We start from the raw sequence: 72,089 nt of genomic DNA, 5'->3' as shown, positions 1-72,089 counted from the left end.
ATTTCACCTTTTTTTTCACGTTAATCGTCATTAAAATCAGTGCTACTGAAAAAACTGCAATTTTTCAAAACATTTTAGGCATTGACCCATGTCCCCTGGGGCAGGAGCCGGGTCCCCAAACCCTTTTTAGGACAACATCTTGCATATTAGCCGTTAAAATTAGCACTTTTTATTTTGAATGTTTGAGTCCCATAGACTTCAATGGGGTTCTAAAGTTCGCACGAATTTTCGGTCCGATCAAAAGTTCTGGTGCGAACCGAACTGGGGGGGAGGTGTTCGGCTCATCCCTAGTCATTAGCATTAAGAAAAAAAAATGCGTGGGGGTCCCCAAAATTCAATTACCAGGCCCTTCAGGTCTGGTATGGATATTAAGGGGAACCTCGCACCAAAAAAAAAAAAAAAAAATAGCGTGGGGGTCCCCTCTCAAAATCCATACCAGACCCTTATCCGAGCATGTGTCCTGGCAGGCCGCAGGAAAAGAGGGGGGGCGAGAGAGCGCCCCCCTCCTGAACCATACAAGGCCACATGCCCTCAACATTGGGAGGGTGCTTTGAGGTAGCCCCTCAAAGCACCTTGTCCCCATGTTGATGAGGACAAGGGCCTCATCCCAATAACACTGGCCGGTGGTTGTGGGGGTCTGCGGGCAGGGGGGCTTATCGGAATCTGGAAGCCCCCTTTAACAAGGGGACCCCCACATCCCGGCCTCCCCCCTGTGTGAAATGGTAAGAGGGTACAAAAGTACAAGGTGCTTTTTTTGAAAGAATTTTTTTTAAAATACAAAAATCCATTATCATATTACTAAGTCTCTATGATTCTCTATGTAATACAGGCAGATCCTGGCTGGTAAGAGATATAAAAAATACCTTGATGGGGGGATGAAAATCTAAGGAAGTAGACATTTCCTAGGCAGACTTGGCAACTCCCACATGTGAAAAAATTATTATTATTTTTTTTTTTTTAAAGAATTTTTTCTTTAAATACAAAAATCCATTATCATTTGGAACTCCTGATGCTGAACTCCCATTTTTGGGGTCCCTAGGGAACCAGACCGAGAAGGTTATTGGAGAAAAACAAATCATGAAATCATTGGCATGCGCATTCCTTCGAGAAGTATTTAACCACTTCAATACCGGGGGGCACTTAAACACCTTCCTGCCCAGACCAATTTTGAGCTTTCAGCGCTGTCGCACTTTGAATGGCAATTACGCGGTCGTGCTACACTGTACCCAAATTAAATTTTTATCATTTTTTTCCCACAAATAGAGCTTTCTTTTGGTGGTATTTGATCACCTCTACGGTTTTTATTTTTTGCGCTACAAATAAAAAAATACCGAAAATTTTGAAAAAAAAATGTTGTTTTTTTTTTGTTTCAGTTTCAAAACTTTGTAAATAAGTACGTTTTCTCCTTCACTGATGGGCACTGATAAGGCGGTACTGATGGGCACCAATGATGTGGCACCAATGAAGTGGCACTTATGAGGTGGCATTGATGGACACTGATATGTGGCACTGATAGGCGGCACTGATAGGCGGCACTGATGAGCGACATGGATGGACACTGATAGGTGGCACAAATTGGCACTGATAGCTGGCACGGATTGGCATGGATGGGCGGCACAGATGGGCATGGATAGACGGCACAGATGGGCATGGGTGGGCATTGATAGGCGGCAAAGGTGGGCATTGATAGGCGGCACAGGTGGGTACTCATAGGCGGCACAGGTGGGCACTCATAGGCGGCATTGGTGTTATACTATACTAATGGATGCCAATCAGTGCCAAACAATAATGCATGCCAATCAGTGATGCCCATTGTGGGCACTGATTGGCATCCATTGTGCTGACTGGCATCCCTGGTGGTCTATGGAGGATTACCTTTTGCTGGGCATCCCTGGTGGTCTGGTGGTGTCCCTGGTGGTCCAGTGTGGGCATCCTCGGGGGGGCTGTGCTGATAATCGATCAGCACAGACCCCCCCTGTCAGAGGAGCAGCCGATCGTCTCTCCTCTACTCGCGTCTGACAGACACGAGTGTGGAAAAGCCGATCACCCGCTCTTTCTATTTACACTGTGATCAGCTGTGATTGGACACGGCTGATCACGTAGTAAAGAGTCTCCGTCGGAGACTCTTTACCGAGATCGTAGTTGCCGGGTGTCAGACTGACAGCCCGCAACAACGATCGCCGCGATGCTCGCCCCCGGGGGCGCGCAGCGGCTCATAATCCTGATCATGTCATATGACGTCCGGTCAGGATTATGCAACCACTTTGCCACCGTCAATTGCCTATAGGGCGGGCGGCAAGTGGTTAACAAGCAATATTAATCCGTTTGGTTTACGAATTCAAATCTTTCCTACCATGGAACACCTAGAACCATCTTTTAAGGAAGCGCGGGAAAAGAAGTTATCGGCCTGCTCTGCGGACATGATGTCCTTGTTGATACAGGAGTACAAAAGGTTGATAGAACAAATTGATAGGGAACTTGAAACTCTCTATGTACGATTCATTCCCTGTAAAACACATGCTTCCTATGCACAGATGGAGAACGATCGGAATGTCCATCTAGAGCAGTTCAGTACAGGCATCTTGGTGAAAAAAGAGAAAAAAAAATATTGAGGGATCAGGCCGCTTTTGTGGAAAATAAAAGGCATACAACTGGAAAAACATTCAAATAAAACCCAAATGAAAGTTTATGGCAAAGATCTTCCAACAATGACCCAGAATTATCAGAGGCATCATCACGCTCCTCGTTTTCCTCTAGAGGACAATCTGCAACAAACAGCTTCAGAAAGTCCAAGAGAAAACCCAACAATAGTGATGTGAGTGACAAATCACAAAACAAACGAGTTACTGAAATGCTGAATGTGGGGGTGAACCCGGGTACCCCCCCAATGATACAGGGGAATACCCCAATGACGAGAAATACAGGGCCAATGAGACCCCAATCAGATACAAACTTACTCTTTCCCGGAATGTCTGTTATAGGTAACAAAGCACCACCTTACGTTACACGGGATGATCACTCTGTGATGGGAGCTACCAGCATGGAGTCGCAATGAAATACAGACGAGGTAAGCAAACCTCAACCTTCTAATACTCATTCTAATTTGGATTGAAATGTGGTCAATTTATCTACTTATGTGTTGTCAGATATTGAAGTAAAAGTTCTCTCTCTCGGGGCTTGAGCTTTTGCCCCAAACCAGGACTTGAATAAATTCGAGGCAATTCGAGGATTTGCAGTTATTCGCTCGCAAACTGATCCTCAAACAATTCTATTCCAGGGAAATACCCGCTGAGCCCGAATTTCCACTCTGACGAGCTCAAAGCTCTTGATGCGCTTGTCAGTTTGTTGGAGGAAAACGAGGCTCCGGATTTGATTGATCAGATCGACTAGACATGTGCAAAAGGAAAAAAAAAATTTTCATTTGGTTTTAATTCGTTAATTAATTTCGTTCAGTTATATTCGTTTTCGGATTTCGTTTCGTTTTCTACCGAATTCAAAAAAATCTGTCGCATTCGAAAATATTTCAACCAAATTCGAAAATATTTCTACCGGATTCGAAACTATTTTGCAACCCGAATAGGGCCATGTATCTCGTGGTCACTTTGTGGTAGAAACCCCAAATTTGGAGATTTTGTAGTGCTAGTTCTATTGCGTTTGCATACCAAATTTGGTGTTTCTAGCTATAAGTGACCCCGAGATACGGGGCCCCAAAGTTGGGTCGCAAAATGTCATTCTCTGCTGCAGAAAAGTGCTTGACATTTTGCGACCCGAATTTGGGGTGCCGTAACTCGGGGTTTCTTGGAGCGAGAAACCCCAAATTTGGAGATATGGTAGTGCTAGTTCTACTCCATTGGCATACCAAATTTGGGGTTTATAAATACAAGTGGCCCCGAGTTACGGGGCCCCAAAAGTCGGGGCGCAAAATGTCAAGCACTTTTCTGCAGCAGAGCAAATTCGAAAAATGTCATTTTGCGACCCGAATTTGGGGCCACGTATCTCGGGGTCACTTATATCTAGAAACACCGAATTTGGAGATGTTGTAGTGCTAGTTCTACTGTGTTTGCATACCAAATTTGGGGTTTCTAGATACAAGTGGCCCTGAGATACATGGCCCCAAATTCGGGTTGCAAAATGTCATTTTTCTAATTTGATTCGAATTTAGTCCGAATTCTGTTGAATTCGTTAGCATTGTAATTCGGTAATTCAGATGCATCCGAATGTCCGAATAATGAAAATTCGTCTGAATTTTGATCCGGAACGAAACAAAATGCACATGTCTAAGATCGACCTGGAGCATTTGCTGGGTCGCTTTGATCAGTCGGAGCCTCCTCCCATGCCTGCATTTAAAAAGAAATCAGACAAGTTTCCTTCTTTAAGTTCCAATTCAAACGTATTGGCATCCGTAAAAACTAGTAGGCACTGAGATATGTAAAATGAAGACCACCAACATGGGTGCGGATAATCATTTTTCAGCAGAGGAAAAAAAGTTTGCTCTGAAAACACTGAAGGATCGTACAGACATAACGATAAAGCCCTCTGACAAGGGGGGCCACATCGTTATCATGGATAATACGGGATATGTCGAGATGAAAATACTGGACAACAAACAATGGTATCGCAAAATCAGTGCGAATAAAAAATCGTGAGATTCAACCGGGAATTTTGTTCCTTGGTGGATCGGGGCCTTTAATCAGCACATTATCACTAAGTCCAAATGGGAGTTTATTAGAATTGAACAACCTAAAATTCCCACGTTTTATTCGTTACCTAAGCTGCACAAGAGTATCCAGTGCCCTACAGGTAGACCCATTGTACCGGGCAATGGGTCACTATCTGAAAATCTCAGTGTCTTTGTGGATAGATATTTACGTCCTCTTGTAATCAATATTCCAAGCTATTTACGTGATACTCTTCACTTGTTGCAGGTATTGGATGGTCTGTGGATTCCCTCCACGTCGATATTGGTATCAATCGATGTGGAGGCACTATACAGCTCCATACCACATGACACTGGCTTAGCAAACATCAAGCGTGCCATCCTTCGGGATGGCAGGTATGATGGAAAAATGGTTGAATTTTTGTTGGGCTCCCTGGAATATATCTTACAACGCAGCCACTTTACCTTTGACAGCTCCCACTTCCTCCAGGTGCAGGGGGTCACGATGGGGACTTCGTGTGCCCCCCTCGTGCGCTAACCTGTACCTGGGGGAGTGGGAGCGGTCAATAGGGCAGTCAGAGGATCTTGCCCCTTTTATGGGCAGGGTCAGTCTCTAGCTTAGGTTCATTGATGACGTCTTTCTCATATGGGATGGTCCTGCTGAACAATTGGCGCCATTAATTAGTCATTTAAATACAAACGACTTCAACCCGACATTCACAATGTCATGGAATGAATCTTCTGTAACCTTTTTGGATGTAAACGCCAACAGGGACACCATGGGTCTCATAAGCAGTAGCTTCTTTAGGAGACCTACAAGTGGGAATACTATCTTGCACGCGAATAGTTCCCACCCCAAAGCATTGGTGACCTCCATCCCCTTTAGCCAATATCTGGGAGTAGCAGAATCTGTACGGATGATTTATTATTTAGAAAGGAGGCCAATGCTTTGGAGGGACAGATTACTTGTACGAGGATACTCGAAAACTTGCCTTAAAAGGCATATAACAGGGCCATACAGAGACCTAGGAAAGATCCGTTACAAAACCCCTCATCAAAAAAACAAAAGAACAAAGCCGATTTCTATTATCACAACATTTTCCAACCAACAGGACAAACTTAACCACTTCCCGCCACACGGCCGTCATATGACGTCCTGGACTTTCAAAATTCTTGGCCAGATGGCAAGGCCCTTTCGAGGTTGTAGAAAAAGTGGGAGAGGTAAATTATAGAGTCCACCAGCCAGGCAACAGGAAACCCTTCCAGATATATCATGTAAACTTGTTAAAGCCCTGGACAGACAGGGAACCAGTGACCTCCCTGGCTAGTACAAAACTTGAGCCTCAGGTTGGGGTGGAGAGTGTCCAAGTAGCAAATACCCTGTCTAAAACCCAAAGTCAGCAGGCAAAGGAGTTCTTGCAAAGAAATAAAGAAAAATTTTCAGACTTGCCAGGGCTCACTAGTGTCATAGGGCATGATATTATCACAGAACCAGGAGTCAAAGTTTTTGTCCGGCCCTACCGCATCCCAGAGGCTCAAAGGAGGGCCGTCTCAGAGGAAGTAAAAAAGATGTTAGACCTGGGGATTATTGAGGAATCGCAGAGTGAGTGGTCGAGCCCGATTGTGTTGGTAACGAAGCCCAACGGGACTCTGCGATTCTGCAATGATTTCCAGAAACTTAATGAAGTTTCCCGGTTTGATGCCTACCCCATGCCCCAGGTAGATGAGCTTATCGAGAGACTAGGTCCAGCCAGGTATATCACTATGTTAGACCTTACCAAGGGGTATTGGCAAATACCATTGACTAAGGCTGCTAGTGAGAAAACTGCTTTTTCTACCCCAGAGGGGAGTTTTCAGTACAAAAGGATGCCTTTTGGATTGCAAACTGCTCCAGCCACGTTCCAGAGAGCAATGGATAGGATTTTACGACCTCACCGGAAGTATGCCTCAGTATACTTGGACGATATAGTCATTTTTAGCAAAGACTAGGAATCACATTTGCCCAAAGTTCAGGCAGTGCTGGACTCTCTTTGGAAGGAGGGGTTTACAATAAACCCTGAAAAATGTGCTTTGGGAATGGAGGAGGTGAAATACCTGGGTTATATCGTGGGTAGAGGGGTAGTGAAACCTCAGGTCAACAAGATAGAGGCTATACAGAATTGGCCCCGCCCCCTCACAAAAAAGCAGGTACGTGCATTCCTGGGCATGGTGGGATACTACAGGAGGTTTGTACCCAACTTTGCCACGTTGGCGGCTCCGTTGACCGATCTGACTAAGGCCGCGTACACACGGGCGGATTGTCCGGCCAACTTAGTCCGCTGAAACCAAGTTCAGCGGACAGTCCGCTCGTGTGTGGGCTTCAGCGGACTGTTTCAGCGGACAGTCTGCTGAACCAAGTCTTTCGGAAATTTCCGTAAGACGGTCCGTCGAAACTTGGTTTCAGCGGACAGTCCGCTCGTGAGTAGGCTTGTTCGACGTACTAAGTATGGCGCATGCTCAGAAAGGATTTACACGGCCGAAGGTTGCATTGCAGTGCATTGGACGTCAAATTTCTAGTCCCGTCGTACGTGCTGTACACATCATCGCGCAAGTTTTCAGCGGACTGTTCGTTCATCGTGTGTGGTCAAGTCCGTTCATTTAAAAATTGGACAGACTGTCTGTCAGACTGTCTGACGAACTTAGTTGGGCGGACAATCCGCCCGTGTGTACGCGGCCTAAGGGTCGGAAATCGGTCATGGTGGAGTGGAATGCAGACGCTGAGAAGGCTTTTATGGAGCTCAAGTCGGCGCTGTGCCAACACCCTGTCCTGGTAGCACCTAATTTTTCAAAAGAGTTTGTTGTCCAGACTGACGCTTCCGATGTAGGATTGGGAGCGGTGTTGTCACAGGTTATTCATGGCGAGGAACACCCGATAGTCTTCCTCAGCAGGAAGTTAACACCAGCGGAGAAAAACTACGCCATAATTGAACGAGAGTGTCTGGCCATTAAGTGGGCTCTGGAATCCCTCAGATATTACCTTTTGGGGAGGAAGTTTAGGTTGATTTCTGATCATGCCCCTTTAACATGGCTGAGACAAGGAAAAGGGACTCATGCCAGGGTTACCCGGTGGTTCCTGGCACTCCAGGAATTTAAGTTTGTAGTGGAGCATAGGCCCGGGAGACTGCATCAAAATGCAGATGCCCTCTCCCGAGTCCATTGTTTGAGCTCCACTGTTGCCTCCACCTCCTTGGCGTTGGGGCACAGGGGGGATATGTACAGGACGCCGTGGCTGGGTCCTGGAAGGACGCTATGTCTCCCCTCTATTTGGTTTGTGGTCTCTTTAAGGGAATAAAATTGATGAACCCTCCTGTTAGAGGAAGTGTGTTTTAAAAACAAGACAGGAAGTGGTAGATGGGTGTGGAGGAGGGGAGTAGTGATGGGAAGTCCGGATCTTTTAACTGAATCGGTTCATTTCGAACTACTCAGTGAAATGAATGGATTCTTCGGATCTTCGGGTCACTCGCTGAGTCTCCTGACAAGCAGAGAACTGAAGCTCTGATTCAACCTTCTTCAATGATTAGAATGAAAAGAATGATTCTTCTCAGAAGGTTGGCAGCTCCTGGGGGGTTTACTTGCATTTAGTTCCTTGCTACAATCACAATCCTATTATTCTGTCAGATCAGCCGCGTCATCAATTTTGGTGACACATAAAGCTGTGTAAATGAAAAGCGGATTTTTGTGCATGTGACGGGCCGACTACACAGTTACCATTGCTAGACATCAGATTTTTCCGTTCTCTTTACAGCGCATGCACAGGAAAAATGATTGGATTTCACTTCCGTGTGCGGGCGAAGCATCCTCGGTAGTAAAATCCAATCGTTGGGCTCCTTTCACACTTGTGCCACTTGAAAGTCATGCAATTTTTGCCACGATTTTTACCGTGACTTTGATGCGATTTTGATGTGACTTGAAGGAATATTTATGTAATCTGGAGGTCTCTGCCTCAAGTCGCATCAAAATCGCACCAAAGTAGTGCAGTAACTACTTTGAAGTGGCTGTGACTGGAAGACCCGCAGATATGAATAGTACTCTTGGGGTACGACTTGTCATGCGACTTTGTAGTCCCAAGTTGCATGATAAGTCACACAAGTGTAAAAGGAGCCTCATTATGCACTGTAAAGACTACGGACAAATCTGATGGCAGCAATCTTACCTGTGAAGTTGGCCCATCAGAATGCAGAAAATACACACAAAAACACGCTTTTTCTTTACACAACTGTTTGTGCATCACCGAAAGTCGCAATATTGGCTGCTCCTATAGATTGCTTGATCTGACAGAACACCTGCTACCCAGGTTACTGAGCACAATCCTATACTCCTATAATCATATACCAGACCCCATATGCAATAAAGAGAACCTGTCACTTCAACAAACTATCACATAGGGGCTTGTTAAGTGAAAAAATGTATAAAATAAAAACTAAAACCATCCCCACCAACCCCGATATCTGCATGTGAATAAATGTGTGTAGGGCATGTGCGTGTACATAAACCATGATTGCGTCACACGTGAGGTGTCACCACAAACGCTACAGTGACTGCAATCATTCTAGAAATATCATTCATGGTTAATGAATGTACTGTACAGGCTTTTACATTGTCACCCATTGAGAATTTAACACTTTCCTTCCTTTTTGATCAGTATGATCAGAGTTATAATCAATTGGATCATAGGAAATGTGTTATAACTACTGGTGGGACTCGCGGTTCTTTCAGTGTACTGTGTTCTAAAAACGGATATGATTCTTTAGCTCGGTAACTTGTGTGATTCTATATCTCGGTAACTTGTACGATTCTTTATCTCGGTAACTTGTATGATTCTTTATCTCGGTAACTTGTATGATTCTTTATCTCGGTAACTTGTATGATTCTTTATCTCGGTAACTTGTATGATTCTTTATCTCGGTAACTTGTATGATTCTTTATCTCGGTAACTTGTATGATTCTTTATCTCGGTAACTTGTACGATTCTTTATCTCGGTAACTTGTACGATTCTATATCTCGGTAACTTGTACGATTCTTTATCTCGGTAACTTGTACGATTCTTTATCTCGGTAACTTGTACGATTCTTTATCTCGGTAACTTGTACGATTCTTTATCTCGGTAACTTGTACGATTCTTTATCTCGGTAACTTGTACGATTCTTTATCTCGATAACTTGTACGATTCTTTATCTCGGTAACTTGTATGATTCTTTATCTCGGTAACTTGTACGATTCTTTATCTCGGTAACTTGTATGATTCTTTATCTCGGTAACTTGTACGATTCTTTATCTCGATAACTTGTACGATTCTTTATCTCGGTAACTTGTATGATTCTTTATCTCGGTAACTTGTACGATTCTTTATCTCGGTAACTTGTACGATTCTTTATCTCGGTAACTTGTACGATTCTATATCTCGGTAACTTGTACGATTCTTTATCTCGGTAACTTGTACGATTCTTTATCTCGGTAACTTGTACGATTCTTTATCTCGGTAACTTGTACGATTCTTTATCTCGGTAACTTGTACGATTCTTTATCTCGGTAACTTGTACGATTCTTTATCTCGATAACTTGTACGATTCTTTATCTCGGTAACTTGTATGATTCTTTATCTCGGTAACTTGTACGATTCTTTATCTCGGTAACTTGTATGATTCTTTATCTCGGTAACTTGTACGATTCTTTATCTCGGTAACTTGTATGATTCTATATCTCGGTAACTTGTACGATTCTTTATCTCGGTAACTTGTATGATTCTTTATCTCGGTAACTTGTATGATTCTTTATCTCGGTAACTTGTACGATTCTTTATCTCGGTAACTTGTACGATTCTATATCTCGGTAACTTGTACGATTCTTTATCTCGGTAACTTGTATGATTCTTTATCTCGGTAACTTGTACGATTCTTTATCTCGGTAACTTGTACGATTCTTTATCTCTGTAACTTGTACGATTCTTTATCTTGGTAACTTGTATGATTCTTTATCTCGGTAACTTGTACGATTCTTTATCTCTGTAACTTGTGTGATTCTTTATCTCGGTAACTTGTATGATTCTTTATCTCTGTAACTTGTGTGATTCTTTATCTCGGTAACTTGTACGATTCTTTATCTCGGTAACTTGTATGATTCTTTATCTCGGTAACTTGTATAATTCTTTATCTCGGTAACTTGTACGATTCTTTATCTCGGTAACTTGTATGATTCTTTATCTCGGTAACTTGTACGATTCTTTATCTCGGTAACTTGTGTGATTCTTTATCTCGGTAACTTGTATGATTCTTTATCTCGGTAACTTGTGTGATTCTTTATCTCGGTAACTTGTACGATTCTTTATCTCGGTAACTTGTACGATTCTTTATCTCGGTAACTTGTATGATTCTTTATCTCGGTAACTTGTATGATTCTATATCTCGGTAACTTGTACGATTCTTTATCTCGGTAACTTGTATGATTCTTTATCTCGGTAACTTGTATGATTCTTTATCTCGGTAACTTGTACGATTCTTTATCTCGGTAACTTGTACGATTCTATATCTCGGTAACTTGTACGATTCTTTATCTCGGTAACTTGTATGATTCTTTATCTCGGTAACTTGTACGATTCTTTATCTCGGTAACTTGTACGATTCTTTATCTCTGTAACTTGTACGATTCTTTATCTTGGTAACTTGTATGATTCTTTATCTCGGTAACTTGTACGATTCTTTATCTCTGTAACTTGTGTGATTCTTTATCTCGGTAACTTGTATGATTCTTTATCTCTGTAACTTGTGTGATTCTTTATCTCGGTAACTTGTATGATTCTTTATCCCGGTAACTTGTACGATTCTTTATCTCGGTAACTTGTATGATTCTTTATCTCGGTAACTTGTATAATTCTTTATCTCGGTAACTTGTACGATTCTTTATCTCGGTAACTTGTATGATTCTTTATCTCGGTAACTTGTACGATTCTTTATCTCGGTAACTTGTGTGATTCTTTATCTCGGTAACTTGTATGATTCTTTATCTCGGTAACTTGTGTGATTCTTTATCTCGGTAACTTGTACGATTCTTTATCTCGGTAACTTGTGTGATTCTTTATCTCGGTAACTTGTACGATTCTTTATCTCGGTAACTTGTATGATTCTTTATCTCGGTAACTTGTATGATTCTATAACTCGGTAACTTGTATGATTCTTTATCTCGGTAACTTGTATGATTCTTTATCTCGGTAACTTGTACGATTCTTTATCTCGGTAACTTGTACGATTCTTTATCTCGGTAACTTGTATGATTCTTTATCTCGGTAACTTGTATGATTCTATAACTCGGTAACTTGTATGATTCTTTATCTCGGTAACTTGTACGATTCTTTATCTCGGTAACTTGTATGATTCTTTATCTCGGTAACTTGTACGATTCTTTATCTCGGTAACTTGTATGATTCTTTATCTCGGTAACTTGTATGATTCTTTATCTCGGTAACTTGTACGATTCTTTATCTCGGTAACTTGTATGATTCTTTATCTCGGTAACTTGTATGATTCTTTATCTCGGTAACTTGTACGATTCTTTATCTCGGTAACTTGTGTGATTCTTTATCTCGGTAACTTGTATGATTCTTTATCTCGGTAACTTGTGTGATTCTTTATCTCGGTAACTTGTACGATTCTTTATCTCGGTAACTTGTGTGATTCTTTATCTCGGTAACTTGTACGATTCTTTATCTCGGTAACTTGTATGATTCTTTATCTCGGTAACTTGTATGATTCTATAACTCGGTAACTTGTATGATTCTTTATCTCGGTAACTTGTATGATTCTTTATCTCGGTAACTTGTACGATTCTTTATCTCGGTAACTTGTACGATTCTATATCTCGGTAACTTGTACGATTCTTTATCTCGGTAACTTGTGTGATTCTTTATCTCGGTAACTTGTACGATTCTTTATCTCGGTAACTTGTATGATTCTTTATCTCGGTAACTTGTATGATTCTATAACTCGGTAACTTGTATGATTCTTTATCTCGGTAACTTGTATGATTCTTTATCTCGGTAACTTGTACGATTCTTTATCTCGGTAACTTGTATGATTCTTTATCTCGGTAACTTGTATGATTCTATAACTCGGTAACTTGTATGATTCTTTATCTCGGTAACTTGTACGATTCTTTATCTCGGTAACTTGTATGATTCTTTATCTCGGTAACTTGTACGATTCTTTATCTCGGTAACTTGTATGATTCTTTATCTCGGTAACTTGTATGATTCTTTATCTCGGTAACTTGTACGATTCTTTATCTCGGTAACTTGTATGATTCTTTATCTCGGTAACTTGTATGATTCTTTATCTCGGTAACTTGTACGATTCTTTATCTCGGTAACTTGTACGATTCTTTATCTCGGTAACTTGTACGATTCTATATCTCGGTAACTTGTACGATTCTTTATCTCGGTAACTTGTATGATTCTTTATCTCGGTAACTTGTACGATTCTTTATCTCGGTAACTTGTATGATTCTTTATCTCGGTAACTTTACGATTCTTAAACGGCCCCCCACTTTAAGTTTAATAAACCCCTTGTTGTGTGAAAAGCCTGTGTCCTGCGATCTACCTGGTCCCCCGAACATTACTAATATATATATATATATATTACACACACACACACACACACGTGTGGGGGGCTTCATATATCCAGGTGTGTGTGGGGGGCTGACATATATACAGGTGTGGGGGGGGGCTGAGTGTGTAAAGGTGAGGTGGTCGGTGTTTGGATTCGGTGGGGTGGCCCGTGGACAAGCCCTGGGGAATGTTGGTGGCCAAGCTCGGGGGAGGGGCCCCAGACATTTCTGATGGCTGCCCTGTCCACATGCGGGCACTACAGGCGTCAGCGGCAGTCTGTACAGCAATCACTTGTCAATATGGCAGTCACTACTTGTACAGGCAGATGTCTTCTCACCCCCTCGGGGTCTCTGCTTTCTGTGTAGGTGACACCCCTCCCCCGCTGTGCTGGAAGGCAGACGGCCTCAAACACCTGTAAAGCGCAGGCCGCCCCTCCTCCTCGATCAGAAGGACCGCCCCCAAGGATCCCTTTGGCAAGCGATGGGCTCTGTGCTGCAGGCCGCAGGCTCTTCCAACCCTGGGCACACACACTGACCTCCTGCCGTGTCCAAGATGGCGTCCAGAGAGGCCGGGAACATGCCACGCCTCTTCCTTTATATCCTTACCCAGCAGGCTGTTGTGTGGCCTGTGGGTAAGTGACCGGGGCATCCCGGGTAGGTAGTTCCCAAACCGAATCAAACATATCAGTCACTTCCTCATGAAACTACCCAGCCCATAATGCATTGCAGCGCTGGGTCTCCGAATGGCAAGAAAAGGACACCAGAGGGAGCCAAACTCCAACTTCATAAACATCAGTCACAAAACCCCCGCTACATTTCTATGTCAGATCTAGAGATTGTATCATGTGTGGAGAAGAGAAGATCTCTCCTCCTCACCACCTAACACACTAGGGTCGCTTTTCACAGGAGCAGTGCTTGATCAAGCAGCTAAAACAGCAGAAAATAATAGAAGTCTAGAAGAAAATATGTGCAACAAACACGCAGGAAAGCTGCATGTACACCGCACTGCCCTCCCCCTCTTCTAGGATCCCCAAAAGGCCTTCCTTGGAAATCCCTACTGTAAAGTACTTGATTAGAACTCCCGCTTGTCATCATATTGGGAAGACAGCAAGTAGAATTGATGTGCAGAATATATGAAATGTATATAATACTAATAATTCACTTCTATACATAAACCTGCACAAGAGCCTCATTCATCAGAAGGGGGGAGGGGAGGAGGGCTAGCGGCAGGGGCGGACTGACAACTTATGGGGCCCCCGGGCAATAAGAGATTGTGGGGCCCCCAGGCAATAAGAGATTATGGGGCCCCCAGGCAATAAGAGATTATGGGGCCCCCAGGCAATAAGAGATTATGGGGCCCCCAGGCAATAAGAGGTTATGGGGCCCCCAGGCTTACAGATGGCCGCCACGTGGCAGCCATTTATTTTTAGAGGAGGGGCACCAAGCTCGGCGACATGCAGAGTGGCAGGAGACCGAGAGCTGGTGACCCAGTAAAGGCACCACGAGCCTCTCATGGGCAGTGCCACCTTAAGAACATCATGGGGCCCCTGGGCAAAATACTGCACTGGCACCCCTACCAGGGAGATGATGAGGTCTGTGGCATGCATAGTGAACCATGGAGAACAATGGGAGAGTCTTAACCACTTCAGCCCCGGAAGTATTTACCCCCCTTCCTGACCACAGCACTGTTTTGTGATTCGGCGCTGCGTCGCTTTAGCTGACAATTGCGCGGTCGTGCGACGTTGTACCCAAACAGAATTCATGTCCTTTTGTTCCCACAAATAGAGATTTCTTTTCAGGGATTTTTAGTTTTTGTGCTATAAACGAAAAAAGGCAGAGAATTTTATTTTACTTTATACTATAAATATCCCCCCCCTAAAAAAGTAAGATAGATATATATATATATACACACACACACTTTTAGTTTAGGCCAATATATATTCTTCTTTTGTTAAAAAATAAAATCACAATAAAAGTTTATTGATTGGTTTGCACAAAAGTCACGTCTACACAACATGGGATGGATTTATTGCATTTTTATTATCTTTTCTTTTTACTAGTAATGACGGTGATCTGCAATTTTTTTCATTGGGACGGCGACATTACGGCAGACAGATTGGACACTTTTGACATGCCCTATGGCAGAACCCCCAGAGTGCCGCCTTCCATGAGTATCCCCTCACACACACACACACACACATTTGCCGCTTGCTGAGGTAGGCAGCTGGCGGGCAAGGCCTTTAAAAATAAAAGTAAAGCCACATGTTGCAGGCTGTGAACTGCGCATGTGCAGTCGGAGAGCCAGCGGAATAGTGAACTGCTGGGGTTGGCCTCAGATCGGGCAGTGGGGCGTATGAATAAAAGCTGTGCACCGCGATATCACTGCCGAAATCAGCAGTGCACCAATCAGACGGCTTCCAATGGTAACAAGGGGCATTTTTCATGGGCACAGGATTGTTGGATCAAATTCTGTTGAGCTGCAGTGATCACACATGGATCATACAGTATACACACACGCAGTATATACACAGACACACACATGCACAGTATATACAAATGCACACAGTTACTAGTGCAATATATACACACATATACACACACACACACAGTAGTGCACAGTATGTATACACACACACACACACACACACAGTAGTGCACAGTATGTATATATACACACACACACACAGTAGTGCACAGTATGTATATACACACACACACACACACACACACACACACACACAGTAGTGCACAGTATGTATATACACACACACACACACACAGTAGTGCACAGTATGTATACACACACACACACACACACACACACACACACAGTAGTGCACAGTATGTATACACACACACACACACACACACACACACACACACACACACAGTAGTGCACAGTATGTATATACACACACACACACACACACACACAGTAGTGCACAGTATGTATATACACACACACACACACACACACACACACACACACTAGTGCACAGTATGTATATACACACACACACACACACACACACACACACACACACTAGTGCACAGTATGTATATACACACACACACACACACACACACACACACACACACACACACACACACACTAGTGCACAGTATGTATATACACACACACACACACACACACACACACACACACACACACACACTAGTGCACAGTATGTATATACACACTAGGGTTGCCACCTCATCCCTTTAATCCAGGACACATATGAATTACTCGGGTTCTGTGGCTGATTAAGGTGATAATTAACCACTTGAGACCCGCACTATACCCGAATGACGGCTACAGCGCGGACCTCCTTTGCCGGGACTACGTCTATTGACGTCGTCCCGTGCACGAGCGGCCTGAGGGGCGCACTCTGTGATCAGTGAGTCTATGAAACTCGCCTGATCACGGATCGGAGCAAGGGGTCGATCCTGACCCCTTACCACGTGATCAGCTGTCAGCCAATGACAGCTGATCATGTGATACAACGGAGCCGGTAATCGGCTATTATTCCTCCTCGCACTGACAGCCCTGCCAGTGCCCACCTGCCCCCTGCCAGTGCCACCTCAATAAAATATAAGTGCCCCCGTCAGTGCCACCCAGCAGTGCCCACAGTGGCACCCAGCAGTGCCCACAATCTGCCTCAACAAAGGTGCTGCACCCCAGTGCTACATATCCATGCCCATCAGTGTCATCTACCAGTGCCCATCAGTGCCACCTATCACAGCCACCTATCAGTGCCCATCAGTCCCATCTATCAGTGGTACCTATCAGTGCCCCTTAGTGCCACCCATCCGTGCCATCTTATCTGTGCCCATCTTTGCCCATCAGTGCTGCCTTATCTGTGCCGCTTTATCTGTGCCTATTAGTGCCGCCTTAACTATGCCTATCAGTGCCCACCAATGCAGCCTATCAGTGCCCACCAATGCAGCCTATCAGTGCAGCCTATCAGTGCCCACCAATGCAGCCTATCAGTGCCCACCAATGCAGCCTATCAGTGCCCACCAGTGCAGCCTATCAGTGCCCACCAGTGCAGCCTATCAGTGCCCACCAATGCAGCCTATCAGTGCCCACCAATGCAGCCTATCAGTGCCCACCAATGCAGCTTATCAGTGCCCACCAGTGCAGCCTATCAGTGCCCACCAATGCAGCCTATCAGTGCCCACCAATGCAGCCTATCAGTGCCCACCAGTGCAGCCTATCAGTGCCCACCAATGCAGCCTATCAGTGCCCACCAATGCAGCCTATCAGTGCCCACCAATGCAGCCTATCAGTGCCCACCAGTGCAGCCTATCAGTGCCCACCAATGCAGCCTATCAGTGCCCACCAATGCAGCCTATCAGTGCCCACCAATGCAGCCTATCAGTGCCGCCTCATCAGCGCACTTCAATGAAGGAGAAAAATGACCTGTTTGCAAAATTTTATAACAAACTATTAAACATGATTTTTTTTTGCATCTTTTTTTGTTTGTTTAGCAAAAAATAAAACTCCGAACTGTAACTAAATACCACCAAAAGAAAGCTCTATTTGTGGGAAAAAATGATAAAAATGTCATTTGGGTACAGTGTTGTATGACCGCGTAATTGTCATTCAAAGTGCATCAGCGCTGAAAGCTGAACATTGGTCTGGGCAGGAGGGGGGTTTAAGTGCCCAGTAAGCAAGGGGTTAATGTCACTTGGTGAGTTTAGTCTGAGAACCTGAGGAATTTATATATGTCCTGCATTACAGGGATGATGTGACAACCCTAATATATACACACACCGTATATACACACACACCGTATATACACACACACACACACACACACCGTATATACACACACACACCGTATATACACACACACCGTATATACACACACCGTATATACACACACACCGTATATACACACACCGTATATACACACACACACCGTATACACACACCGTATACACACACCGTATATACACACACACACCGTATATACACACCGTATATACACACACACACACACCGTATATACACACACAGTATACACACACACACACACACACACACCGTATATACACACACACACACCGTATATACACACACACACACCGTATATACACACACACACACCGTATATACATACACAGTATACACACACACACACACACCGTATATACACACACACACACACCGTATATACACACACACACACACCGTATATACACACACAGTATACACACACACACACACACACACACCGTATATACACACACACACACACCGTATATACACACACACACACACACCGTATATACACACACACACACACACACACACACTAGTGCACAGTATACACACACACTGTATATACACACACACACACCGTATATACACACACAGTATACACACACACACACACACCGTATATACACACACACACACACACACACCGTATATACACACACACACACACACCGTATATACACACACACACACACACACACACACACACACTAGTGCACAGTATACACACACACCGTATATACACACACACACACACACACTAGTGCACAGTATACACACACACTGTATATACACAGAGTATACAAACACACACACCGTATACACAGCAACACTTTTTACCTCAAAATCAGTCATATGGAACACACTGCTGCCTCATCTCCTGGCATGCTGGGATTTGTAGTACCCCAGCAGATCACAGACACAGGAAGTGGTAATAGATGGGTGGGGCCTGTGTAGTGGGGGGCAGGTAATGAGTAGGGGGGTGTAGCAGAGATTGGGGGGGCATTCAGGACATGAACTTCCTCCAGAAGCAAATCACTTCTCCTCAGATAAACATCTACTGCTTCACAGACAGGGGGAGCTCTGCTTGAGCAACACCTCCTCCCCTCCCCCTCCTTGTCCTCCTCCCCCTCCCCCTCCCCCGCACACATGGGTGAACCACTGATAATAATACATTCAGGTCAGTTATCTTACCTTCTATCAGGCTGTCCCCTCCCCCTCCTCTCTCCCCTCCCCTCCCCCTCCTCCCCTCCCCCTCCTCCTCCCCCTCCTCCTCCTCCCTTCCTCCTCCCCCTCCCCTCCTCCGGCTGTCCTCTAGTGATGTCTGGTTGATGAACGGATCATTCTGTGGAATTGATTTATCTGACTGAAATGATCCGTTTAAAACATTTCACTATGACCTCAGTACTAGAATAGCAGAGCAGGCCTCGTAATATGATCCTAGAGTGAGAGCTCCGCCCCTCCCTGCAACCAATCAGACCAATCACAGCGCACTGCCCCTCCCTGCACCCAATCACCCCAATCACAGCGCACTGCCCCTCCCTGCAACCAATCACAGCGCACCGCCCCTCCCTGCAACCAATCAGCCAATCACAGCACACTGCCCCTCCCTGCAACCAATCACAGCGCACTGCCCCTCAGCCCTGGTGTAAGTTTTGTATGCAGTTCCTGAGTCCGGAGTTCTCAGCACAGCGAGATAAAGAATGATTGGAGTTGTGAGAAGGCCGTACACTGAAAGAATGGCGAGTCCCACCAGTAGAACAATACACCAATCCCACCATCAGGGGGCAGCAGTGATCAGGTGGTACGGACAGCCTGAGGCCCTTTCACACTCGTGCCACTTGTCCTGCCACTTGAGACTGCAAAGTCACATGACAAGTCACATGACAAGTCACATGACAAGTCACACCCCGTGATTTCCAACCAGTTCACTTCATATCTGTGCCACTTCAACGTGGTTTTTGTACTACTTTTGTGCGACTTTGATGCGACTTGTGGCAGAGACCTCCAGATTACACAGACATCGCTTCAAGTCGTGGCAAAAATCATGGCAAAAGCACTTGACTTTCAAGTCGCACAAGTGTGAAAATATCCTTAGTGATTGGATTTTACTACCAGGAGTACTTCCCCCATGATAGTAAAATCTGATCATCATTCCTGCGCATGCGCTGTAAAGACTACAGGAAAATCTGATGGACAGCAATGTTACCTGTGAGGTTGGCCCATCAGAATGCAGGTCACATGCACAAAAACCCGCTTTTCATTTAGGCTCCGCCTCCACTTGTGCGACTTGTCCTGCAACTTGGGACTGCAAAGTCACATGACAAGTCACATGACAAGTCACATGACAAGTCGTACTCTATGATTTCCAATGAGTATTATTCATATCTGTGCCACTTCATAGTCCTCCCTGCACTACTTTGGTTCCACTTTGATGCGACTTGAGCTCCATAGACCTCCGGAATACACAGGCGTTGCTTTAAAGTCGCATGAAAATTGCGGCAGAATTGTGCGACTTTCAGGCTGCGTTAGTGTGAAAGTCGCATTGATTCTTTGGCGACTTGAAGCCACGCCTGTGTATTCTGGAGGTTTATGGACCTCAAGTCACATTAAATGGGACCAAAGTAGTGCAGGGACTACTCTGAAGTGGCTGTGACTTGAAGTGGCACAGATATGAACGGTACTCATTGGAAATCATCGGGTACTTCTTGTCATGTGACTTTGCAGTCCCAAGTCGCAGAACAAGTGTCACAAGTGGAGGCGGAGCCTAAATGAAAAGCGGGGTTTGTGTGCATGTGACCTGCATTCTGATTGGCCAACTTCACAGGTAACATTCCTATCCATCCAATGTGTGGAGACCTCGGCTCAGGGCCGGTCCGTGCAATGCGATTTCCTCCATACAGATAGTATGACTGAAATCGTATCGCATTCGCACTAAACTCGCACAGGACCTTTTTTTGGTCCGCACCAGAATCGCATCGCATGACACCCATGTGATCCGATTCATGTCCAAACTGACACTTCGCAGTGCGACATGCGAGCTGAAATGGGGGTGTCGCTAACATTGTATGACACTCCCCAGCAGTTCTCATGTGTCGTTGTGATCTGTCGTGTGAGTCGGGTGCGATGCAGGAACACGCAGTGGAATCGCAGGATTCCCGCATCACACAAGTGTGATCCCAGCCTGACACAGCTGTTTGTGTGTCACCAAAATCCATGACACCGAGCTCATCTGACACCAATAGACTTGTGCTCTGCACCAATCAACTACATCAAAGATCTGCAATTAGCGGACCTCCAGCTGTTGCAGAACTACAAATCCCATGAGGCATCGCAAGACTCTGACAGCCACAAGCATGACACCCAGAGGCAGAGGCATGATGGGACCTGTAGTTTTGCAACAGCTGGAGGTCCGCTAATTGCAGATCCCTGAACTACATGAAAGTAAATGTCTGGAGGAGGAGCTGCCAACCTCCTGTGTGACTCTTCTGATTCCAATCATTTAATATGTAGAATCCGAGCTTCAGTTCTCTGCTTGTCAGGAGACTCAGCGAGTGACCCGAAGATCCGAAGAATCCATTCATTCAATCATTTCATTCCACTGAGGAGTTCCAAATCATTCACTTTACAGATCCGACCTTCTCATCACTACTGTCCTCATCTCCTCCTCATATCTCAAATAAGCCGCGCTGGAGAAGGGGGCGGGTACACTGTATTCCCATTGGCTGAGGAGGCAGTGGAGAGGCGGGGCAACTACAATCTCGGGATTTTTACATGAAATGTATGTCGGTAAGGGACATTTCAGGGACAGAAGTAAAATAACAGATTTTTATATACTGTCCCTGCTTTTTATTAAGGCTGACAACCCTGATGGGGCCCCCTAGTGGCCGGGCCCTCGGTCCGTGCCCGAGTGACCGCATGGTCAGTCCGCCCCTAGCTAGTGGCTTGTGTACTACACCACCGCCATGTCTGCTGTAAGTGGGGGCAGGGTACCTGTCAATGACTATCTGCTCCCCCTCTCCTTTAGGACGGGGTACCTGTCAATGACTATCTGCCCCCCTCTCCTTTAGGACGGGGTACCTGTCAATGTCTATCTGCTCCCCTCTCCTTTAGGACGGGGTACCTGTCAATGTCTATCTGCCCCCCTCTCCTTTAGGACGGGGTACCTGTCAATGACTATCTGCCCCCCTCTCCTTTAGGACGGGGTACCTGTCAATGTCTATCTGCTCCCCTCTCCTTTAGGACGGGGTACCTGTCAATGTCTATCTGCTCCCCTCTCCTTTAGGACGGGGTACCTGTCAATGACTATCTGCCCCCCTCTCCTTTAGGACGGGGTACCTGTCAATGTCTATCTGCTTCCCTCTCCTTTAGGACGGGGTACCTGTCAATGTCTATCTGCCCCCCTCTCCTTTAGGACGGGGTACCTGTCAATGACTATCTGCCCCCCTCTCCTTTAGGATGGGGTACCTGTCAATGACTATCTGCCCCCCTCTCCTTTAGGACGGGGTACCTGTCAATGACTATCTGCCCCCCTCTCCTTTAGGACGGGGTACCTGTCAATGTCTATCTGCTCCCCCTCTCCTTTAGGACGGGGTACCTGTCAATGACTATCTGTCCCCCTCTCCTTTAGGATGGGGTACCTGTCAATGACTATCTGCTCCCCCTCTCCTTTAGGACGGGGTACCTGTCAATGACTATCTCCCTAAGGTAACAAATGGGAAAGCGGGGAGGGGGAGGGGGGTATTGCAGGTAAGTGAACATTCCTCATCTGGGTGTAACTATGTCTGAAGCTCCATAACTCAAATCATACCTATAGGATTCACTGCGACTCGCTGACACTGACATCAATCAAGGCAGCTGGGGGGTCCAGACTTTGAAGTCAGGATGGCAAATAAAGACCGCAGGGGTGATCAAATACCACCAAAAGACGGCAGAGGTGATCAAATACCACCAAAAGACGGCAGAGGTGATCAAATACCACCAAAAGACGGCAGAGGTGATCAAATACCACCAAAAGACTGCAGAGGTGATCAAATACCACCAAAAGACTGCAGAGGTGATCAAATACCACCAAAAGACGGCAGAGGTGATCAAATACCACCAAAAGACTGCAGAGGTGATCAAATACCACCAAAAGACGGCAGAGGTGATCAAATACCACCAAAAGACTGCAGAGGTGATCAAATACCACCAAAAGACTGCAGAGGTGATCAAATACCACCAAAAGACGGCAGAGGTGATCAAATACCACCAAAAGACTGCAGAGGTGATCAAATACCACCAAAAGACGGCAGAGGTGATCAAATACCACCAAAAGACTGCAGAGGTGATCAAATACCACCAAAAGACTGCAGAGGTGATCAAATACCACCAAAAGACTGCAGAGGTGATCAAATACCACCAAAAGACGGCAGAGGTGATCAAATACCACCAAAAGACTGCAGAGGTGATCAAATACCACCAAAAGACGGCAGAGGTGATCAAATACCACCAAAAGACTGCAGAGGTGATCAAATACCACCAAAAGACGGCAGAGGTGATCAAATACCACCAAAAGACTGCAGGGGTGATCAAATACCACCAAAAGACGGCAGAGGTGATCAAATACCACCAAAAGACGGCAGAGGTGATCAAATACCACCAAAAGACTGCAGAGGTGATCAAATACCACCAAAAGACTGCAGAGGTGATCAAATACCACCAAAAGACGGCAGAGGTGATCAAATACCACCAAAAGACTGCAGAGGTGATCAAATACCACCAAAAGACGGCAGAGGTGATCAAATACCACCAAAAGACTGCAGAGGTGATCAAATACCACCAAAAGACGGCAGAGGTGATCAAATACCACCAAAAGACGGCAGAGGTGATCAAATACCACCAAAAGACGGCAGAGGTGATCAAATACCACCAAAATAAAGCTCTATTTCTAGGGAAAAATACATCAATTTTGTTTGGGAGCCGCGTCACATGACCGCGCAATTGTCAGTTAAAGCGACGCAGTGACGAATGGCAAAAAGCGCTCCGGTCTTAAGCCAGCAAAATGTTGCGGTGTGAAAGCGGTTGGATGATTCTAGAAGTGAATAATAATGAAATCTCTTCCCTGCACTCATCATTATTTCCCTGGTAGAAATGAAGGAAGAATTCCAGCATCAGCTTTTTAGGCTGAGCTTCTCTTCTATGTCACAGGAGTGCGATTCATTGTGAAGTGCTGTGACCCGTTATCAGCAGACAGCGGTGTGAAGTCCGCTCCCCGCTGACGTCATCATTCAGGCGCCATCCTGACGTCAAAGTCCGGATCCCCCAGCTGCCTCGATTGATGTCAGCGAGCCGCAGAGACACTACGCCACGGGCGCTCCAATCAGAGCGCAGAAGTAGAGCAGACGCCGCGCTGTACTGACAGTCGGCATCTCTCCGCTTGTGGAGGGGTGAGAATTGAGCCATCGGCCGTGTTCAGTGCCTCAGTTCTCAGTGCAGAGACGCCAGGGCCAGATGAAGCGTCAGCCTGAGGCTGCATCCACCCAGATAATAGCTACAAAAACAACAAAAAAGCTAATAAAATTAAAAAAATTCTAAAAAAAAATCAAACAAAAATCCAAAAATATAAAATAAATAAACAAAAAAAAGAAATTAAAAAAAAAAAATTTAAAAAATTAAAAAAACAAACAAAAATCCAAAAATATAAAATAAATAAACAAAAAAAAAAAAGAAATTAAAAAAAATAAAATTAAAAAAATTAAAAAAACAAACAAAAATCCAAAAATAAAAAAAAAAACACTTTAAAAAACAAAACAAACAGCAACAATCCCAAAAAAGCAAAAAATAATAATAATTTTACTAGAACATAATTGGATATCCATTGGCGATTATGTATCCAATATACATAGACACACCTTGTTTGGGTAGATCTGATGATTCCTCGGAGGTCATGTGACCGCTGTCTTCCTCCGTAGTTCGGGAATGTTTTGGTGTAAAAACACGGCAGCGGGCTACAGAAAGATGGCCGCTGCCGTTGCCAGGAGTAGTGTTTCCCCTTGTGTTCAGCAGAGAGGAGCGTGCAGCCAATCGGCTTCTCTCTTCAGTGCTGCAGGGATTGGAGGCCCCGCCCCTCTCCACTGAACACAGCAGGAAGAGAGATTGGTTTCAGGTAGAAAAGCACAGAGTGAGGAAAACATGTCTCCTGATTAACCTGCCTACATACTTGTTTTGTTATTAATGATTTCCCGGAAGAGACATGTCATTACAAGGTGATTGATTAAGGGGTTACTCTGAGATTGTTAGATTTATCTCCATGGCTTTATTATTTGTGCCTGAGGAACTACAAGAGCCAGCATGCCTGGCTTGTACTAAAATGGCATCTCATCCAGCATAGACACCATAAGGTACAGTAAGTGGTTTGTAGAACTACAAGAACCAGCATGACTTGTCTGCTCTATAACCACATTGCATCATCCAGCATGGTCTGGTGTCTAGAACTACAAGAGCCAGCATGCACTAGGGTACTTGGTATGATTACAGCATTTACAGATAACAAGGCTGAGGAACTACAAGAACCAGCATGCCTTGTTTGCTGCATAATGACATTGCATCATCCAGTATGATCTGGGGTCACTGATACTAGTAACACCAGGAGAACTACAAGAGCCAGCATTCAATGGGGTACTTGGTAAACGTTGCCACATTTACAGATATCTAGTCTGTGGAACTACAAGAGCCAGCACTCACCGGGGGAACTTGGTATGATTGCAGCATTTACAGATAACAAGGCTGAGGAACTACAAGAGCCAGGATGGGTTGTTTGCTATATAAAAACATTGCACCATTCAGCATATGTGATCTGTAGAACTACAAGAGCCAGCATGACTTGTTGGCTACATAATGGCATTGCATCATCCAGCATGGTCGTACCACACAGCATGCTGCCTCTTGTAGTTCTACAGACCACTTATCTTCTGCTGTCACTTACCAAGGACCCTACACCACGTTGTATGATGCAATGTTAGTGTATAGCAAGCAGGGTGGGCTGGCTCTTGTAGTATAGTTGCCAACTGTCCCGAATTTCCCGGGACATTCCCGGGATTAGGACATTTGTCCCGATTTGATTTTGTCTCAGGAAATTCGGTTTGTCCCGTTTTTCGCAGCCGCTAGAGGTCCGCGACCGGCGGAGACATTTTAAAGAAGACCAGAAGCTGGTCTACAATAGAGCTCAGATGCTGCGGCGCCGCCCACCCCCGCTGCCAGTGTCTGCGAAGTGCAATGGGCGGCGCCGCAGTTCAAAGTCATTCCGCGTGGCAACGATGGCTTGCCACGTCTGGAGGAGATGTGGGGGGCCGGTCTGTGGATGTGGGGGGGGTCTGTGGATGTGGGGGGCCAGTCTGGATGTCAGAGGGGCACCAGATGTAAGGAGGGGCTCCGCTGATGGACACAGATGTGAGGAAGGTACCTCTGATGGGGCACCTGATGTAAGGACAGACTCCGCTGAGGGCACCTGATGGCATCTGGTGACAGGCAACGTGGCTAGTGGACACGCTCAGGGCTCCCACTGATTCTGCATTATGGTGAGTTGAATGATTTCATTTCATATTACAATGTAATAATAGAAATAATGCGCTTCAATCATCCTGACACCATAACAATCATGGCGCCGGGATGATTGAAGAGCCAACACCGGGCATTTGGAGTATCTTTATCTGCTGATTGTCAAACTCTGGAAAACACATATTACTATTGTGGTGTAGGATCGGGGGGCTGCTGTCCCCCCTTTCCCTCTCTCCCCCCTTTCCCTCTCTCCCCCCTTTCCCTCTCCCCCCCCTTTCCCTCTCCCCCCCCCCCCTCATCCCCTTTCCCTCTCCCCCCCCCTCATCCCCTTCCCCTCTCCCCCCCCCCTCATCCCCTTTCCCTCTCACCCCCCCCCCATCCCCTTTCCCTCTCTCTCCCCCTTTCCCTTTCTCTCTCTCTCTCTCTCTCCCCCTTTCCCTTTGTCTCCCCCCCTTTCCCTTCTCCCTCCCCCCCCTTTCCCTTCTCCTCCCCCCCCCCCCCCCCTTTCCCTTCTCCTCCCCCCCCCCTTTCCCTTCTCCTCCCCCCCCCCTTTCCCTTCTCCTCCCCCCCCCCTTTCCCTTCTCCTCCCCCCCCCCTTTCCCTTCTCCTCCCCCCCCCCTTTCCCTTCTCCTTCCCCCCCCCCTTTCCCCTTCTCCTCCCCCCCCCTTTCCCTTCTCCTCCTCTCCCCCTCTCCCCCCCTCCCCCCCTCTCCCCCTCTCTCCCCCTCTCCCACCCTCTCCCCCCCTCTCCCCCCTCTCCCCCCCCCTCCCCCCTCTCTCCCCCCCCCCTCCCAAAAAGTGTTGCTGTGTGTTCTGTGTGTGTGTGTATACTCTGTGCATATACTGTGTGTGTTTGTATACTCTGTGTATATACGGTGTGTGTGTGTATACTCTGTATATATACGGTGTGTGTGTGTATATACGGTGTGTGTGTGTGTATATACGGGGTGTGTGTGTATATACGGTGTGTGTGTATATACGGTGTGTGTGTGTGTATATACGGTGTGTGTGTATATACGGTGTGTGTGTATATACGGTGTGTGTGTGTGTATATACGGTGTGTGTGTGTATACTCTGTGTATATACGGTGTGTGTGTGTGTGTGTGTATATACGGTGTGTGTGTGTATATACGGTGTGTGTGTATATACGGTGTGTGTGTATATACGGTGTGTGTGTGTGTATATACGGTGTGTGTGTATATACGGTGTGTGTGTATATACGGTGTGTGTGTGTGTATATACGGTGTGTGTGTGTATACTCTGTGTATATACGGTGTGTGTGTGTGTGTGTGTGTGTATATACGGTGTGTGTGTGTATACTCTGTGGTATATACGGTGTGTGTGTGTATATACAGTGTGTGTGTATATACGGTGTGTGTGTGTGTGTGTGTGTGTGTATATACGGTGTGTGTGTGTATACTCTGTGTATATACGGTGTGTGTGTGTATATACGGTGTGTGTGTATATACGGTGTGTGTGTATATACGGTGTGTGTGTGTGTATACTCTGTATATATACGGTGTGTGTGTGTATATACGGTGTGTGTGTATATACGGTGTGTGTGTATATACGGTGTGTGTGTATATACGGTGTGTGTGTGTGTGTATATACGGTGTGTGTATATACGGTGTGTGTGTATATACGGTGTGTGTGTATATACGGTGTGTGTGTATATACGGTGTGTGTGTATATACGGTGTGTGTGTATATACGGTGTGTGTGTGTGTGTATATACGGTGTGTGTGTATATACGGTGTGTGTATATATTAGGGTTGCCACATCATCCCTGTAATGCAGGACATATATAAATTCCTCAGGTTCTCAGACTAAACTCACCAAGTGACATTTAACCCCTTACTTACTGGGCACTTAAACCCCCCTCAGTCCCAGAGCAATTTTCAGCTTTCAGCGCTGATGCACTTTGAATGACATTACGCGGTCATACAACACTGTACCCAAATGACATTTTTATCATTTTTTTCCCCACAAATAGAGATTTCTTTTGGTGGTATTTAGTTACAGCTCGGAGTTTTATTTTTTGCTAAACAAACAAAAAAAGATGCAAAAAATAAAATCATGTTTAATAGTTTGTTATAAAATTTTGCAAACAGGTCATTTTTCTCCTTCATTGAAGTGCGCTGATGAGGCGGCACTGATGGGCTGCACTGGTGGACACTGACAGGCATAGTTAAGGTGGCACTAATGGGCACAGATAAGGCGGCAAAGATGGGCACAGTTAAGATGGCACGGATGGGTGGCACTAAGGGGCACTGATGGGTACCACTGATAGATGGGACTGATGGGCACTAATAGGTGGCACTGATAGATGGCACTGATGGGCACTGGTAGATGACACTGATGGGCACGGATATGTGGCACTGGGGTGCAGCACCTTTGTTGAGGCAGATTGGGGGCACTGCTGGGTGGCACTGATGGGGGGAACTTATATTTTATTGAGGTGGGCACTGGCAGGGGGTAGGTGGGCACTGGCAGGGCTGGCCGTGATCGGGACTAGTGTCCCGATCACGGCCGCCGGTGATCGGCTCTTTTTTCTCTCCTCGCGCTGTCAGTGCGAGGAGGAATAATAGCCGATTACCGGCTCCATTCTATCGCATGATAAGGGGTCGGGATCGACCCCTTGCTCAGATCGGTGATCAGGCGAGTCTCATAGACTCCCCGATCACAGAGCGCGCCCCTCAGGGGGTGTGCAGGCCGCTCGTGCACGGGACGACGTCAATAGACATTGTCCCGGCAAAGGAGGTCCGCGCTGTAGCCGTCATTCGGGTATAGTGCGGGTCTCAAGTGGTTAATTATCACCTTAATCAGCCACAGAACCCGAGTAATTCATATGTGTCCTGGGATTAAAGGGATGAGGTGGCAACCCTAGTGTGTATATACATACTGTGTGTGTGTGTGTGTGTGTGTGTATATACATACTGTGTGTGTGTGTGTGTGTGTGTATATACATACTGTGCACTAGTGTGTGTGTGTGTGTGTGTGTGTGTGTGGTGTGTGTGTGTGTGTGTGTGTGTGTGTGTATATACATACTGTGCACTAGTGTGTGTGTGTGTGTGTGTGTGTGTGTGTGTGTGTGTATATACATACTGTGCACTAGTGTGTGTGTGTGTGTGGTGTATATACATACTGTGCACTACTGTGTGTGTGTGTGTGTGTGTGTATATACATACTGTGTGTGTGCATGTGTGTGTGTGTGTGTATATATATTGCACTAGTAACTGTGTGCATTTGTATATACTGTGCATGTGTGTGTATATATGGGGTGTGTACTGCGCATGCGTGTGTGTATACTGTATGATCCATGTGTTCTCACTGCCGCTCAACAGAATTTGATCCAACAATCCTGTGCCCGTGAAAATGCCCCTTGTCACCATTGGGAGCCAATACACAAGTAAATGCGCAAAAACAGGGTGAAAGATTTCCCCGAGATGTCCACCAATCTCTCACCAATTGAAACCAAAAATCCAATTGAATGAATGAGAGTCCATATTATGTAAAGATCCGTATGGTTAGAAATATAAAAGCTACTGTCCAGTAGAAGAAAGGAAAGCATTTATACCCAGGAGCTCCACATCCAGGGCCGCCATCAGTGAAGGACAGAAACCACCTTCCAAAGTCTGTGGAAAAAAGCAAAGGAAGAGGCGCCTCTGGGTGTAGAGATAACAAACACTTTAATTATAAAAACGCATTTATTTCAGGCGACTCACATTTTGGATGTGGTCTATGAGCATTCAGTCACTTTAAAAGCTGAGCATGGATGTGGTCATCTAGTAGTCCATCAAGCTGAGGCGCTGTAGCCGCTAGTGGGCAGGAAGTGGCACAGACACGGAGAGAGATGACATCATGAGGTGGGTGTGACCGGTTTCGTGAGCGTACAGGCTGAGGTTGTTTGACAGCGGCGCTCCTTCATCAAGCAAGTGGGACAACAAAAAAGACTGATATATATATATATATATATACATATAGGCCATGCACAGGAGGAAGGGGAGGAGCCACTTACAATGCAGGTGCAGAGGATTACAAATCTTAGAGAGAGGTGTCAGCGAGAACATGAAATAGGACAGTGATGGGGAACCTTGGCACCCCAGATGTGTTAGAACTACATTTCCCATGGTGCTCATGCACTCTGCAGTGTAGATGAGCATCATGGGAAATGTAGTTCTAACACATCTGGGGTGCCGAGGTTCCCCATCACTGATATAGGATATAAATGGATTGGAAATGGAAGATGAATAAATAAAATAATAAAGATGATGAATGTAAAAATAAAATAAATATAAAAATGGTACTGAAAAATAAATATACAAGACTCATGGGTCAATACAGAGACAGCAATAGATAAATGATATACACACTATATCATCAATAAATGAAAGTTATACCGACATGATATGGAGAAAAGGGAGGGAGAGAAAAGGAACAAAATAAAAATAACTGGCATGAGGAATAAAAACTAGTTGTATAAAAATCATGTATTAAGAACTTACTGCTGATGCAAAAATATAAATATGTATATAGGTCAAAAAATGTACACATATAAACATACATGTACATATGCACATAAACATAGGAACTATAAAATATGTAGGAGGAACATGGCTACACAGAGGTGGATGCATCTAGAGCTTTGTGCACACATATTACATGCATATATATATACACACACACACACACGGACACACATACACATATATATACACACACGCACACACATACACATATATATACACACACGCACACACATACACATACATGCACACACATATTACATGCATATATATATATATATACACACGCACACACACACATACACATATATATACACACACGCACACATACACATACATGCACATATATATACACATACACGCACACACATACACATATATATACACACACACACACATACACATACATATATATATACACACACGCACACGCACATACACATACATGCACATACTGGGATGGTTCTCCAGACTTGATTCCTCAATTCGTCCAACATTGTAACAACAATACCTCTGGATTGTCCTTTACGTTTGTATCTCACCCTTCTACCATGGCTTTTCTAGACTTGGAATTAAGTCACGATGGTCAACAGATTTGTGCCAAAAACGATACCAAACCTACTGCGGGAAATTCCTATCTGCACTTTAGAAGTTGCCACCAATCCCAACTGGATAAAAAATATCCCAAAAGGTCAGTTTTTCCGGCTTGGGCAAAACTGTACCAAAGAGTCTGACTATATTGAATTAAGTGCCCATCTCCAAAAATAAATTTCTGGATAAACAATACCCCGAAGGCCTGATTGATGAGGCTTATGAATCATACCTTCAGGGAAAGCCAAAAAAACCTGCCCATGATCCCAAGGTCGGTGCTGTGAGATTTGTTCCAACCTTTCACTCTAAGCACAGAAAGATGGAAGGAATAATCTAAACATTGGAATATCCTTCAGCAGGATCCCCATTTAAAAACTATTTTACCAGCCCACCCTACCGGTACCTACCGGAGAGCCCCCAACTTGAAAAACAAAATTGCACCCAGCAAATGAAAGACCAATACTATCTCCCCAAATGTACCCGTCCTAATACCCAGTACAGGCATGTATCAATGCAAGAAAACATTATACAAAACTTGCCATTTTGTCTGTCATGGCCAAAAATCATTCAGGACAAAAGGGAAATCCTACCAACTAAAGGACTTTAATTGTTCATCAGACTATGTAGTTTATGCCCTTATCTGTCCTTGCGGCCTGATTTATGTAGGCCGGACAATTCGGGCACTAAGAACAAGATTGGGTGAACACAGAAGGTTTATAGAGGGTGGCACAGACCCTCATAGTGTTCCCCGACACTTTGCTACAGCTCACCAAAAATCCACTGCAGGCCTTCAGGTTTGGGTGATTGAGCAAATCTCCAGCGCCCTTCCTGCAGCAGAGAGATTTAAAAAGCTCTGTGCACGTGAAACGTACTGGATATATACACGAGATGTACTTTCCCCTGGTGGCATCAATGAGAGGATAGAAATTTCTACCGTTATCTAATGTGCCCTCACCTCTTGGAGAATTTTGTATTATTTATTTATTCATTTTCTTATCTCTTCCCCCAGTTCTATTCTGCCCTCCCCCCTCCCTTTTTTGACCTTGCAGTAACCTTCGACTATGCGCGTGTGCACACATATGCGCGTGTATGTATGTGCGTGCGCATGTGCGTAACCAGTATATCTTTAGTACAATATGCGTTTCTCCTCTTATAAATAGATCTGAAAACACTGTCGTGCATGGTTGCCCTGTGGTGCACGTGTGTGTGCGCATGTATATTCATGGGCATGTGAGCGCATATACTGCGCGCGCATGTGTATATGTGCTCACATGTGTTTTATGTGCGTTCCCTCTCCTTAAGATGTAAAATAGTAACTAAATCATTGGCGTGTATCATTAGCTAAGGGCGCACGCACATGTTTTTGTATATGTATGTGCATATATGTGTATGTGTGTGCGTATGTGTGTGTGTATATATATATATATATATATATATATATATATATATATATATGCATGTAATATGTGTGCACAAAGCTCTAGATGCATCCACCTGTGTAGCCATGTTCCTCCTACATATTTTATAGTTCCTATGTTTATGTGCATATGTACATGTATGTTTATATGTGTACATTTTTGACCTATATACATATTTATATTTTTGCATCAGCAGTAAGTTCTTAATACATGATTTTTATACAACTAGTTTTTATTCCTCATGCCAGTTATTTTTATTTTGTTCCTTTTCTCTCCCTCCCTTTTCTCCATATCATGTCGGTATAACTTTCATTTATTGATGATATAGTGTGTATATCATTTATCTATTGCTGTCTCTGTATTGACCCATGAGTCTTGTATATTTATTTTTCAGTACCATTTTTATATTTATTTTATTTTTACATTCATCATCTTTATTATTTTATTTATTCATCTTCCATTTCCAATCCATTTATATCCTATTTCAGTGATGGCGAACCTCGGCACCCCAGATGTGTTAGAACTACATTTCCCATGATGCTCAGCTACACTGCAGAGTACCAGAGCATCATGGGAAATGTAGTTCTAAAACATCCGGGGTGCCGAGGTTCCCCATCACTGTCCTATTTCATGTTCTCGCTGACACCTCTCTCTAAGATTTGTAATCCTCTGCACCTGCATTTTAAGTGGCTCCTCCCCTTCCTCCTGTGCATGGCCTATATATATATATATATATATATATATATATCAGTCTTTTTTGTTGTCCCACTTGCTTGATGAAGGAGCGCGGCTGTCAAACAACCTCAGCCTGTACGCTCACGAAACCGGTCACACCCACCTCATGATGTCATCTCTCTCCGCGTCTGTGTCACTTCCTGGCCACTAGCGGCTACAGCGCCTCAGCTTGATGGACTACTAGATGACCACATCCATGCTCAGCTTTTAAAGTGACTGAATGCTCATAGACCACATCCAAAATGTGAGTCGCCTGAAATAAATGCGTTTTTATAATGAAAGTGTTTGTTATCTCTACACCCAGAGGCGCCTCTTCCTTTGCTTTTTTTTTACCATTGGGAGCCGTCTGATTGGTGCACTGCTGAGCTCAGCCTGGGATCAGGCAGCAAGGCAGGTCCGGGTGCACACCCGGGCAGTGATATTGCGGTGCCCGGCTTTTATTCATACGCCCCACTGCCCGATCTGAGGCCAACCCCAGCAGTTCACTATTCCGCTGGCTCTCCGACTGCACATGCGCAGTTCACAGCCTGCAACATGTGGCTTTATTTTTATTTTATTTTTTTTAAAGGCCTTGCCCACCAGCTGCCTCCCTCACCAAGGGGCAAATGTGTGTGTGTGTGTGTGTGTGTGTGTGTGTGTGAGGGGATACTCATGGAAGGTGGCACTCTGGGGGCTCTGCCATAGGGCATGTCAAAAGTGTCCAAATCTGTCTGCCATAATGTCGCCGTCCCGATGAGAAAAAAATCGCAGATCTCCGTCATTACTAGTAAAAAGAAAAAAAGATAATAAAAATGCAATAAATCCATCCCATGTTGTGTAGATGTGATAACTTTTGTGCAAACCAATCAATAAACGTTTATTGTGATTTTATTTTTTAACAAAAATATGTAGAAGAATACGTATTGGCCTAAAGTGTGGGAAAAAAGTGTGTGTGTATATATATATATATCTCTATCTTACTTTTTAGGGGGGATATTTATAGTATAAAGTAAAAAATATTGCTTTTTTAAAAAAATGTCTACCTTTTTTTGTTTATAGCACAAAAAGTAAAAATCCCTGAAAAGAAATCTCTATTTGTGGGAACAAAAGGACATCAATTCTGTTTGGGTACAACGTCGCACGACCGCGCAATTGTCAGCTAAATCGACGCAGCGCCGAATCACAAAACAGTGCTGTGGTCAGGAAGGGGGGTAAATACTTCCGGGGCTGAAGTGGTTAAGACTCTCCCATTGTTCTCCATGGTTCACTATGCATGCCACAGACCTCATCATCTCCCTGGTAGGGGTGCCAGTGCAGTATTTTGCCCAGGGGCCCCATGATGTTCTTATTGCCTGGGGGCCCCATGATGTTCTTATTGCCTGGGGGCCCCATAATCTCTTATTGCCTGGGGGCCCCATAATCTCCTATTGCCTGGGGGCCCCATAATCTCCTATTGCCTGGGGGCCCCATAATCTCCTATTGCCTGGGGGCCCCATAATCTCCTATTGCCTGGGGGCCCCATAACCTCTTTTTGCCCGGGGGCCCCATAATCTCTTATTGCCTGGGAGCCCCATAACCTCTTATTGCCCGGGGGCCCCATAAGTTGTCAGTCGGCCCCTGCCGCTAGCCCTCCTCCCCTCCCCCCTTCTGATGAATGAGGCTCTTGTGCAGGTTTATGTATAGAAGTGAATTATTAGTATTATATACATTTCATATATTCTGCACATCAATTCTACTTGCTGTCTTCCCAATATGATGACAAGCGGGAGTTCTAATCAAGTACTTTACAGTAGGGATTTCCAAGGAAGGCCTTTTGGGGATCCTAGAAGAGGGGGAGGGCAGTGCGGTGTACATGCAGCTTTCCTGCGTGTTTGTTGCACATATTTTCTTCTAGACTTCTATTATTTTCTGCTGTTTTAGCTGCTTGATCAAGCACTGCTCCTGTGAAAAGCGACCCTAGTGTGTTAGGTGGTGAGGAGGAGAGATCTTCTCTTCTCCACACATGATACAATCTCTAGATCCGACATAGAAATGTAGCGGGGGTTTTGTGACCGATGTTTATGAAGTTGGAGTTTGGCTCCCTCTGGTGTCCTTTTCTTGCCATTCGGAGACCCAGCGCTGCAATGCATTATGGGCTGGGTAGTTTCATGAGGAAGTGACTGATATGTTTGAGTCGGTTTGGGAACTACCTACCCGGGATGCCCCGGTCACTTACCCACAGGCCACACAACAGCCTGCTGGGTAAGGATATAAAGGAAGAGGCGTGGCATGTTCCCGGCCTCTCTGGACGCCATCTTGGACACGGCAGGAGGTCAGTGTGTGTGCCCAGGGCTGGAAGAGCCTGCGGCCTGCAGCACAGAGCCCATCACTAGCCAAAGGGATCCTTGGGGGCGGTCCTTCTGATCGAGGAGGAGGAGTGGCCTGCACTTTACAGGTGTTTGAGGCCGTCTGCCTTCCAGCACAGCGGGGGAGGGGTGTCACCTACACAGAAAGCAGAGACCCCGAGGGGGTGAGAAGACATCTGCCTGTACAAGTAGTGACTGCCATATTGACAAGTGATTGCTGTACAGACTGCCGCTGACGCCTGTAGTGCCCGCATGTGGACAGGGCAGCCATCAGAAATGTCTGGGCCCCCTCCCCCGAGCCTGACCTCCAACATTCCCCAGGGCTTGTCCACGGGCCACCCCACCGAATCCAAACACCGGCCACCTCACCTTTACACACTCAGCCCCCCTCAATCCTGTATATATGTCAGCCCCCCACCCCTGTATATATCTCAGCCCCCCTCAATCCTGTATATATGTCAGCCCCCCCCCACACCTGTATATATGTCAGCCCCCCTCAATCCTGTATATATGTCAGCCCCCCTCAATCCTCTATCTATGTCAGCCCCCCCACACCTGTGCATATATATCAGCCCCCCTCAATCCTGTATATATGTCAGCCCCCCTCAATCCTCTATCTATGTCAGCCCCCCCACACCTGTGCATATATATCAGCCCCCCTCAATCCTGTATATATGTCAGCCCCCCCCCACACACCTGTATATATGTCAGCCCCCCTCAATCCTGTATATATGTCAGCCCCCCCCCACACCTGTATATATGTCAGCCCCCCTCAATCCTGTATATATGTCAGCCCCCCCACACACACCTGTATATATGTCAGCCCCCCACACACACCTGTATATATGTCAGCCCCCCACACACACCTGTATATATGTCAGCCCCCCTCAATCCTGTATATATGTCAGCCCCCCCCCACACCTGTATATATGTCAGCCCCCCTCAATCCTGTATATATGTCAGCCCCCCCACACACACCTGTATATATGTCAGCCCCCCACACACACCTGTATATATGTCAGCCCCCCTCAATCCTGTATATATGTCAGCCCCCCCCCACACCTGTATATATGTCAGCCCCCCTCAATCCTGTATATATGTCAGCCCCCCCACACACACCTGTATATATGTCAGCCCCCCACACACACCTGTATATATGTCAGACCCCCCCCACACACACACACCTGTATATATGTCAGACCCCCCCACACACACACACCTGTATATATGTCAGACCCCCCCACACACACACCTGTATATATGTCAGACCCCCCCACACACACACCTGTATATATGTCAGACCCCCCCACACACACACCTGTATATATGTCAGACCCCCTCAATCCTATATCGTTTTTTTTTCAATTTCTCTATTTATTTATCTTTTCCCTTTTTTCCCTTCCCTCATATAAGCAAGAATGGAATTTTACATACACAGTCTGAGTATCATACATCGAATTTCCATATTCATACATAATAAACAGAAAGAGCATAAGAATTCGTTCTATTCCCTTAGCCTCTTACTCCCTTTATAGTATAATATATAAATCCAAAGAAAAAGAAAGCTAAGTTAATGGTAATATATGGGGACGGCGTCGTAGAAACTCCTCTCTCGGTCCCACATGCCTGGGTTGGTACTATTCCCAGCCAGGCCAGAGTTTTATTGTTATCCTCTTATTTCTCGTCCCCCCCCCCCCCCTTTATTTCCACCCTTATTTTTTCTCCCCCCCCAAAAAAAATAAAAAATAAAGAAAAAAAAAAGAAAAAGGGGGGGAGGAGGGGGAGAGGGGAAGCTCTCATCTCCTCCCCCTATATCTCCCCCTCCTCCCCCCCCTAGATCGCATCGATCTGTCTCTTTCCCTCCTCCGAGGAGACATAAAGATTCCATGGTGTCCATATTTCCAAGTAAGTTTTCCTTCTTTTCCTGGCTGTCCATATTAGGTCTTCCATCCTGTTCACCTCCTCGACTTTCTTCAACCACATGCCCACACTAGGGGGTTGTGTTTGTTTCCACCTGAGTGTTATACATGACTTGGCTGTATTTACCAAGTGACAGAGGATGGAATTCCCACCTATATTTCCTGAGGTCTCTGAGGCCGCGTACACACGGGCGGACTGTTCGCTCAACTTTGTCCGCTGAACAGTGTTTCAGTGGACAGTCCGCTCGTGTGTGGTGCTTTCAGCGGACAGTTTCAGCGGACAGTTTGACGAACAAAGTTTTTCGGAAATTCCGAAAAACTGTCCGCTGAAACTTTGTTTGAGCGAACAGTCCGCCCGTGTGTAGGCCACTTTCGAAATGAGCAAACTGTTCCCGCTCGGAGGAAAGTCTGCTCATTACGAGCGCGTCTCCAGGTAGGCGGGGCCCGCGAAGGAGACGTCGCGGGCCCCGCCGCCTGGTATGGACTTAAAGGGGAACCCCAACGCCGAAAAAAATCGGCGTGGGGATCCCCCCAAAGTCCACAACAGACCCTTGTCCGAGCACGCTACCCGGCCGGCCAGGAAAGGGGGGCGAGCGAGCGCGCCCCCCCTCCTGAGCCGTACCAGGCCGCGTGCCCTCAACATGGGGGGTGCCTTGGGGAAGAGGGGGCCGCGCGGCCCCCCCACCCCAAAGCACCTTGTCCCCATGTTGATGAGGACAAGGGCCTCTTCCCGACAACCCTAGCCGTTGGTTGTCGGGGTCTGCGGGCGGGGGGCTTATCGAAATCCAGGAGCCCCCTTTAATAAGGGGGCCCCCGGATACCGGCCCCCCACCCTATGTGAATGAGTATGGGGTACAATGTACCCCTACCCATTCACCTGTAAAATAAAAGTACCCAAAAAAAAACACAACACACGAGATAAAATATTTTATTTCACAGCTCCGGGGGTCTTCCGTCTTCGGGGGTCTTCTCGCCGGACTCCTCCGCTTTCTTCTTGTAGCTCTTTTGCTAGCGGAGGAGTCCGGCTTTCTTCCTCCCCGCCGCCGGCCTCTTCTCCCGACTTCGGGGGTCTTGTCCCCCTCTTCGGTTCTTCTGCCGGGCCACCGCGCCTTCTTATAGCTCTTTTAGAGGCGGTGGCCCGGTCTTCTGTCGCCGCCGTCGCCGCTGTCGACGCCGCCTCCCGTTCTTCTTCTTCTTCTTCTTCTTCTTCTCCAGGAGATGTTGACACGTCGCTCTCTCAGGCCGGAATGCCAGAGCCGCCCTGCGCTGCCACTTATATAGTAACAATGGGGCGGTGTCACATGGTATATGTCACATGAGTTGGTCACATGGTGACCCCGCCCCCTTACGATGTCATAGTCCCCATGTGACATCAACCCATGTGACCAACCCATGTGACATATACCATGTGACACCGCCCCATTGTCACTATATAAGTCAAATAACTATATAAATCAATAACGCGTACATTTTCGAAATTACATGCGTGATTGGTTCCTTTTCTGTACAAAGTTTCTCAAATGGCATATAGTCTCGGTCTAATAACTCTGGCGCTATCTCTTTTCTTAGAAAATGTCCTAATTGTGCCGCCTGCCAGAAATCTAATTGAAAGGGGCCTTTTCTATCCATCATCTCCTGCATTGTTGGCCATTTACCTATTTTCATGAAATGCGAGGCTTGATATATTCCTTTATTAATCAACTTGTCAAAAGGTCTTTTCTGTATGCCTGGTATGAATCGGGGATTACCCAATACACAGAACTCCCCTCTAGTCCCTATATTGGGTAATCCTCAATCCTATATCTATATCAGCCCCCCCACACCTGTATATATGTCAGTCCCCCCACACACACCTGGATATATGAAGCCCCCCACACCTGTGTGTATATATATATATATATATATATGTGTGTGTGTGTGTGTGTGTATATATATATATATAGTACAGAACGCCGTGGCTGGGTCCTGGAAGGACGCTATGTTTCTCCTCTATTTGGTAATGTTCGGGGGACCAGGTAGATCGCAGGACACAAGCTTTTCACACAACAAGGGGTTTATTAAACTTAAAGCGGGGGGCCATTTAAAAAAAAAAAAAAAAAAGTCAGCAGCTGCAAACATTGTAGCTGCTGACTTAATCAGCCCACTTACCTGTCCAGGGCGCCCGCGATGTCGGCCGCCCGAGGCCGACCCGTCCCTCGGCTCTCGGGGTCCCAGCACCGCCATTCCTTGTAAGGGAAACAGGCAGTGGAGCCTTACGGCTTCACTGCCCGTTTCCTACTGCGCATGCGCGAGTCATGCAGCGCTTTGTGAATGGGACGCGCCGTGTTCTGGAACACACAGTTCCCAGAACACAGCGCAACCCATTACCCAGAAGACGCAGCACGGAGGAGAGAAGAAAGAAGATCTCCGCGGAGGAGGAAGAGGAAGATTAGGATTATGTGCCTAGCAACAGGCATTTCTGGTAAGTAAAAAAAAATAATTTTTTTTCATTTTTTTTTTTTAGATTTTTTTGTAATTTTTAATATTTTTTTTTTCAGGGTGGCCTCCACTTTAAACAGCTTTACAGCAGCCAAAAACAAACGGAAAAGGTTTTTAGTCTCACCGACTTGTAATATCCAGAATAGCTGTCTCTATCAAACAGTGCTTGATCTTTTATGGCAGGTAGCTTCCCCTGCCAGGAGGCTTCCAAGCAGGACACTGCTGTCCACTTCTGTTGCTGCAACCCAAAAACAAACACCCTCCACCCTCCACCATCCACCACCACCCACCACCCTCCACCACCCACCATCCACCATCCACCCTCCACCCTCCACCCTCCAGCCTCCAGCCTCCACCCTCCAGCCTCCAGCCTCCACCACCCTCCACCCACCATCCACCACCCTCCACCACTCACCCTCCACCATCCAGCACCCACCACCACCCTCCACCCACCACCCTCCACCCTCCACCCTCCACCCTGTCTTCTCCACTCTAGTGATGTCCAGTTCATGAACGGATCGTTCTTTTGAATCAATTCTTTTCAGTGAACTGATTCGTTTGAAACATTTCACTATGACCTCAGTACATAGCAGAGCAGCAGAGCTGGCAGTGGTTATATGATTGTAGAGTGAGAGAGCTCCGCCCCTCCCTGCAACCAATCAGCTGACTCGAAGCACAGCGACACTCAGGAACTGGATACAAACTTAAAACAAGAGCCAGGAGTACACAGTACACTGAGATAAAGAATCATACAAGTTACCGAGATAAAGAATCATACAAGTTACCGAGATAAAGAATCGTACAAGTTACCGAGATAAAGAATCGTACAAGTTACCGAGATAAAGAATCGTACAAGTTACCGAGATAAAGAATCGTACAAGTTACCGAGATAAAGAATCGTACAAGTTACCGAGATAAAGAATCATATCCGTTTTTACAACACAGTACACTGAAAGAACCGCGAGTCCCACCAGTAGTTATAACACATTTCCTATGATCCAATTGATTATAACTCTGATCATACTGATCAAAAAGGAAGAAGAGTGTTAAATTCTCAATGGATGACAATGTAAAAGCCTGTACAGTACATTCATTAACCATGAATGATATTTCTAGAATGATTGCAGTCACTGTAGCGTTTGTGGTGACACCTCACGTGTGACGCAATCATGGTTTATGTACACGCACATGCCCTACACACATTTATTCACATGCAGATATCGGGGTTGGTGGGGATGGTTTTAGTTTTTATTTTATACATTTTTTCACTTAACAAGCCCCTATGTGATAGTTTGTTGAAGTGACAGGTTCTCTTTATTGCATATGGGGTCTGGTATATGATTATAGGAGTATAGGATTGTGCTCAGTGACCTGGGTAGCAGGTGTTCTGTCAGATCAAGCAATCTATAGGAGCAGCCAATATTGCGACTTTCGGTGATGCACAAACAGTTGTGTAAAGGAAAAGCGTGTTTTTGTGTGTGTTTTCTGCATTCTGATGGGCCAACTTCACAGGTAAGATTGCTGCCATCAGATTTGTCCGTAGTCTTTACAGTGCATAATGAGGCTCCTTTTACACTTGTGTGACTTATCATGCAACTTGGGACTACAAAGTCGCATGACAAGTCGTACCCCAAGATTTCCAATGAGTACCATTCATATCTGCGGGTCTTCCAGTCACAGCCACTTCAAAGCAGTTACTGCGCTACTTTGGTCCGATTTTGATGCGACTTGAGGCAGAGACCTCAAAATTACATAAATATTCCTTCAAGTCACATCAAAATCGCATCAAAGTCACGGTAAAAATTGTGGCAAAAATTGCATGACTTTCAAGTCGCACAAGTGTGAAAGGAGCCCAACGATTGGATTTTACTACCGTGGATTCTTCGCCCGCACACGGAAGTGAAATACAATCATTTTTCCTGTGCATGCGCTGTAAAGAGAACGGGAAAATCAGATGTCTAGCAATCGTAACTGTGTTGTTGGCCCATCACATGCACAAAAATCCGCTTTTCATTTACACAGCTTTATGTGTCACCAAAATTGATGATGCGGCTGATCTGACAGAATAATAGGATTGTGATTGTAGAAAGGAACTAAATGCAAGTAAACCTCCCCAGGAGCTGCCAACCTTCTGAGAAGAATCATTCTTTTCATTCTAATCATTGAAGAAGGTTGAGTCAGAGCTTCAGTTCTCTGCTTGTCAGGAGACTCAGCGAGTGACCCGAAGATCCGAAGAATCCATTCATTTCACTGAGTAGTTCCAAATGAACTGATTCAGTTAAAAGATCCGGACTTCCCATCACTACTCCCCTCCTCCACACCCATCTACCACTTCCTGTCTTGTTTTTAAAACACACTTCCTCTAACAGGAGGGTTCATCAATTTTATTCCCTTAAAGAGACCACAAACCAAATAGAGGGGAGACATAGCGTCCTTCCAGGACCCAGCCACGGCGTCCTGTACATATCCCCCCCCCCCGTGCCCCAACGCCAAGGAGGTGGAGGCAACAGTGGAGCTCAAACAATGGACTCGGGAGAGGGCATCTGCATTTTGATGCAGTCTCCCGGGCCTATGCTCCACTACAAACTTAAATTCCTGGAGTGCCAGGAACCACCGGGTAACCCTGGCATTAGTCCCTTTTCCCTGTCGCAGCCATTTTAAAGGGGCATGGTCAGAAATCAACCTAAACTTCCTCCCCAAAAGGTAATATCTGAGGGATTCCAGAGCCCACTTAATGGCCAGACACGCTCGTTCAATCATGGCGTAGTTTTTCTCTGCTGGTGTTAACTTCCTGCTGAGGAAGACTATCGGGTGTTCCTTGCCATGAATAACCTGTGACAACACCGCTCCCAATCCTACATCGGAAGCGTCAGTCTGGACAACAAACTCTTTTGAAAAATTAGGTGCTACCAGGACAGGGTGTTGGCACAGCGCCGACTTGAGCTCCATAAAAGGCTTCTCAGCGTCTGCATTCCACTCCACCATGACCGATTTCCGACCCTTAGTCAGATCGGTCAACGGAGCCGCCAACGTGGCAAAGTTGGGTACAAACCTGCTGTAGTATCCCACCATGCCCAGGAATGCACGTACCTGCTTTTTTGTGAGGGGGCGGGGCCAATTCTGTATAGCCTCTATCTTGTTGACCTGCGGTTTCACTACCCCTCTACCCACGATATAACCCAGGTATTTCACCTCCTCCATTCCCAAAGCACATTTTTCAGGGTTTATTGTAAACCCCTCCTTCTAAAGAGAGTCCAGCACTGCCTGAACTTTGGGCAAATGTGATTCCCAGTCTTTGCTAAAAATGACTATATCGTCCAAGTACACTGAGGCATACTTCCGGTGAGGTCGTAAAATCCTATCCATTGCTCTCTGGAACGTGGCTGGAGCAGTTTGCAATCCAAAAGGCATCCTTTTGTACTGAAAACTCCCCTCTGGGGTAGAAAAAGCAGTTTTCTCTCTAGCGGCCTTAGTCAACGGTATTTGCCAATACCCCTTGGTAAGGTCTAACGTAGTGATATACCTGGCTGGACCTAGTCTCTCGATAAGCTCATCTACCCGGGGCATAGGGTAGGCATCAAACCGGGAAACTTCATTAAATTTCCGCAAATCATTGCAGAATCGCAGAGTCCCGTTGGACTTCGGTACCAACACAATCGGGCTCAACCACGCACTCTGCGATTCTTCAATAATCCCTAGGTCTAACATCTTTTTTACTTCCTCTGAAACGGCCTTCCTTTGAGCCTCTGGGATGCGGTAGGGCCGGACAAAAACTTTGACTCCGGGCCCTGTTATAATATCATGCTCTATGACACTAGTGAGCCCTGGCAAGTCTGATAATGTTTCTTTATTTCTCTGCAAGAACTCTTTTGCCTGCTGACTTTGGGTTTTAGACAGGGTATTTGCTACTTGGACAATCTCCACCCCAACCCGAGGCTCAAGTTTTGTACTAGCCAGGGAGGTCACTGGTTCCCTGTCTGTCCAGGGCTTTAACAAGTTTACATGATATATATGGAAGGGTTTCCTCTTGCCTGGCTGGTGGACTCTATAATTTACCTCTCCCACTTTTTCTACAACCTCGAAAGGGCCTTGCCATCTGGCCAAGAATTTACTTTCCACAGTGGGAATCAACACTGCTACTCGATCCCCCACTTGGAAGTTCCTAATTTTGGCCGCCCTATTATAGACCCATCGTTGAGCCTCCTGGGCTTTTTGTAAATGTTCCTTAACTAGCGGCATCACAGTTCGGATCCTCTCCTGCATTTGAGAGACATATTCAAGAACACTCTTATGCTGAATTGGTTCACTTTTCCATTCTTCTTTAACAAAGTCCAGTAATCCACGAGGTCTCCGCCCATATACCAATTCAAAGGGCGAAAACCCAGTGGAGGCCTGGGGCACTTCTCGGATAACAAACAGGAGAGCTGGTAACAGGCAGTCCCAGTCTTTCCCATCCCTTTGTACCACTCTCTTGAGCATAGACTTAAGGGTCTTATTAAAACGTTCTACCAATCCATCTGTTTGGGGATGGTAGACCGATGTGCGCAGCTGTTTAATCCGGAACAGTTTGCATACATCAGCCATAACCTTCGACATAAACGGGGTGCCCTGGTCTGTGAGTATTTCCTTGGGAAAACCTGTCCGTGTAAACAACTGGAATAGTTCCCGGGCAATAGCCTTAGAGGAGGTATTCCGCAGGGGTAGCACCTCAGGATATCGAGTGGCATAGTCGATGATCACCAGTATGTAAGAATGACCTCGAGCCGACTTTACCAAGGGACCCACTATATCCATGGCTATCCTCTCGAATGGGACCTCAATTATGGGCAGAGGGACCAACGGGCTCCGGAAATGGGTCGCCGGAGCGGTCAACTGACAGGTGGGACAAGAGGTACAGTATCTCCTTACCCCTGCTTTCAAGCCTGGCCAGTAAAACCGGTTGGCGATAAGTGCCTCCGTCTTTTCAACTCCCAGATGTCCCCCTAAAACATCATCATGGGCCAGGTCCAGGACCTTGCGTCTATACTGTTGGGGTACCAATAATTGTTCTACCACATTTTCTCTCACTTTAGTAACCTGATAAAGCAATTCATTACATATTGCAAAATGTGGCCACCCCTCATTAGCACCTGGCTCTTGGGGCTCCCCATTTATTACTACAACCTGTTCCTGTGCCCTGGCGAAAGTGAGGTCCTGCATCTGGGCAGTACCAAATGCTCCCTGGGGAACACCCAAATCTGGCAAGGCAGGGGTAGAGGCCACTTCCTCATCCTCTTCCCCCAGCATTACCTGAAGCGGAGAAGGTTCCCCCCCCTCAGTGTTCAGGTAGGTCTGTGAACCCCACATTTTGACATCCTTAACAGTGTCAGCACTACTTTCATCACCCTTAACTAAATCTTTAGCATTTTTATCAACTGGGTCCATATTACGAACATGCGGCATCTCAAGGTTATTACCCTCAACAACAGGAACAGAGGGACTAGTTTCTTCCCAGTCTCTGGACCTTTCAGATAGTTCTCCTTGTCCCCACAGTTTTGCAAATAATGGACAGTCTCGTCCTATGATAACGTTATGTACCAATTTCTTTACCACACCCACCTCTTGAGTACCAGTGCCACATGCTGTGGAGATGGACACCGAGATGAGAAGGTACTCTCTAGTGTCCCCATGAATGCACACAACCCGTAAAATTTTTCTTACCGGACCGATCTTCCCAATTACTCTAGGGTGAACCAGGGTTACCATGCTTCCAGAGTCCAGCAAAGCCCGTGCAGGGTGGTGATTCACTTGGACTTCACACTCAAATTTCCCCTCTCCAAGGTCAAGATGTGTTGTACACGCTTTATGGGCATAAAAAGACCCCCTCCGAAGAACCCCGCATTCCATGGGTTCTTCCTGCAATGGGCAGTGGGCCCGGGTATGACCCCAGGCATGACATCGCCAACATTGTACATCCCCTCCTCTCCGAACAGGAACAAGGTCGCTGAGGGGGTAACGGGTGTGACTCTTGGCCTTTCCGGGGTGTTGGTTCCAGGGCTCCTGGGGATATCCTTTCGTAGGGCGGCAGTTGGTCGTGGCAGACTGGGCCCTTGACGCTTGGTAGGGCCAAGCAGATCCTCCACCACTGTATATCGTTCCACCATCTCGACAAGGAGGTTCACCGTTTTGGGGTTTCCATGGCTGACCCACCGTTGAAGGTCGTCTGACAGTGACCTTAAGTATCGGTCCAGCACTACCCACTCCACAATTTGGGGGCCAGACAACACTTCGGGCTGCAGCCATTTTTTTACTAGTTGCACCAGGTCATGCATTTGAGACTGCGGTGGCCGATCTGGACGATACTTCCATTGGTGCACTCGTTGGGCCCGGACAGCCGTAGTCACCCCCAACCGAGCCAGTATTTCTGCCTTTAATATTTGATAATCTTTTGCGTCTTCTGGTGGTAGGTCTAAATAGGCTTGAGGATCTCCGGTGATGAAAGGAGCAATTAAGCCCGCCCACTGGTCCTGGGGCCACCCTAATCTCTCTGCTCCTCCATTGTTTCAGCTTTCAACAGTTGTGCAGCTTTAACCCAGGACATAAATTCACTGTACTGTCCCTTTAAATGTCAGTTTAAATCCAATGCAAAGAAAAAAAAATAGCAAGAAAAACGCCTGTTACTTTGTCCTGCCCGCATTCTCCACCACTTGTAATGTTCGGGGGACCAGGTAGATCGCAGGACACAGGCTTTTCACACAACAAGGGGTTTATTAAACTTAAACAGCTTTACAGCAGCCAAAAACAAAAGGAAAAGGTTTTTAGTCTCACCGACTTGCAAAGTCCAGAATAGCTGTCTCTATCAAACAGTGCTTGATCTTTTATGGCAGGTAGCTTCCCCTGCCAGGAGGCTTCCAAGCAGGACGCTGCTGCCCACTTCTGTTGCTGCAACCCAAAACAAACACCATCCATCATCCACCATCCACCATCCACCATGTCTTCTCCACTCCTTCACACCCATCTACCACCTGTCTTGCTTTTAAAACACACTTCCTCTAACAGGAGGGTTAATCAATTTTATTCCCTTAAAGAGACCACAAACCAAATAGAGGAGAAACATAGCGTACTTCCAGGACCCAGCCACGGCGTCCTGTACAATATATATATATATATATATATATATATATATATAATCACCCCCCCCCACACACACACACACACACACCTGTATATATGCCAGTCCCCCCACATTTATTTGAAATTATTATTTATTCAACAAAAGAGAAAAACGCCACTAAAAACAAGTAGCATTACACATAAAAAATTGGATGTATACTAGAATTACATAACATATATTAGAGGTGCACAATTAATCGCAAAACGATCACGATCTCGATTCACCCCACCACGCGATCTATGTTTTGGGTGACCCGCAATTATCTTTTAGTGCCGCCGGTTCCGAGTAACCAGCGTGGAACGCAAATGGCGGATATCTGAACTGACGTCAGCCACTGGAACTGACGTCAGTCATTGGAGCGTGCGATGTGGCGTGCCGCTGCCTGCTATACACAGTAGTAGGGGTGCAACGGATCGTCGCCGATCCGAACGGGTCACCCCGCTCGGATTGGCACATGCCGGGCTCCGCGGTCTCGGCCTTAGAAAAGGCTGCGGCTTCGGCCTAGCTCCGAAGCGGCGGCCATCTTTCTTCACCCAGGCTGTTTACACTGTGATTGCTCCGACGGTGTCATGGCGCTGGTTCCTCTCTTCCCCTCTCTGTACTAATCTGTACAGTGGAGGGGAGAGATCCAGATATGGAAGCAGCCATCCCTCCATACCCTGCCAATACTCTAGCAATACGCTGCCTGCCAATACTCTGCGATACCCTGCCAATACTCTATGATAGTCTGTGATACCCTGCCAATACTCTAGCAATACGCTGCAATACCCTGCCTGCCAATACTCTGCGATACTCTGCCAATACTCTGCGATACAGTGCCAATACTCTAGCAATACTCTGCCTGCCAATACCCTGCGATACCCTGCCAATACTCAGCGATACCCTGCCTGTAAATTTTTCAAATAAAACAGTTTTTTGAGAATCGTGATCTTCATTCTAAGCAAAAGAATGGTGATTCTCATTTTTCCCAGAATCGTGCAGCTCTAACATATACACATAGAACAATGAATGATCAGGTCTATTGCAAGAGATGATCTTTACAAAAAGTAGCCCAATGTTTCGGGGTATATAAACAGTTGACCTCTTCTTCAGGGGTAATTCATGGTCAAAGATCTGTAGTAAGAAGAAAAAAAATAATAAAAATACAAGTTGTCATGTCAGTCACGTACATAGATACAATGTTAATAGGCAATCCTGTGTACATTACAATATAATACACGGACACAATCATATTTCACACAGCAACAAATACATATAAATATACAGACATTACTGACCATATGTGTAGATGGTGAACTTCATAGAACATCCAACAAGAAGGTTGATCTGCCCCACCGAGGTCAGAGGGGCCCGAGGGATGAGGAGAAATCCAAATATGTAACCAGGACAGGGAGGTTATTGGGGAGAAAACGTACCCCACCACCCCTACCCCCGAACCCCATGGATCTCGTGTTCCTGTCAATCAATCCGGAATCCCGACCACCATATGATGTCACAGAGGGCACCACCACACAGGCCCGCCTCTACGCTCCAATTGGGTGTCCAAACTGGCTAGGTGGAAACACACATACAAACATGTATCATATAAGTGCCCCCCCCCCAGGCACCCCCCCATCAACATTGGGGTAATATGAAGAAAATCTGTGATTACATACAATCTGAGCTGAAAAGACCGACCCTCACCGCTGATACAAGATATATTAGATAATCATATATAAATAAGTGCAGCGCTTAAAGGCACCTATATCTATAAGTGAAAATATACAATTAAAAGAAACAAACAGATGGTATTAATAAAAAGTCCACTCAAATCCAAAATAGTCCCAAAATGAATCTCTATAGATCTCAAAGTGGTGCATCTGGGACTTTTTGAAGTTGTCAGATGGCATTGGTGGCAGAATAACTGGCAACCTTCTCAGACCTCAGAACCTCTTGAGAGTGGATTACAGGCAGATGAAAGAAGGTAGGTACTCTTACCAGATGAGTTGGACACATCCACCTTATAGTAGTGTGTCGTACGAGTTTATGGGGGGGCTCCAGCCACACGCCCCAATCCACCAGCCGAATGATGTTTTCCCCTCGGGATTCCTTACGATCTCCAGATGGAAAAGGTGGATGAAGTTTCTGAACCGTGAATCGCTGTAGGACTTGGTGCCAGAAATCTCATAAGGATTCACCATAGGGGGGACAAAGCATAAAAAACGCCTTGCATGGTGAAATACAACCAATGATGGTTTATTGAAAAAAAATCAAATTAAAACAAAACTAATAGTCTATAAAAATCACGTGATACATAAAAACAAAATATCTGTAATGTGGGGAGCAGAAAAATGCTGGCCCTACGCGTTTCGACCTCTAAGTCATCAACAGGGGCATAGCCTGACTCCCCCACATTGCTGCAATATATATATATATATATATATATATATATATATATATATATCTCACAACTACATTATAATGCCTCGATTCTATTTTAATAATGTATTTATTATATTAGTCGAGGCCGGGCCCACCGATCTCAGCTCCGAGCCTCGCTTTCAAGTCCGGGAAATGACGTCGGAGGTAAATAGAACCTAACGACGTCACATCCGGGACTGATCCAAGCCTCACTTTCGTGGTCCAGGAAATGACGTCGGAAGTAAATAAAATCATCAGCGTCATATCCGAGACTGGTACTTAGCCTCATTTACAGGGAATGGCGTCGCCATACCAGAGAGTAATCTGTGTACTGTCGTTCTGCCCCCCCAGTGTACAAACAAAAAAACAACACTATAAAGCATATCACTGCCTAAATAGACATCGTCTCCTGAGTACTCCATATACTATCTGCGTTCCAGAACTGGAACACAAACTGTAATTAACCCCATAAAGAATATAGTGCAACCAGAATTATTTCATTCCATTTCTGTTCCTAAAAATAAATAAAAAAGTAAATAAAATTAAAATAAAATAAACAACAAATAAAATAAAAATAGAAATAAAAGTAAAAAAATATATTGTGTACTTAATCACCTGTCCGTGCAAAATGCAGTATGTGGGGCGCACTAAAAGGGAATTTTCTGTTTGCATAAACGAACATATCGTGAAAATTAAAAAAGGGTGCAACAAACTTACTGTACCCCGTCATTACCTGGAACATCATCAAAGGGACCCTACGGTGCGTGCGCAAAGCCAGCCCGCGTCATTCACCCGCGACGCTGATCCAACATGGTCGCTCACATAACGTGAGCAGACAGCCGGGACAAAGGAGGGTCGGGCTTGCCCCGCCCATAGGGCAGACACCGGCCTCCCCTGCACCGAGTGACGCCATCGGTGAAAAGGAAGGACCCGAAAATTAAAGAAATGAAACACAGACCACAAGGATTTTTCTTCTGAAAACTCGTCCGGTATCCCCCACCTCCAAGGGTGAGGAAAAGCCCTGACCACACCGCCGCCGGGCAGGATCAACCATAAATTGTCGAAAAAAATTAATAAAAATAAATAAATAAATACTGCTTGCAGAGGGAAATGTATTTGTTGTTTTATATTTATTGGAAGATGCAGTCGACTTACAGCAGAAGCCCCACCTTGATAGAGGTGAGCTGAAAAAATTTTTTTTGAAAGAATTTTTCTTTAAATACAAAAATCCATCATCATTTGGAACTCCTGATGCTGAACTCCCATTTTTGGGGTCCCTAGGGAACCAGACCGATCTAAGGAGGGTCGTTCACCGGAGAGGCTCCCATTCGGAGCCCCCAGAGGAAAAGCCCTCCAAGAAAGGCCTGTATGAAATCGGGCCATTTCGGCCTGGTGATTTGGTGGCATTCAAACAAAAAATCCAGCGCTGTTCTGATTGGAGAAGTCATTTATTTAAGTCCCGCCTCTTATCCCTGCATGTAGCCTATCCAATATTAGAAAGGATATCTTAGGAGTGATGCCGTTATGTACATTACTGACATGTCTCCCCAGAGGAAGACCGGGATTACGTGTCTGTACTGACAAAATATGTCGGTACGCGCGGCGCCAAGATTGCTGTATCGTCTTCCCTACGTAAAAGCATTGACAGTCACACAGCAACAAGTACACCACCCCCCCCGCTGTCTGACAGTTTGTATAATGTCTAGGGCGGTACCGCTCACCGCTGGGAAGTGCGATATTTCGTGCCGTATTCATGTAATGCCAATATCTACACCCACCACAGGTGAAAGTACCGGGGTATTTACAGGGACCCCGACCACCCAGACTCTTAAACTCACTAGAAACTAGATGGTCCCTCAGAGATCTTGCCCGCTTAAAGGTAAAAGCGGGTTTCTTGCTCACAAACGGACCAATAGTTGGGTCCATGGACTGAACAGGCCGATATTTATTAGCAAATGTTCTTAACCACATCAATACCGGGGCCTATTCTGGCACTCCTCTCCTATATTCCAGCACTCCTCTCCTATATTCCGGCACTCCTCTCCTATATTCCGGCACTCCTCTCCTATATTCCGGCACTCCTCTCCTACACGTAAAAATCATAATTTGTTTGCTAAAAAATTACTCAGAGCCCCCAAACATTATATATATATAGATATATATATATATATATATATATCTATATATATATATATAATTTTTTTAGCAGACACCCTAGGGAATAAAATGGCGGTCATTGCAACTTTTTATCTCGCACAGTATTTGCGCAACAATTTTTCAAACGGTTTTTTTTTTGGAAAAAAAAATTTAATGATTTAAAAAATAAAAAAAAGTAAAGTTGTCCATTTTTTTTATAATATGAAAGATGATGTTACGCCAAATAAATAGATACCCAACATGTCACGCTTTAAAATTGCACGTACTCATGGAATGACGCCAAACTTAAGTATTTAAAAATCTCCATTGAGAGTTACAGAGTTGACCTGGAGCTAGAATTGTTGCTTGCGTTCTAACGCACGCGGAAATACCTCACATGTGTAGTTTGAATGGCGTTTACATATGTGGGTGGGACTAACGTGTGTGTTACCACCACACACTACACACTGACCACTACACTACACACTGAGCACACTACACACTGACCACTACACTACACACTGACCACACTACACACTGACCACTACACTACACACTGACCACTACACTACACACTGAGCACACTACACACTGACCACTACACTACACACTGACCACTACACTACACACTGACCACTACACTACACACTGACCTGACCACCACACCGCACAATTGTTCAGCAGGACCATCCCATATGAGCAAGACGTCATCAATGAACCTAAGCCAGAGACTGACCCTGCCCATAAAAGGGGCAAGATCCTCTGACTGCCCTATTGACCGCTCCCACTCCCCCAGGTACAGGTTAGTGTACGAGGGGGGCACACGAAGTCCCCATCGTGGCCCCCTGCACCTGGAGGAAGTGGGAGCCGTCAAAGGTAAAGTGGCTTCGTTGTAAGATATATTCCAGGGAGCCCAACAAAAAGTTAACCATTTTTCCATCATACCTGCCATCCCGAAGGATGACACGCTTGATGTTTGCTAAGCCAGTGTCATGTGGTATGGAGCTGTATAGTGCCTCCACATCGATTGATACCAATATCGACATGGAGGGAATACACAGACCATCCAATACCTGCAACAAGTGAAGAGTATCACGTAAATAGCTTGGAATATTGATTACAAGAGGACGTAAATATCCATCCACAAAGGCACTGAGATTTTCAGATAGTGACCCATTGCCCGGTACAATGGGTCTACCCGTAGAGCACTGGATACTCTTGTGCAGCTTAGGTAACGAATAAAACGTGGCAATTTTAGGTTGTTCAATTCTAATAAACTCCCATTCGGACTTAGTGATAATGTGCTGATTAAAGGCACCGATCCACCAAGGAACAAAATTCCCGGATGAATCTCACGATTTTTTATTCGCACTGATTTTGCGATACCATTGTTTGTTGTCCAGTATTTTCATCTCGACATATCCCGTATTATCCATGATAACGATGTGGCCCCCCTTGTCAGAGGGCTTTATCGTTATGTCTGTACGATCCTTCAGTGTTTTCAGAGCAACTTTTTTGCCTCTGCTGAAAAATGATTATCCGCACCCATGTTGGTGGTCTTCATTGTACATATCTCAGTGCCTACTAGTTTTTACGGATGCCAATATGTTTGAATTGGAACTTAAAGAAGGAAACTTGTCTGATTTATTTTTAAATGCAGGCATGGGAGGAGGCTCCGACTGATCAAAGCGACCCAGCAAATGCTCCAGGTCGATCTTAGACATGTGCATTTCGTTTCATTCCGATTCGAGATTCTGACGAATTTTCATTATTCGGACATTCGGATGCATCCAAATTACCGAATTACAATGCTAACGGATTCAACCCAATTCAGACAAAATTCTAATCAAATTAGAAAAATGACATTTTGCAACCCGAATTTGGGGCCACGTGTCTCGGGGCCACTTGTATCTAGAAACCCCAAATTTAGTATGCAAACACAGTAGAACTAGCACTACAACATCTCTAAATTTGGTGTTTCTAGATATAAGTGACCCCAAGATATGTGGCCCCAAATTCGGGTCGCAAATTGACATTTTTCGAATTTGCTCTGCTGCAGAAAAGTGCTTGACATTTTGCAACCCGAATTTGGGGCCCCGTAACTTGGGGCCAATTGTATTTATAAACCCCAAATTTGGTATGCAAACAGAGTAGAACTAGCACTACCATATCTCCAAATTTGGGGTGTCTAGCTCCAAGTGACCCTGAGTTACAGGGCTCCAAATTCGGGTCGCAAAATGTCAAGCACTTTTCTGCAGCAGAGAATGACATTTTGCGACCCGATTTTGGGGCCACGTATCTCGGGGTCACTTATAGCTAGAAAAAACAAATTTGGTATGTAAACACAGTAGAACTAGCACTACAATATCTCTAAATTTGGTGTTTCTAGATATAAGTGACCCCAAGATACAGGGCCCCAAAGTCGGGTCGCAAAATGTCATTTTTTTCTAATTTGCTCTGCTGCAGAAAAGTGCTTGACATTTTGCAACCCGACTTTGGGGCCCCGTAACTCGGGGCCACTTGTATTTATAAACCCCAAATTTGGTATGCAAACAGAGTAGAACTAGCACTACCATATCTCTAAATTTTGGGTTTTTCGCTCCAAGTGACCCCGAGTTACAGGACCCCAAATTCGGGTCACAAAATGTCAGGCACTTTTCTGCAGCAGAGAATTACATTTTGTGACCCGACTTTGGGGCCACGTATCTCGGGGTCACTTATAGCTAGAAACACCAAATTTGGTATGCCAACACAATAGAACTAGCACTACAATATCTCCAAATTTGGGGTTTCTAACACCAAGTGACCACGAGATACATGGCCCTAAATTCGGGTTGCAAAATATTTTCGAATCCGGTTGAAATAGTTTCGAATCCGGTAGAAATATTTTCGAATTTGGTTGAAATATTTTCGAATGCGACCAATTTTTCAAATTCATTAGAAAACTAAACGAAATCCGAAAACGAATTTAACGAATATAACAAAATTAATTAACTAATTAAAACTAAATGAAACTAAACAAATTTTTTCCTTTCGCACATGTCTAGTCGATCTGATCAATCAAATCCGGAGCCTCGTTTTCCTCCAACAAACTGACAAGCGCATCAAGAGCTTTGAGCTCGTCAGAGTGGAAATTCGGGCTCAGCGGGTATTTCCCTGGAATAGAATTGTTTGAGGATCAGTTTGCGAGCGAATAACTGCAAATCCTCGAATTGCCTCGAATTTATTCAAGTCCTGGTTTGGGGCAAAAGCTCAAGCCCCGAGAGAGAGAACTTTTACTTCAATATCTGACAACACATAAGTAGATAAATTGACCACATTTCAATCCAAATTAGAATGAGTATTAGAAGGTTGAGGTTTGCTTACCTCGTCTGTATTTCATTGCGACTCCATGCTGGTAGCTCCCATCACAGAGTGATCATCCCGTGTAACGTAAGGTGGTGCTTTGTTACCTATAACAGACATTCCGGGAAAGAGTAAGTTTGTATCTGATTGGGGTCTCATTGGCCCTGTGTTTCTCGTCATTGGGGTATTCCCCTGTATCATTGGGGGGGTACCCGGGTTCACCCCCACATTCAGCATTTCAGTAACTCGTTTGTTTTGTGATTTGTCACTCACATCACTATTGTTGGGTTTTCTCTTGGACTTTGTGAACCTGTTTGTTGCAGATTGTCCTCTAGAGGAAAACGAGGAGCGTGATGATGCCTCTGATAATTCTGGGTCATTGTTGGAAGATCTTTGCCTTAAACTTTCATTTGGGTTTTATTTGAATGTTTTTTCCAGTTGTATGCCTTTATTTTCCCGCAAAAGCGGCCTGATCCCTCAATATTTATTTTTCTCTTTTTTTTTCACCAAGATGCCTGTACTGAACTGCTCTAGATGGACATTTCGATCGTTCTCCATCTGTGCATAGGAAGCATGTGTTTTACAGGGAATTAATCGTACATAGAGAGTTTCAAGTTCCCTATCAATTTGTTCTATCAACCTTTTGTACTCCTGTATCAACAAGGACATCATGTCCGCAGAGCAGGCCGATAAGTTCTTTTCCCGCGCTTCCTTAAAAGATGGTTCTAGGTGTTCCATGGTAGGAAAGATTTGAATTCGTAAACCAAACGGATTAATATTGCGTGTTAAATACTTCTCGAAGGAATGCGCATGTCAATGATTTCATGATTTTTTTTTCTCCAATAACCTTCTCGGTCTGGTTCCCTAGGGACCCCAAAAATGGGAGTTCAGCATCAGGAGTTCCAAATGATAATGGATTTTTGTATTTAAAGATAATAATAATATTTTTTTCACATGTGGGAGTTGCCAAGTCTGCCTAGAAATGTCTACTTCCTAAGATTTTCATCCCCCCATCAAGGTATTTTTATATCTCTTACCAGCCAGGATCTGCCTGTATTGCATAGAGAATCATTTTGTATTTAAAGAAAAATTCTTTCAAAAAAAGCACCTTGTACTTTTGTACCCTCTTACCATTTCACACAGGGGGGAGGCCGGGATGTGCGGGTCCCCTTGTTAAAGGGGGCTTCCAGATTCCGATAAGCCCCTCTGCCCGCAGACCCCCACAACCACCGGCCAGTGTTGTTGGGATGAGGCCCTTGTCCTCGTCAACATGGGGACAAGGTGCTTTGAAGGGCTACCTCAAAGCACCCTCCCAATGTTGAGGGCATGTGGCCTGGTATGGTTCAGGAGGGGGGGGGGCTCTCTCGCCCCCCTCTTTTCCTGCGGCCTGCCAGGATGCATGCTTGGATAAGGGTCTGGTATGGATTTTGAGAGGGACCCCCACGCTATTTTTTTTTTTGGTGCGGGGTTCCCCTTAATATCCATACCAGACCTGAAGGGCCTGGTAATTGAATTTTGGGGACCCCCACGCATTTTTTTTCTTAATGCTAATGACTAGGGATGAGCCAAACACCCCCCTCGGTTCGGTTCGCACCAGAACTTTTGATCGGACCGAAAATTTGTGCGAACTTTAGAACCCCATTGAAGTCTATGGGACTCAAACATATTCGAAATAAAAAGTGCTAATTTTAACGGGTAATATGCAAGATGTTGTCCTAAAAAGGGGTTGGGGACCCGGCTCCTGCCCCAGGGGACATGGGTCAATGCCTAAAATGTTTTGAAAAATTGCAGTTTTTTCGGGAGCACTGTTTTTAATGACGATTAATGTGAAAAAAAACTGAAATATTCCTTTAAATATGGTGCCTGGGGGGTGTCTGTAGTATGCCTGTGAAGTGCCACGTGTTTCCCGTGTTTAGAACAGTCCCTGCACAAAATGACATTTAACGGAAAAAAAGTCATTTAAAACTGCTTGTGGTTTTAATGTAATATCTGGTTCCTGCAATATGGTTGAAAATCATTGAGAAAAATGGCATGGGTAGCCCTCCCTGCCCATTACCAGCCCCTTTAGGTCTTGTACGGATATTAACCACTTGCCGACCGCCTCACGCCGATGTACGTCGGCAGAATGGCACGGGCAGGCATAAGCACGTACATGTACGTGATTTGCCTCCCGCGGGTCGGGGGCCCGATCGGGCCCCCGCCCGGTGCCTGCGGCGGTCGGTTTTCGTTCGGGAGCGATCCCGGACGAGGGGACGGCCATTCATTCATGGCCACCCCCTCGCGATCGCTCCCGACGAATGGAAATCCTCGGTGACATCACTTCCTCTCCTGTAATGTAAACACAGGAGAGGAAGTGATGTATTCTCTCCTCCGTGTCGGTATTTTTCGTTCCGACACGGAGGAGAGCGGATCAGTGAGTTGCACCAACACATCCCACACACAGTAGAACATGCCAGGCACACTCACACCCCCCCTTTACCCCCCGATCACCCCCCCAATTACCCCTGCCCCCCCAGTCACAGTGACACCAATGTCATTTTTTTTTTTTTTTTTTTTTTTTTGCATTGGTGTCATTTGTGACTGTAATAACTGTTAGGGCAGTTAGGGTTAGCCCCCTTTAGTTCTAATGTACCCCCCTAACCCCCCCAATAAAGGTTTAACCCCGTGATCACCCCCCGTCGCCAGTGTCACTAAGGCTGGGTTCACATTGCAGCGGTTTATGAGAACGAATGTGATTCGCACCGCACTGCAGTGCAAATCACATCCGATCTCTGTGCGATTCGAGTTCAGCCATTCGCCGCACCCGCCGCACCCGCCACACCCGCCGCACCCGCCGCAAATTCGCACGGGACCCTTTTTTTGGCCCGCAGCAGAATCGGATCGCATGGGTGTTCACACCATGCGATCCGAGTTTGCAGATCGCACTGCGATATGCGAACTGATCTGGGGGTGTCAGTAACATTTCACTGACACTCCCAGCAGTTCGCATAGGGCAGTGTGAACTGCCGCCTGGAGGCATGCGATGCGGGAACCCGCCGCGGATTCGCGGCGTTCCCGCATCGCTCCAGTGTGAACCCAGCCTAATAAGCGATCATTTTTCTGATCGCCGTATTAGTGTCACAGGTGACGCTAGTTAGGCAGGTAGGTATTTAGGTTCGCCGCAGCTTTTTATAGCGCTAGGGACCCCCATATACTACCGCATAAAGCCCCCTGATTGCCCCCTAGTTAACCCTTTCACCAGTGATCACCATATAACTGTTACAGGTGACGCTGGTTGGTTAGTTATTTTTTTATAGTTTCAGGGCACCCGCCATTTATTACCTAATAAAGGTTTAACCCCCTGATCACCCGGCAGGTGTCATTTGTGACTAATAACTGTTAGGGCAGTTAGGGTTAGCCCCCTTTAGTTCTAAGGTACCCCCCTAACCCCCCCAATAAAGGTTTAACCCCGTGATCACCCCCCGTCGCCAGTGTCACTAAGGCTGGGTTCACATTGCAGCGGTTTATGAGAACGGATGTGATTCGCACCGCACTGCAGTGCAAATCACATCCGATCTCTGTGCGATTCGAGTTCAGCTATACAGATAGTATGGCTGAATTCGTGTCGCACCCGCCGCACCCGCCGCAAACTCGCACGGGACCCTTTTTTTGGTCCGCAGCAGAATCGGATCGCATGGGTGTTCACACCATGCGATCCAAGTTTGCAGATCGCACTGCGATATGCGAACTGATCTGGGGGTGTCATTAACATTTCACTGACACTCCCAGCAGTTCGCATAGGGCAGTGTGAACTGCCGCCGGGAGGCATGCGATGCGGGAACCCGCCGCGCATTCGTGGCGTTCCCGCATCGCTCCAGTGTGAACCCAGCCTAATAAGCGATCGTTTTTCTGATCGCTGTATTAGTGTCACAGGTGACGCTAGTTAGGCAGGTAGGTATTTAGGTTCGCCGCAGCTTTTTATAGCGCCAGGGACCCCCATATACTACCGCATAAAGCCCCCTGATTGCCCCCTAGTTAACCCTTTCACCAGTGATCACCATATAACTGTTACAGGTGACGCTGGTTGGTTAGTTATTTTTTTATAGTTTCAGGGCACCCGCCATTTATTACCTAGTCTCACTAGTGTACCCCTAAATTTAGGGGTGTCTACTTTCTAAAATGGGGTCATTTGGGGGGGGGGGGTTTGTGCCATCTTGGCATTTTATGGCCTTCAAAACTGTAACGCCCTTAGAAAGCCTGAAGGCGGTGCTTGGTTTTTGGGGCCCCGTACGCGGCTAGGCTCCCAAAAAGTCCCACATATGTGGTATCCCCGTACTCAGGAGAAGCAGCAGAATTTATTTTGGGGTGTCATTTCACATATGCCCATGGCATGCGTGAGCAATATATCATTTAGTGACAACTTTGTGAAAAAAAAAAAAAGTTTGTAATTTTCCCGCAACTTGTGGCAAAATATAAAATATTCCATGGACTCAACATGCCTCTCAGCAAATAGCTTGGGGTGTCTACTTTCTAAAATGGGGTCATTTGTGGGGGTTTTGTGCCATCTTGGCATTTTATGGCCTTCAAAACTGTAATAGGTAGTGAGAAGTGAACTCAAAAAATTACGCCCTTAGAAAGCCTGAAGGCGGTGCTTGGTTTTCGGGGCCCCGTACGCGGCTAGGCTCCCAAAAAGTCCCACATATGTGGTATCCCCGTACTCAGGAGAAGCAGTAGAATTTATTTTGGGGTGTCATTTCACATATGCCCATGGCATGCGTGAGCAATATATCATTTAGTGACAACTTTGTGAAAAAAAAAAAAAAAAAAAAAAGTTTGTAATTTTCCCGCAACTTGTGGCAAAATATAAAATATTCCATGGACTCAACATGCCTCTCAGCAAATAGCTTGGGGTGTCTACTTTCTAAAATGGGGTCATTTGTGGGGGTTTTGTGCCATCTTGGCATTTTATGGCCTTCAAAACTGTAATAGGTAGTGAGGCGTGAAATCAAAAATTTACGCCCTTAGAAAGCCTGAAGGCGGTGCTTGGTTTTCGGGGCCCTGTACGCGGCTAGGCTCCCAAAAAGTCCCACATATGTGGTATCCCCGTACTCAGGAGAAGCAGCAGAATTTATTTTGGGGTGTCATTTCACATACGCCCATAGCATGTGTGAGCAATATATCATTTAGTGACAACTTTGTGTAAAAAAAAAAAAAAAAATTTTTTTTTGTCATTATTCAATCGCTTGAGGCAAAAAAATAAAATATTCAATGGGCTCAACATGCCTCTTATCAATTTCCTTAGGGGGTCTACTTTCCAAAATGGGGTCATTTGGGGGGGTTTTGTACTGCCCTGTCATTTTAGCACCTCAAGAAATGAGATAGGCAGTCGTAAACTAAAAGCTGCGTAAATTCCAGAAAACGTACCTTAGTTTGTAGATGTGACAACTTTTGCGCAAACCAATAAATATACAATTATTGACTTTTTTTTTACCAAAGACATGTGGCTGAATACATTTTGGCCTAAATGTATGACTAAAATTGAGTTTATTGGATTTTTCTAATAACAAAAAGTAGAAAATATCATTTTTTTTCAAAATTTGCGGTCTTTTTACGTTTATATCGCAAAAAATAAAAATCGCAGAGGCAATCAAATACCATCAAAAGAAAGCTCTATTTGTGGGAAGAAAAGGACGCAAATTTTGTTTGGGTACAACATTGCATGACCGCGCAATTACCAGTTAAAGCAGCGCAGTGCCAAAGTGTAAAAAGACCTCTGGTCATTTACCAGCAAAATGGTCCGGTCTGAAAGTGGTTAAGGGGAACCCCATACCCATATTAAAAAAAGGAAATATGTGTGGCCCCCAGACCCTATGTACTCAGAACAGCAGTATACAGGCGGTGCAAACAAGACAGGGACTGTGTAGGTTTGTTGTGTTAAGTAGAATCTGTTTGTAATTTTGAACTGGTACATTTTTAAAGTGTAGCTCCAGTCAAAAAAACTATCTTTAAGCTTTTTGGAAAACATAGGGAAGGGTTATCACCCCTGTATAATTTGTTTTGTCGTCCGTCTTTTTTCATCTCACTTGCTGTTGTCTCCTTCCGTTTGCAAGTAGGAGATGTTTGTAAGTTGGATGTTTGAAAGTAGGGGCCTGCCCTATATGCTCTGCAGAAATGGCGGAACAAGGTGTTGGTTTTGCCACAACATTGTAAGCCCTCAAAGTGACTCTTGGTGGGGGCTGGAGCGCCCTGCTGTGAACGATTATATCAAGAATTGTAATTACATGCCATTGTTGAACAGTGGTAGAAAAATTGGGCCTTCGGTGGTTGTGGTGGTGGTACTGGTGCCACAACACTGTAAGTCCTCACAGTTACTCTCGGTGGGCACAGGAACGGGCCCTGCTGTGAAATATTATATCAAGAATTGTAAATACATGCCCCTGTTAAACAGGGGCTGAAAAAGTGGGCCTTGGGCACTGCTTGCTGGTGCCACAACACTGCAACCTCTCCCAGATACTCTAGTTGGAGTGCAGGAATGAGCCCTGCTGCAAAGCATTGCATCAAAAATTGTAATTACACGCCCCTATTAAACAGGGGCTGCAAAATTGGGCTGGTGGCATCACCCAGAACCAGAAATGTTTTTCCAAGATATCAGCGGAGGAGGAAGAGGATAGACAGTCAACATAACAGGACAGTCACTCAGCATAGGCATAGGCAGTCTTGAAGGGATGTGACATTTAAAAAAAAAATATTTGGTTACATCAGCTTCAGGTGCTTGGTAGCTGTGGGTGATCCAAGACTGATTCATCTTGATGAAGGTCAGTCGATCAACTGAGTCGGTGGACAGGCGCACCCTGTGATCAGTTACAAAGCCACCAGCAGCACTGAAGGTGCGTTCCGAAAGAACGCTGGATGCAGGACAGGCCAGTAGCTCAATTGCATACTGTGCAAGCTCTGGCCAGTGATCCATCCTCAGGACCCAGTAAGCCAGAGGATTTTTGGGGGGAAAGGTGTCCAAGTCTGACCTTGCCCCTAGGTATTCCTGCACCATGTAAATCAGATGCTGGCGATGGTTGCTGGAACCGATCATACCTTGGGGCTGCGGGCTAAAAAATTGTCTGAATGCATCGGTCAGACGGCCACCTTCTCCACCGCTCCTTCTGACCGATGCCTCAGCAACACGTTGTCCAGGACCAGGAGTTTGTAACCTCCCAGTCTCTGGGAATGCGTTGCACAGACCTTTCTGCAAGGCCTCCCAGAGATGTCTCATCCTCTGCTCCCTCTGCGACGGCAAGATAAGGTCCGCAACCTTACCCTTGTACTGTGGATCAAGGAGAGTGGCCAGCCAGTAATGGTCCCTCTCCTTGATCTGAAGAATACGAGGATCCTTCCGCAGGATTTGCAGGATCAGGGAGGCCATGCAGCGTAGGTTAGCTGAGGCATTCGGTCCGGAATCCTCTGGTTCACTAAGGACAACATGATCCGCAGCTACCTCCTCCCAGCCACGTACAAGTCCACGTGTTTCTTGGGACTGTAAATCATCCCTACAAGACTGCTGCTGCTGAGTGCCAGGCTCCACCTCCATGCTGACACAATCATCCTCCTCCTCCTCTTCCTCCTCCTCATCCTCTTCCTGTGTGATGGGTGGGACAGCAGGAACACTGTCTGGATAAAGGAGGCCTTGAGAGGCAAGTCCTCCTCTTCCTGCCTCTGTTCTGCCTCAAGTGCCCTGTCCATTATTCCACACAGCGTATGCTCCAACAGGTGGAGAAGAGGTACAGTGTCACTGATGCATGCACTGTCACTGCTCACCATCCTTGTAGCCTCCTCAAACGGTGACAGGACAGTGCATGCATCCCTGATCATGCCCCACTGGCGTGGTGAGAAAAAACCAAGCTCCCCTGACCCTGTCCTGGTGCCGTAGTTGCACAGGTACTCATTGATGGCCCTCTGCTGCGTGTGCAGCCGCTGAAGCATGGCCAACGTTGAGTTCCACCTGGTGGGCATGTCACATATAAGGTGGTTCTTGGGCAGGTTCAACTCTTTTTGGAGCTCAGCCAGCTGAGCACAGGCATTAAATGATCGGCGGAAATGCACACAGACTTTCCTGGCCTGCTTCAGGACATCCTGTAAGCCCGGGTACCTGCCCAAGAACCGCTGCACCACCAGGTTAAGGACATGAGCCACATAGGGCACATGGGTCAGTTGTCCCTGTCAGAGGGCGGAGAGGAGGGGGTGGAGGAGGGGTGGAGGAGAGAGGTGTGTCACAACCAGTAGTAGCATTTTGGAGGCATGGTGGTGGAACAACCTCCAACACTACTGCACCTTGTCCTGCATCCTTCCCAGCTCCCAGAAGAGTGACCCAATGCACCGTGAAAGATAGGTAACGTCCCTGTCCATGCCTGCTGGACCATGAGTCAGCGGTAATATGCACCTTACCGCTGACCGCCCTGTCCAGTGAGGCAAGGACATTGCCTTCCACATGCCGGTAGAGAGCCGGAATCGCCTTCCGTGAGAAAAAGTGGCATTTGGGAACCTGCCACTGAGGAACCGCACATTGTACAAACTCACGGAAGGGGGCCGAGTCTACTAGCAATTTAGCCAAGCTAGCATTCAACCGCTGGGTATGTGGATGGCTGGGAGTGAACTTCTTTCTACGGTCCAGCAGGGAGCCCCCATGGCCTGTTGGGGGGAGTTGAGGACTGAGGGTGAGAACCACTGTGATAAGGAACCCCCTTCCATAGCTCTCTGTAACACTGCCAAGTACTATAAAGAGAAGAACTATAATATGAAAACATATATATATATACATTTCTTTTTTTTAAGCAGAGACCCTACAGAATAAAATGGCAGTTGATACAATTTTTTTTATGTCTCACGGTATTTACACTGCAATTTTTGAAACACAAATTGTTTGGGAAAAATACACTTTAATGAATTTTAATGCAAATAACACACTCGATAAGCCAAGTTTTGCTATAATATAAAAGATAATGTTATGCTGAGTAAATAGATACCAAACATGTCAAGCTTTCAAATTGCGCACTCTCGTAAAATGGCGCCAAACTACGATACTTCATCTCCATAGGCAACAATTTAATGGTTTTTTTTACAGGTTACCAGTTTAGAATTACAGAGGAGATCTGGTGATAGAATTATCGCTCTCACTATAACGTTTGTGGTGATATCTCATGTGTGGGGCAATCACCATTTACATATGTGGGCGTGACTTACATAAGCGTGTGATCACAGGGGGTGGGGACACTTAAAATAATATTTATTATTATTATTATATTATTTTTCTTAAACTGTCCCTTTAATACAGAAATAATTTTTTTTATCAATTTTATTGCTATGACAAGAAATCCCTTGTGGTAGAAATAAGACATGACAGGTCCTCTTTATGGAGAGATGTTGGGTCTATAAGACCTCAGATCTCTCCTCTACCCTGGAAAGTGTGAGATAAAAAAAAATCATTGATCTCTGCTTTCCAGGGAAAAAATGGCGGTGTTTACATCTGCCAGAACAGGAAGTGACATCACAATGTCACTTCCGGCCTCCCAGGATCATAGAGATGACCGGGGACCATCCAGTCCACAGCCAGCTCTATGGAAAATGGGGAGGCATTGTCGGATGGAGTACCGGGCTCCCCGATCACACAGGAGAGCCTGGAGAGGCAGCGGGAGGGGGAGGGGAGGTGATGTCCCCTTCCACTGCCTGTAAAAGCAATCCAGCAGCTAATCAGTCACTAGGATGACTTTTACATGACAGGAAATTACTGTCTGAAAAGAAAGATACCGGCATGATGACTGTAGCTGCAGCTACAACCCCTGAAAGTCCAGGATGTCATATGATGTCCTACAGGTGGGAAGTGGTAATGCGGTGGATGGTGCACGGTACTGCAGAGTGTGAGACCCGGAGCAACCAATCAGAGGGTGTGACTGCAGGCAGCACTGTGATGTATATTAGTGATCAGCATGTTCCCCGCTCTGAAAGCTTGTGGGTCGGTCCGCGCAATGGAACTGCTGTAATGCTAAAACCAATAGGAGAAAAGCAGCCAGAAACTGCCGGCCCTACTTGCCACCACCCTAAGGTGGGGTAGAAGTGTAGAACAAAGATATGATGCAGGAGGTTTTGCTGCTGTTTCTTAAGCTTGTAAAACAATATATATATATATATGTGATGTTCCTTCTAGCTGACAATTTTTACAAGGGAAAAATACTTTCTGCTAGGCTAGAAAAAACTTCATAAATGGTGACTTATCCCAAGACTCCATGTGTCCTTATCTTATTTTAAAAAAGAAAAGAAGAAGAAAAAAGAAAAGAAAACAATATATATATTCTAAAAAACGTATATTTTTATTTGTGTTAGAGCCTCGGTCTGCATTTGATTATTGTCCACAAAATGTTCCCCCCTCTCACCCTCTTCCCGTCTATTCTACATATTACCAGACTAATGTATGACGTGTCTCTGTAGAATATCGTCTTCTCTGGTGGGGGAGGGGGAGGAGGGGGAGACCGGGGCTCCCTCAGAGAGATTTCCTCTCACTTCCTGTCCTGGTGACAATGGGACACAGACATATAAAAACCTGACAGGGGCTCCAAACCTTCCCCTTCCTTATTATACTAAACAGATCATTCTTATATCAGTCTGTGTTCCTGGTGGAGAGTTCCCTCATTTCCTGTCTAGATAAATGTCACGGGACAGGAAATGAGGAGAAATCTCTCTAATGGGGCCCCGGATAGAAGGAAAAACCTGACAGGCTGCCACCCCACACAGAGGGATCACATGTGGGGGAGGGGCGGGAGGAGAGAGAGAGGAGGGGGAGGGGCAGGGAGGAGAGAGAGGAGAGGGGACCCCATCCATTCTCAGTGACCGTACCCCACCCCCCATGTCTGATCATGGTCATGGATCATTTTTACATTTTGTAGATTTGCACTACAGTCCATATAACATGGTTTCCTATGGAAGACGTTCTGTAGGGCAAATCTGCAAAATGCAAAAAAGCACTAAAAATGCCATCGATGTGAATCAGGCCTAAAGCTGGACACACACTATACAATCTTCTGTAGATTTACCAGAACCGTATAATATGAGGTCACACCTAAACACTTTTCATTTCTATCCAATCAGGAAGGCCCTTGTACTACGTAGTTGAAGGGAAATCTAAAGGAAATCAAACAACAAAAGTTGTATAGTGTGTATCCGGCTTTACTCCAGTAATTGGACAGATATTCTACCCAATCACAGCCATCAATAAGAAATCTCACATTTATTTATAGTAGAAACACCTTCCGGAGACTGAAGCCCCGCCCACTGCTATATACTATTGGATGAATAGTAAAGGGTAACTCCACTTTTGTGGGGGGGATATCAAATAAAGAAAAAACAATCCAGCGCATACAATCGGGACACAATTCATATTGTAATTGGATGTTATTAAAAATGACCTTTCCTTTTCAATCTGTAATTTCCTGTAAATACAATATGGCCACCTGGAGGCGCTGTGTACACAGAGAGTGTACTGACCACACCCCCAGACACATCATCTCCTGCTTGTGTGATTGGCTGACTGATTTCCCCAGAAGTCGGCACTAAGATACAAGTCAGATTTCAGGCATCCCCTGCAACACAAATGTCATTTCTGGAAGAGATACTTCCAATAGGAAATCACATCTAAAGGGAGGCAGACCCCGCCCCTTTCCTCATTAGAGCCCTGCAGGTGCACAGCTGACTGATCATTATGAAACCCCGCCCATTAGACCCACTCAGGACAGAGGCAGAGAGGAACAAACAGGGATTTTGTTTCAGAATAATAAAAGGTGGGAATCTACAAGAAAGGTTGTTCTGATCCTTACAATGTACAGAGATCACCCCGAGGGGAATGTTTATTTCTCAACAAAAGTGGAGTTACACTTTAAATGACTTCCAATGCTTTGTGTGACATCACCAGACTGTGGGCGGAGTTATCACATCTCCCGCCTCCCCCACATATCTTTATACAACCTCTCCCTACACATATCCCAGCATGGAGGGGCTCAGTGAAGGTGGTGGTGAAGGTGTGGAGATGTCGGATCGGGTCACACAGATCATAAAAGGAGATCCGCCCGGCCTCATAATCCAGATCTATCCTGACTCTGTTACTGGAGGGATTGGGGGGTAAGAGGATCGATTTACTGTCATGTCTCACCCAATACTGATTATTATACCCGACCAATCCCCAGGACTTCTTATTATATCCAATCCATGACTCCTCCCCTCTCCTCTCTATACTGGGGTAACACATCCCGACTCTCCACCAATCTGCCCCCCCGACATCCACTTCCCAGTAATGTCTCCCTGAGGAGAACCTCTGACTGCTCATCACCTGAGAACAATCCTGGAATCTCTCTGGTGTTTCTGGGTGATTCTGGTCTATATCTGACCCGGATACAGTTTTCCTGTCATCTGATATCTGTAGATAATTATGAGCTGTGTTTCCATCCAGTAATATGTCTGCAGCTCCCTGTATATAGGAGTATACATTTACCTCTGTTATTATATCAGATAAACCTGTGTGTAAGACCCCCGCCACACCCAGACCCCCTCCATCATGGAGGAGCTCCTCATGTCTCTCTCGCTCCTCATTATCTCCATCCTCAGTATCACACAAGTCACCTGTGTCTGATTCCTGTAAGACAGTCAGTGGATCCGTCACGTTACACAGCTCCTCAATGTGACGCAACTTCCTGGACAGCTCCTCCTTCTTTATTTCCAGATCCCGGATGGAGATGGAGATCCGCTCTGCCCTCCCGGAGATGTCCCTCAGGACTCTCTTCTCCAGCTCTTCCAGACGTCTCCTGAGATCTCTAAACAGGGCAGTGACTCTCTCGGTGTCACCAGCTGCTTCTTCTTCTACTTTCCTCCGGTGTTCCTGAAGACTCTGGACTCTTTCCTCCGTCTCCTCTCTCTTTGTCAGAAGATTCTGCAGAACATTCCTCAGTGTCTCCTTCTTCTTCTCAGAAGCCTCATCCAGTGATTCTGTCTCATGTCTTTTATGTTCTTCAATCACACAATACACACAGATACAGGTCTCATCCTCAGTGCAGTAATACTCCAGGATCTTCTTATGGACGGAGCATTTCCTGCTCTCCATGGACAAGGTGGGGTCACATAAGACGTGTTCTGGGGACTTTTTGTGGACTCTCAGGTGTTTATCACACAGAGAAACCTCACAGAGCAGACAGGATCTAACAGCAGGTACAGAAGAGTCCACACAGTAAGTACAGAAGACCCCGAACTCCTCTCGATCTGGCTGAGTGGACAGGAAAGTCTCTGCTATGTTACGTAGTTTCATGTTCTTCTGCAGTGCAGGCCGATCCGGAAACTTCTCTCTACATTCAGGACAGGAATATCCTCCAGACCCCCCCTGTGTATCCAGCACACGATCAATACAGACCCGGCAGAAGTTGTGACCACATCTCAGGATTACAGGATCGCTATAAATGTTCAGACAGACGGAACATTCCATCTCGGCTCTCAGATCACCAGACGCCATCGCTGACAGCAGAAGAGAAACGAAACTGAAAGTCTCTGACACCGGAGAGGAATGTGGATGGGGGAGGGGTGACTTCCTCCTACACAGGGTGAGGCCGGATGAATATTATAGACACGGAGATCAGAGTACAGAAGGGAGGAGATTCGTTTTGCAGTAGTAATGAGAATTATACCTCCAACATTAGAAGAGAGAAAGAGGGGAAGACGGATGTGGAGAAGCATTGAGATGAAAAGTGGAGATGAGTACATCATGATGAAAAGGGATTTGGTTGTATAAAGTCTGAGCTTACACTATACACGGCATATACTGCAGCCTTTGTACCCCAAAAATATGTCTTCATTATTGTGCCAACACCCCGACATGCAGAGAACGAGGCCTAATGTACACGGGAGGCTGAGGGAACCTCTTCTGATGCCACTAAAACGATCGGAATTCCAGCCAGAAAAAGACAGATGAGAGCTTTTCACCGGAAAATGCGACCGTGTGTACGCTCCACCGGAATTCAGCTGTCTGAATTTCCTCCAACCAAACATTGATAGCATGTTCTCAATTTTCCCGACGGAAAAAAACTTTCTATCGGTAATTCCGATCGTGTGTCTGCAATTCCGACATGCCCATAAATCATGCATGCTCAGAATCCAGTACAAGACGGAACCGCTCGGTCTGGTAAAACTAGCGTTCATAATGGAGATAGCAGATTCGTCACACTGCAAATTATTAAAGTGTTCAGTGCCGCGCATTCCCTTCTTTATATAATGCTAGAAGAATGAAGTTGTTTTGTTGCTCATATTCACACAGAGTTATCACAAACTTATTTCTTTATTATTTCTAGGTATCTCCTGTAGGGATGAGCTTGATGTTCGACTTGAACATACGTTCGACTCGAACATCGGCTGTTTGCACGTTCGGTGAATACCGAACGTTATGGGCCGTTCACACCAAATTCATGTGGCGCTCATGGCTCATGGCCCACAATGCACTGCGCCATCGCAGCGCATTGCTGGCTCATGATTGGCCAAGCATGCACTGTGTTCCCGCATGCTTGGCCAATCACAGCGCCGGCAGCGAGGAGAGCCATGATTGGCCACAGGCAGGATGCCTGTGGCCAATCATAGCTCAGGCTGTGTAGTACACGCCCCACATTATATAAGGCCGCCACCGCGGCGGCCTTGTGTAGTGTGTTGGCATCTGTAGGAGTTAGTGGGTGTTCTCTGTGTACCTTCAACACAGTATACACCGATCGTTATCGGCCGATTTAGCGTTCTTGCTCTTCTGTAATAGAGCTTTTAGCAATCTGCAGGAGTTTGCGGTGTTGTCTGTGTGCCCTGAGTGCAGTATACACCATTATCCACCTATATTGCTCTTCTCTAATTGTGCCATCTGCAGGAGTTAGTGGGTGTTGTGTGCCTCCAGCACAATATACACTACCCAGTTGCTGGTTTTCCCATCTCCCTTCAGGCCATTACCATGTCTGGAAGGCCAGCAAGGAGAGGCAGACAGGCACGAGCCGATAAAAGAGGGCAAACAGGCTCTGTGTCTAGAGACAACAGTGCTGGTCATGGACGCGGTGCATCATCATCAGCACGTGGCCATTGGACACGCTTGTCCTTCTTTTCGGCAGCTGGACGTGTTGAGCCGCATCATGCCGAATACTTGGTAGAGTGGATGACCAAGCCCTCTTCATCCTCCTCATCCTCTCTCACCCAGGCTCAGAGTCTTCCCTCCTCTCAATGTCATCATCATCAGTGACTCCTTCCCTAGACCCACCACGTCCTCCTGAGGAGTCTCCTGAACTCTTTGAGCACAGTGTTGGGTACATGCTCCAGGAGGATGCCCAGTGTTTTGTAGGCTCTGATGATGATACTCAGCTAGAGGAAGGCAGTAGCGTGAGCGCAGAGAGAGGGGATGCTCAAGAAGGACAGCAATCTGGCAGTCATGTTCCACAAGCTGCAGCATACTGCCAGGTTTGCTCCAGCGATGAAGAGGGAGGGGATGATGAGGGCACTGACTCCACGTGGGTGCCTGGTAGGAGAGAGAAGGAGGCACATGTCCAACAAGGCAGGATGCCCTCCGGGGGCCAGCTTAGGGGCAGCACCTCGACTGAATCACACCGCAGAGCTCCGCCTGTGCAGGGCGCTGCCTCTGCGCGTTATTCTAAAAGTTCTTTGGTGTGGGCCTTTTTTGAGATGAGTGCATCAGATCGCACCGCTGCTATTTGCAACATATGTCTCAAGCGTATCTCGCATGGCCAAAACATCAGCCGCTTGGGCACCACATGCTTTACCAGACATATGTTGACCTGCAATGCAGCTCGTTGGCAAGCGTACCTCAAAGACCCACACCAAAGAACAAAGCGGACCTCTCCTTGCTCCTCATCAGCTGGGATCTCCAACCCCACTAGACCTTCAGTCCTCTCTGAAACCTGCTCTGAGAGGACTGAAGGTGTAGAATTAGGTGTGTCACAGCCAAGTGCTTCCGGGCACTCTGCTAGCAGTACACCCACGTCCGCTTATAGCAGGCAAATGTCCCTGCCCCAGCTGCTGGACCGGCCAAAGAAGTTCACTCCCAGCCATCCACATGCCCAGCGGTTGAATGCTAGCTTGGCTAAATTGCTAGCACTTCAACTGCTGCCTTTTCAGTTGGTAGACTCGGCCCCCTTCCGTGAGTTTGTACAATGTGCGGTTCCTCAGTGGCAGGTCCCCAAACACCACTTTTTCTCATGGAAGGCGATTCCGGCTCTCTACCGGCATGTGGAAGGCAATGTCCTTGCTTTGCTGGACAGGGCGGTCAGCGGTAAGGTGCATATTACCGCTGACTCATGGTCCAGCAGGCATGGACAGGGACGCTCACTCTTCTGGCAGCTGGGAAGGATGCAGGACAAGGTGCAGTAGTGTTGGAGGTTGTTCCGCCACCACGACTCCAAAATGCTACTATTGG

The 72,089-nt window shown here is 45.9% G+C and overlaps 1 protein-coding gene across 1 annotated transcript; it reads right to left on the bottom strand.

Moving 5' to 3' along the window:
• Positions 1 to 64,397: 64,397 nt before the first annotated feature.
• Positions 64,398 to 69,204, bottom strand: LOC143962394 (E3 ubiquitin/ISG15 ligase TRIM25-like). Its single transcript, XM_077471679.1, has one exon. The coding sequence runs from the start codon at positions 69,150 to 69,152 to the stop codon at positions 67,533 to 67,535; it is 1,620 nt and encodes a 539-aa protein (XP_077327805.1). The 5' UTR covers positions 69,153 to 69,204; the 3' UTR covers positions 64,398 to 67,532.
• Positions 69,205 to 72,089: the final 2,885 nt, after the last annotated feature.

This window comes from Lithobates pipiens, unplaced genomic scaffold (genome assembly GCF_037356315.1).
Source record: "Lithobates pipiens isolate NorthernLeopardFrog02 unplaced genomic scaffold, aLitPip1_a1.2 Scaffold_8, whole genome shotgun sequence".
In the NCBI taxonomy this organism is placed as follows: Eukaryota; Metazoa; Chordata; class Amphibia; order Anura; family Ranidae; genus Lithobates; species Lithobates pipiens.
The sequence above is the reverse complement of the archived record's forward strand: the minus strand, read 5'-3'. Positions and strand labels throughout refer to the sequence as shown.

Excerpts from the sequence above, each read along its gene's own strand:
- LOC143962394 (XM_077471679.1), bottom strand. The coding sequence starts at position 69,152 with ATGGCGTCTGGTGATCTGAGAGCCGAGATGGAATGTTCCGTCTGTCTG.